The sequence below is a fragment of the Mirounga angustirostris genome, unplaced genomic scaffold, assembly GCF_029215605.1.
Source record: "Mirounga angustirostris isolate CCGP_5_RB_7025 unplaced genomic scaffold, mMirAng1.0.hap1 SCAF_1, whole genome shotgun sequence".
Classification (NCBI taxonomy): domain Eukaryota; kingdom Metazoa; phylum Chordata; class Mammalia; order Carnivora; family Phocidae; genus Mirounga; species Mirounga angustirostris.
Window position 1 is genome coordinate 130,413,160 of NW_026991709.1, and position 72,089 is coordinate 130,485,248.

General features: G+C 38.4%; 1 protein-coding gene across 1 annotated transcript; it reads right to left on the reverse strand.

Moving 5' to 3' along the window:
• Positions 1-23,823: 23,823 nt before the first annotated feature.
• Positions 23,824-39,827, reverse strand: DAZL (deleted in azoospermia like). The gene is made up of 11 exons (XM_045902153.2): positions 39,615-39,827; positions 33,049-33,195; positions 32,679-32,770; positions 32,065-32,116; positions 31,573-31,636; positions 31,343-31,482; positions 29,861-29,932; positions 28,858-28,908; positions 27,657-27,770; positions 26,452-26,550; positions 23,824-23,877 (listed from the first exon to the last, which is right to left on the reverse strand). The coding sequence occupies exons 1-11, from the start codon at positions 39,825-39,827 to the stop codon at positions 23,824-23,826; spliced, it is 1,098 nt and encodes a 365-aa protein (XP_045758109.2).
• Between the last annotated feature and the right edge of the window lie 32,262 nt (positions 39,828-72,089).

A 72,089-nucleotide genomic window follows, 5' to 3' on the forward strand; every position in this document is an offset into this window, starting at 1 on the left:
TAAATAACTCAAAATTCAATGACAAAAAAAGAAACAATCCCATAAAACAATGGGCAAAAGATTTAAACAGAACTTTCACAAAGAAAATATATAAATGGCAAATGAAAAGATGTTCAAAATCAGTCATTAGGAAATGCAAATTAAAATCACTACACATGTATTTAAAAAGCTAAATTAAAAAGACTAACCATACCAAGTGTTGACAAGGATGTAGCAGAATTGAAACTCTCCTACCTGCTGGTGAGAATGCAAAATGGAAAAGAGTTTGGCAGTTACTTGAAGAGTCAAATATACAGCTACCATATGATTCAGCCATTGCACTCCTACGTATTTACCCGCGAAAAATGAAAACATATGTCCATACAAAGACTTATACAGAACTGTTCGTAACAACATCTATTTGTTTGTAAAAGCCCCAAACCGGAAACAAGTCAAAAGTCCACCAACAGGTAAGTAGATAAAGAAATTTCATACAATGAAATACTACTCAACAATAAAAAGGAACATAGAAAAATATGGATGAATGCCGAAGTAATTATGTAGAATGAAAGAAGCCAGGAAAAAAAGAGTACATACTGTATTATTCCATGAATATACGCCTCTAGAAAATGTGAACTAATCTATATAACAAAGAACAGATCAACAGTTGCCTGAGGAGAGAATGGAGAGGGAGGGATAGGAGGTACATTACACAGGCGCACAAGGAAATTTTTGGGATAATGGATATGTTCACTATGTTGATTATGGTGATGGTTTCACAGGTAAATGCATATATCAAAATTTATCAAACTATACACTAAATATGTGTTTATTTTATGTCAATTATACCTCAAAATACTGTTAAAAAAAGAAAGAAGTTCAGATTAATTCGATCATTGAGAGTCTGATAGAAGGAAAGTTCAGTTAACATTTTGCTTGTAGTTGGAAAATAAATAGAGCCAAATGGGCAAAAATTTGCTTGTTCAACCCAATTAAATGTCAGCGAAAAACTGGAACCAATTCAAATATTTACCATTTGTGCAATGGTTTTGGACAGTATGAATCTACAAGCTAGAATACTATGCAGGTATTTCATTTATTTTTTTAAAGATTTTATTTACTTTTTATTTGGGGGGGGGGAAGAGGAGCAGAGGGAGAAGGACAAGCAGACTTGAGACCCTACGTGAGATTCCATCTCAAAACCCTGAGATCATGACCTGAGCTGAAATCAAGAGTCAGATGCTTAACCGACTTAGCCACCCAGGCGCCCCATCTATGAAGCTAGTTTAAAAATCATTGTGAAAATGTTTATTGTTTAATGCTAAGTAAGTAGAGAAGACTGAAAAATTGTGCCTAACCCTTTGATTATGTGTGCATTTTAGTCAAGAACTGGAAAAATACATGGGAAAACACAAAAAGTTTAGGTGATGGGGTGACAGGATGCTGGGTGACGACTTCCTTGTTATGTTAAAGCTTATGTAAACAATAAGTAATAATAGTAAAAAACAGGAATGAAATATTTTTAAAGCTATTAATTTTACATCAGTGGCCTAAGGTCACTCCTAATTATTTTTCTACAATGATTTAAAACCAAACAGACGATTTAAGGAGCAAAACCCAGCACTCTTTGAATTCAGATAATCAGACAATTGACTGTATCAGCAAATGAACCCTGAGGTATTGATTGTAAAGGAGGGCTTTCCTGGGAATGATGTAACCCAATGCTAACGACAACCGTCATTAAAACCCAAAGGCTAGATTGAAATATTACCGGAGTAAAGGTTGACACCACCGCTGATTCTTTATTAAACCTCTTCCACTGAAAAGCCCAATTTGTGTAGAGTGCTAAGGTAGGACTTGAGACCAGGCATCACAAATCTGTAAATTTACCATTTAAGCTTTTTAAAACTTTTGTACAAGGATTCCTGGTACCCTGAGTGCCATGGCAATGCCAATCAGGAAAGAGATAAAACTCCCCTCAGCTCGAACCTTTGTTCATGTCATTCCTGGGGCCCCCTAGGTGTCTATTGAAGATCATAAAAACTACAGTTCACAAAGGCAATTTGCATTCTTTCCACAAGCCCTACTGAACACCTATTTGTGCAGGCTTTGCATGCTGGGCCTGTAACAACGAATAAAACACAGTTCCTGCCCTAGAAGAATTTACAAAGAAATAGGGCCGCTACAGGGGATGTGAAACTGCAAAGTGCATATAAATGTTAGCTTAATGTTACCTTTTTCACATCAAACGCTTTTTATTTCTTCTGTTCTTACCTGCTTATTGTAGGAAATTCAAACAATCCAGAAAAGAAGAAAGAAGAAAATGTAAAACTCTCTGAAATCCTACCATCAAGTAGTAAGCATCACTGACTTTGGCGAACATCCTCCCACTTCCGCATTTGTGTATTACACGCATGGGAATCATATTCTCAGTGCTATTTTTCGGTCTGCCTTTTCTGAGCAGCAATGTGTAGTGGTAGATCTCCTGACATGTTCGTATACATCTTTTTTTAAATATGATGTTAGCTATAATCATTCTCACTACAGGAAGTCAAAATGCCTTGGCCTGTCATAAAAGTCTGCAGAAGCCAACTCAAGCCACCTCTCTTCATTCACCTCCACCTTACCTTGTCGGTAATATCTGTCTTTTGTCCCAGGGCGGAAGGAACGCTGACCTCAGAACTGAAAGGCCTTGGCTCTGGTGCTGACCCTGTGTTGACCCTGGGCCATCCCTGAAACCTCCGTAAGTTCTAACTTTTCTCTTCTGTAAAACAAGAGATTTATTTATTCTGCCTGCTTTTTTCATTCAGTAAAAAGGCCTCAGTGCCTTTGTTCTAGCTATTCCTTCTGCCAAAACTGTGCTAGGAACAGAGGACACAACAAAGCATCCCTTGACCTTTGGGATTCTGCAGGCCAGTGAGAAAGAGAGATAGGGGAAAAAAGGAAATTACAAAACGCTCTGTCAAGTGCTCTTGGTACTCCACAGCCTGTTCTCAGCCCAGCATCCAGAGTGGCCCTTTAAATGTGTCAGTCACATCAGGTCACTGCTGTACTCAAAAATAATTCAGTGGCTCTGACCTGCAGGGGCTTAGTGATCTGGCTACCTGTTACCATTTTGTCCTCATTTCCTCCTGTTCTCTCCCTCCCTCATTCTACCCCGCCACACTCACCTTCTTACTATTCCTCAAAACCACCAGGTATGCTTTTCCCTCAAGGTCTTTGTTTGTATTGGCTGGCCCCTGTATCTAGAATGCTGCTACCCAAGTTATCAACATGGCTTCCTCTTTGAGCCCTTTCAAGTCTTTGCTCAATTGCAGCTTTCTGTGTTAAGTTCTGTTCTGACCATCCTCTTTAGAAGGGAAAACCCATCTCTGCTGCAGCATTCTGGATCCTCCTATCAATCTGCTCTATTACCACTCTCTAAGGTACTAGACACTTCACTCTCTACGTCTCTGCTAGAACGTAAGCTCTAGAAGGGCAGAAATTTTTGTCTGCTTTGCTGTTATCTCTGTAGCATCCAGAACGATGTCTGGCTCAGTAGATGTGAAATAAATGTTTGTTGAATCAATTGAACAAAGCTGACCAGAGATGGGAATGGAGAGGAGGGCCGCTCTCCGGGGGAGAGCCTCCATCGTGCTATGGCAATGGCGTCTTCTGAAACCCTGCAATGTGCAGGCTGCACAACTCTATGTGATAACTCTAAAACAACCATGAAATTACTCTGTCAAAGAAATTATTAAATGAAAATATTTTTCTAATAATAAAAATATGCAAAAATATAGAGAAAAAAATCACCCCAAATCCTTCAACTTAGAGATAATACCTCCATTAAGTTTTGCTGAACTTCCTTCTAGACACTTCTCCACCTACGCATATATACACATATAAACCTTCATTTTACATAAGTACCATCACTTATGCCAAAGTGGTTTTTTTTTTACCCAGTAGTATATTATGATAAATTCTCTATGTCAATAAATGCAAATCTATATCATTTCTTTAAACCATGGGTCTATAAATTAAGGTCTGTAAACCAATTCCATTTTTTAATAAATAAAGTTTTACTGGAACACAGCCATGCCCACTCCTTCACATATTGTCTACGACTGCTTTCATGCTACAATGGCAGAGTTGATTATTTGTGACAGAAACCATATGGCCCACAAAGCCTTCAATATTTACTATCTGTTCTTTCACAGAAGAGTTTGCCAACCCTTGCTTTGTGACTATTAAACAATGTAAAAATGCCCTAATTGAATTACTCTCCTACTGTTACACATTTAGCTTGTTGCCAATTTTTGTTGATGAAAGAGGTCATATATACATCTTGGGACACGTGTCCAATATAAGGACAAATTCCTAGATCAGTTTCTTGAGCCACAACAATTTTTCCATATATTTGATGACAGGTTAATGTCCAAAATACATAAGGAATCCAAACAAATCAATAGCAATAATAATAACTACCACCCAGAGACCCTAAATAGACATTTCTCAGGAAGAAGACATACAAAAACAGGTATATGAAAAGGTGCTAAACATCACTAATAATCAGGGAAATGCATATCAAAACCACAAAGATATATCTCTTCATACCTATTAGAATGGCTAACATCAAGAAGACAAGAGATAACAACTGTTGGTGAGGGTGTGGAGAAAAAGGAACCCTTATACACTGTTGGTGGGAGTGTAAATTGCTGCAGTCATTATGGACAATCATATGGAGTTTCCTCAAAAGATTAAAAAGGAGGGGCGCCTGGGTGGCTCAGTTGGTTAAGCACCTGCCTTCAGCTCAGGTCAGGATCCCGGGGGCCTGGGATCAAGCCCCACGTCGGGCTCCCTGCTCAGCGGGGAGTCTGCTTCTCCCTCGCCCTCTGCCTGCCGCCCCCCTGCTTATGCTCTCGTTCTCTGACAAATAAATAAAATCTTAAAAAAAAAATTAAAAAGTAACTACCATTTGGTCCAGCAATCCCACTTCTGGGTATATAACCAAAGAAAATGAAATCAGTATTTTTTTTTTAAGATTTTATTTATGGGGCGTCTGGGTGGCTCAGTCGTTAAGCGTCTGACTTCGGCTCAGATCATGATCCCAGCATCCTGGGATCAAGCCCCACGTCAGGCTCCCTGCTCAGCAGGAAGCCTGCTTCTCCCTCTCCCACTCCCCCTGCTTGTGTTCCTGCTCTCGCCATCTCTGTCTCTGTCAAATAAATAAATAAAATCATTTAAAAAAAAGATTTTATTTATTTGTCAGAGAGAGCGAGAGCACGAGCACAAGCAGGGAGAAGCGGAGGCAGAGGGAGAAGCAGGCTCCCCGCTGAGCAAGAAGCCTGATACAGGACTCGATCCCAGGATCCAAAAATCATGACCTGAGCCTAAGGCAGATGCTTAACTGACTGAGCCACCCAGGCATCCCATGAAATTAGTATCTTAAAAAGAACATCCGCACTCCCATGTTCATTGCAGCATTATTCACAATAGCCAAGATATGGAAATAATCAAAGTGTCCATCAATGGGCGAACAGATGAATTATATTAAAATTACATGACAGATGAAATTGTATACATATATATGTAAATAAATATATATATGTAACAGAAATATTATTCAACCTTGAAGGAAATCTTACCATTTGTGACAACATGGATAATAAACATGGAGAACGTTATGCTAGGTGAAATAAGCCAGACACAGAAAGACAAATACTGTATGATCTCACTTATATGTGGAATCTAAAAAACTCAGACTCAGAATCAGAAAGACTGGTGGTTGCTAGGGGTTAGGAGGCAAGAGAAATGAGATGTTGGTCAAAGGTACAAACTTTCAGGGGCGCCTGGGTGGCTCAGTCGTTAAGCGTCTGCCTTCGGCTCAGGTCATGGTCCTGGGGTCCTGGGATCGAGCCCCACATCGGGCTCCCTGCTCGGCGGGAAGCCTACTTCTCCCTCTCCCACTCCCCTTGCTTGTGTTCCCTCTCTCACTGTGTCTCTCTCTGTCAAATGAATAAATAAAATCTTAAAAAAAAAAAAACACCCCAACCCCCCCCCCCCAAAAAGGTACAAACTTTCAGTCATAAGATGAATAAGTTCTGGAGTTCTAATGTCTAATATGATGACTATCAATAACATTGGACTGTATATTTGAAATTTTCTAAGACAGTAGATCTTAAGTGTTCTGACCGCACACACAAAAAGTATGTGAGGTGATAACTGGATTGTTATAATTGTTTTACAGTGTATATGTATATGAATTAAATCATCAGTTGTACACCTTAAAAATCACATTGTACAACCTAAAGAGATAATTTTTATTTGTCAGTCATACCTTCAGTAAAGCTGAGCAAAACTGATTAATCCGATTTGTGTTAAAAAATGAAAATAGAAAAATAATTGCAGTAAAAAAAAATTCAAGGAAACAGGCGCCTGGGTGGCTCAGTTGGTTAAGCGACTGCCTTCAGCTCAGGTCATGATCCCAGGGTCCTGGGATCGAGTCCTGCATCGGGCTCCCTGCTCTGAGGGGAGCCTGCTTCTCCCTCTCCCACTCCCCCTGCTTGTGTTCCCTCTCTCGCTGTGTCTCTCTCTGTCAAATAAATAAATAAAATCTTTAAAAAAAAAATTCAAGGAAATAAAAATAAACATAGCAAATACTGACAATGGTTTTACTGTATTATAGAGAATATCAATCAAGGGATTAATTGGCTTGAGATTGCTCTAGAAAATATTTTCTTGATGAAAATTCATCCATTTTGTAGATGAAATTTCTCTAGACCTAGAGCTAGACTAGTAACTTTCTATTACTTGTCAGACTTTTCATTAGCCACTTTTCTACCAGATTTCTGTGGTCTCTGGAGTCACTAAGGCCCCAAGGCACAATTGCCCTGTGCAGAATTTGTTTTGTAACTAAGTGGCAGTCAATTTTAACCACCCTCACACTGACCTCTACCTTAGGTTTTATACCTCTTTCTAGGAGTTCCAAAGAGGTGGGCATTGTTGTATCATTTCAAAGACTTTTTATAGTATAAATTTAACAGCAAATGAGAAAATATTTTACTATTTAATGACACAATTTTACATGTGAGTTTTGTTTGGCTTATAGGCCAAATAATTTTCACCCATCTACTATATTTCTTTACGAGGTTTCTGGTGAGGATTTATGTTTTGCCTATTTGTCTTATTTTTATTAGAATATCCTGTTTATCGAAGACTTTTCTATATCAAAAAAAAACAACAAGGGAGAAACAAAATACAAAGGTCAAAACCCAACCATGGCCTCTATGATGTGCAGGGACCAGTGGGCAAATACCAGGGGTAAAATATGTCCGTTTTATCTTTATTTTTACAACTCCCTACCTACCTCATTTAAAGACATTCTTCCCAAAGTTGAATTATGTACTAAAGGAAATATGGGACATAGGAAGCAGGGAAGGGAAAGTACAAAACCAAAAAAGCAACATCGCAAACACCATGAATGATCCCATTACCTTTTCATCCCCCTCATCAGGACGGAAGTTAGTCCAGGGCTGCAAAATTCCAAGAGCAGTAAAAAACAAAACAAACAAACAAACAAAAAACTGTCTGAAGTAACTGTGGTCATGCATGTGAAATTCGGTTTTCTTAAAAGAGAAAAAAAACAACAACTTGACACTGAGCTTCTTGAGGGCAGGGGTACTGTAGTATCTCTACATTCCCAACGCTTAGGAAAGAGTCAGTGCAGCTCTTTTGGAGTAAATGAATGGGTGAGTGAAAACAAATAAATCATGAATGCATAAGGACAAATATCTGTCATTACTTAAGTATTTGGAACTCATTTGTCTAGAGAGCTCAGTAGTTTTCAACTATGGCTGCACATTAGAATCATGTAGAAAGTTTTTTTTTTTTTCCCCTCAAGTTTTAATTGGTGTACTATTTACAGAAACGTACCTATAATCTTGGGGAGCTTTTAAAAACTGCTACCCCTTAGGGCGCCTGGGTGGCTCAGTTGGTTGGGCGACTGCCTTTGGCTCAAGTCATGATCCTGGAGTCCCTGGATCGAGTCCCGCATCGGGCTCCCTGCACGGCGAGGAGCCTGCTTCTCCCTCTAACCCTCCCCCCTCTCATGTACTCTCTCTCTCTCTCTCATTCTCGCTCTCTCAAATAAATAAATAAATCTTAAAAAAAAAAATTTAACAAAAACTGCTACCCCTTAGAATGGTTAAAATTAAAAAGACTGACAACACCCAGCATGTTGTGGCAAAAATGTAGAGCAACTGAACACTCCTATGTTGCTAATGAAAATGCAAAATTACACAACTACTTTGGGAACCAGTTTGGAAGTTTCTTGTAAAGTGAAGCAGACACTTAGCATATGACCCAGAAATTCCACTCCTAGGTATTTACCCAAGAGAAGTGAAAACATATATCCACACAAAAGCTTTTACATGAATGTTCACAGAAGCACTACTCATAACAGTTCATAACTGGAAACAGCCCAGATGGCCATCAATAGGTGAAGGGAGAAACAAAATGTGGTACCTCCATTGAATGGAATACTAATCGGCAGTAAAAAAAAAGAATAAACTACTAAAACATGTAACAATATGAAGAGTCTTATAAACATTATGCTGAGTGAAAAAAATCCAGGCTGCTTGATTCCATTTATGGAAATTTATGAAATTCTAGTGCTTATAGTGTCACAACAAGAACATACAGGGATAAATCCTCATGACTTTGAATTTAGCAATGGATTCTTAGATATAACAGAAGCACAAAAAGCAATAACAAATTATTGACAAATTAGATTTCAAACTTTTGTGTATCAAAGGACATTACCAAGAAAGTAGAAATCCAACCTACAGAATGGGAAAAAAATATTTGTAAATCATCTCTGATAAGAGTCTAGTATCCGGAAAAATATATATATGTGCATTTGTGTGTGAATACATATCTGTATATCTATTTATCTATCTACCTATCTATATATATTAAGAGAGAGAGGGATGGAGAAAGAGAGATTTCTAACAACTCAAAAGTAAAAAGACAAACAACCAAATTAAAAAATGGGCAAAGGGAACATTTGGGTGGCTCAGTCAGTCGGGCATCTGCCTTCGGCTCAGGTCGTGATCCCAGGGTCCTGGGATGGAGTCCCACGTTGGACTCCCTGCTCAGTGGGGAGTCTGCTTCTACCTCTGCCTCCCACTCCCTCTGCTTGTGCTCTCTCCCTTTCTCTGACAAATATAAATAAAGTCTTTAAAAAAACAAACAAAAAAATGGGCAAAGGACCAAATGGACATTTCTACACATAAGAAATAAAAATGTCCAACAAGCACATGAAAAGATGCTCAATATCATTATACATCTGATAAACAATTGTTATCCAAAATATATGAAGAACTCTTAAAACTCAGTAAGAAAAAAAAATTTAAAAATGGGCCAAAAACCTAACAGACACCTCTCCAAAGAAGATATACAGATGGCAAATAAGCATATAAAAAAGATGGTCCACCATATCCCATGTCATCAGGGAAATGCAAACTAAAACAATAAGATACCTCTACACACTTACTAGAATGGCCAAATCTGGAACACTGACAATACCAAATACTGACAAGGATGTGGGGCAATAGGAACTTTCATTCATTGCTGCTGGTAATGCAAAATGGTATAGCCACTTTGAAAGATAGTTTGGCATATTTTTACAAAATGAAACATACTATATGATCCAGCAACTGCACTCTGTGGTACTTATGCAAACGAATCAAAAACTTCTGTCCAAACAAAAACCTGCACGTGGATGTTTCTAGCAGCTTTGTTCATAATTACCAAAAGTTGGAAGCAACCAAACGTCCTTCAGTAGATGAATGGACAAACTGTGGTACATTCAATACTGTTCGGCGCTAAAAAGAAGTGAGCCATCCAGCCATAAAAAGACATAGAGGAAACTTAAATGTGTATTGCTAGTGAAAGAAGTCAATCTGAAAAGGCTACATACTGTATTTTTCCAACCATAAGAAATTCTGGAAAAGGTGAAACTAGGGAAACACCAAAAAGATCAGTGGTTGCCAGGGGTTGAAGGTAAGGGTGGGGTTTGGGACATGTATAGTTGGAGCACAGAGGATTTATAGAACAGTGAAAATACTGTGTACTACAATGATGGAATCCCATCATTATACATTTGTCCAAACCCACCGAATGTATAACACCAAAAGTGAACCCTAAAGAAAACTATGGACTTTAGGTAATTACAATGTGTTAATGTAAGTGCATCAATTGTAACAAACTGCTCTGTTAGGGGATGTTGATAATGGAGGAGGCTGTGTGTGTACGGGGGCAGAGGGTGATTGGAAACCTCTGTATCTTCCTCTCAGCTCTCTTGCGAACCTAAAACTGCTCTAAAAAAAGTCCTTAAATAAATAGTCATTTTAAAAAGGTAAGGCCTTAAACACACACACACACACAAACACATGGAAAGAAACAACAATTTATTTAGTGGTTTAAATCAAAATTCAATTTAGTGGTTACCTCTTGTTGAAGAGAAAGAGGTTGTGGTCAGAGAAGACATGGTCTAAATTAATGGAATGTTCTTTTTCTTAAACTAATTTGGGTATTTATTTTTTTTTTTAAGATTTTATTTATTTATTTGACAGAGAAAGACACAGCGAGAGGGAACACAAACGGGGAGTGGGAGAGGGAGAAGCAGACTCCCTGCCGAGGAGGGAGCCCAATGCGGGACTCGATCCAGGGACTCCAGGATCATGACCTGAGCCGAAGGCAGCCGCCTAACCAACTGAGCCACCCAGGCGCCCTGGGTATTTATTTTTATTATTCTTTTTTAAAGGTATACTTAAAAAATTTTTTTAACAAAAGTATATTTATTTTTATACTTTTGTATGAATTACATGTAATTTTTAGAAAGATTTTATTTATTTGAGAGAGAGTGAGAAAGAACATGAGTGTGGGGGGAAAGAAGCAGATGGAGAGGGAGAGGCAACTCTCCATTGAGCAGGGAGCCCGCTGTGGGGCTTGATCCCAGGACCCCGGGATCATGACTTGAGCCAAAGGCAGATGCTTAACCAACTGAGCCACCCAGGTGTCCCGAATTAGGTATAATTTTTTTAAACACACACACATATAATATGAATCTTAATATGCCCAAGATTGTCTCTGAAACTTGATTTTTTTAAAAAAATATCATTAACAAGGGGCCCCTGGGTGGCTCAGTCATTAAGTGCCTTCATCTCAGGTCATGATCCCAGGGTCCTGGGATCAAGCCATGCATCAGGCTCCCTGCTCAGCAGGAAGCCTGCTTCTCCCTCTCCCACTCCCCCTGCTTGTGGTCCTTCTTTCGATTTGTCTCTCTCTGTCAAATAAATAAATATTTATTTATGTATCATTTAAAATATATATTATATATTTATATATATATCATTAACAATATTCATTTGTGGCAGGAGGAAGATGGCGGAGGAGTAAGGGACCCTAGTTTCGTCTGGTCCCAGGAATTCAGCTAGATAGCTAACAAATCATTCTGAACACCTGCGAACTCAACCTGAGATGTAAGAAAAGAATAGCAGCAACTCTTTGAACAGAAAAGCGACCACTTTCTGCAAGGTAGGAGGTGCAGAGAAGTGAATCTGAAGCGATATATGAGAAGATAGACCGTGGAGGGAGGGAGCCTCTGTCAGCTGCTACTGGCAAGTGATAGAGCAGCAGAGCACAAAATCAGAACTTTTAGAAGTCTGCTCCGCTGAGGGATGTCCGGGCCTGAAAGGCACTCCAGTGGCTAAGCAGGGGGTGGAACCCTCGTGGGGACAGTGTGGTCTCTGGATCCCTGGGGTCACAGAAAGACTGGGGGTGCCTGAGTGCAGCAGAGCTCCCAAGTATCAGAGCAGGGAAACTGGCTGCAATCAGTGAGCCCCAGAGAGGCCTCTCAGCTCAGGGTTGCTATAAACCACAAACCACCGCAGGATTGGGCGACGGCTCTCTGAGCAGGGGCCCAGCAAGCAGCAGAACCATGGGGAGACCCCCATTGCTCCCCCGGGAGTAGCGGCACTGGAGCGCACCATAGGCATCTGCAGGGTTTGGAGACTCAAAGCGGGGTCATGTGCCTGAGATGGAAATGCTCAGTAATAGGCCGGGTGAGCACGGAGTGTGCCAGAGACCAAGGAGATAGGAGTGACTGACTGCTTTTCCCTGAGGGTACACTGAGGAGTGGGGGGTGCGAGCTCTTGGCTCCGGGGCTGGAGATGGGGAGGCTGCCATTTTCGTTCTCATCCTCTAAAGCTCCACAGAAAGCCTTGAGGGAACAAAAGCCACAGAGAGCAAACCGGAGCAGATTACTTAGCCTGGCCCCTGGCAAGGGTGGTGCAGTTCCACTTGGGGCAAAGACATTTGAGAATCAATGCAACAGGCCCCTCCCCCAGAAGATCAACAAGAACATCCAGCCAAGACCAAGTTTACCGATCAATGAGAACTGCAAAACTCTAGTGCTAGGGGAAAATAGTATATAGAAATTGTGGTTTTTTTCTCATGATTCGTTAGTCTTTCAATTCTAATTTTTTTCTTTTATTTTTCCACTATTTCTTATTTTATTAACTTTTTTAAAGTCTTTTTTAATTTTCATTTTTACAGCTATCCTTTCATTGTATTAAATTTCATTTTTGTATATATAGAAGTTTTTCTATCCTTTCATTGTATTAAATTTCATTTTTGTATATATAGAAGTTTTTCTTTCCTTACAATTTTGGGACCTAATTTCTTCTAACGAACAGACCAAAGTATACCCAGGATATAGTGTATTACTCAGTTCTGTTCATCTGTCTGATTATATTCTCTCTCTCTTTTTTTCCCTTTGGTTTTGGTTTCTTCTTTGTTTAGTGTATATTTCTCTGGGGTCGTTGTTGCTATTTTAGTATTTTGTTCTCTCGTTCATCTATTCTTCTTTGGACAGAATGACAAGATGAAAAACCTCACATCAAAAAAGAGGTTTTTTTTTTGACTGCCAGGGACCTAATCAGTATGGACATAAGTAAGATGTCAGAACTAGAGTTCAGAATAATGATTATAAAGATATTTGACGGGCTTGAAAAAAGCACAGAAAACACTAGAGAATCCCTCTCTGGAGAAATAAAAGAACCAAAATCTGATTTAATCAGGTCAAAATCAAAAAGGCTATTAATGAGTTGCAATAAAAAATGGAGGCTCTAACTGCTAGGAAAATGAGGCAGAAGAGACAATTAGTGTTATAGAAGACAAAATGATGGAGAATAAAGAAGCTGAGAAAAAGAGAGATAAACATCTACTGGATAACAAGGGGAGAATTCAAGAGATAAGTGATACCACAAAGCAAAACAATATTAGAAGAATTGGGGTCCCAGAAGAGGAGAGAGAGAGGCAGAACGTATATTTGAGCAAATTATAGCTAAGAACTTCCCTAATCTGGGGAAGGGAATGGGCATTCGAGTCCAGGAGGCATAGAGAACCCCCTCAAAATAAATAAAAATAGGTCAACACCTCAATATATAATAGTGAAGCTTGCAAATTTCAGAGACAAAGAGAAAATCCTGAAAGCAGCTTGGGACAAGAGGTCCTTAATCTTCAAGGGTAGAAATATTAGACTGGCAACAGACCTATCCACAGAGAGCTGGCAGGCCAGAACGAACTGGCACGATATATTCAGGGTGCTAAATGAGAGAAAAATATGGAGCCAAGAATACTTTATCCATCAAGGCTGTCATTTAGACTAGAAGGAGAGAGAAAGAGTTTCCAGAACAAACAGAACTAAAAGAATTTGTGATCACCAAACCAGCCCTGCAAGAAATATTAAAGGGGATCCTTTAAGCAAAAAGAGAGCCCAAAAGTAACATAGACCAGAAAGGAACAGAGACAATATACAAAAACAGTGACTTTATAGATAATACAATTGTACTAAATTTATATCTTTCAATAGTTACTCTGAATGTAAATGGACTAAATGCCCCAATCAAAAGACACAGATTATCAGATTGGATAAGAAAGCAAGACCTATTGATATGCTGTCTACAAGAGACTCTTTTTAGACCCAAAGTTACCTCCAGATTGAAAGTGAGGAGGAGGGTGTGGAGAACAATTTATCATGCTAAGGGACATCAAAAGAAAGCTGAGGTAGCAACCCTTCTATCAGACAAATTAGATTTTAAAGCAAAGACTGTAATAAGAGATGAGGAAGGACACTATATCATAATTAAAGGGTCTATCCAACAAGCAGATCTAACAATTATAAATATTTATGCCCCTAACATGGGAACAATCAACTATATATACCAATTAATAACAAAATTAAAGAAACACATTGAAAATAATACAATAATAGTAGGAGACTTTAACACCCTACTCACAGCAATGGACAGATCATCTAGGCAGAAGATCAACCAAGAAACAAGGGCTTCGAATGACACACTGGACCAGATGGACTTCACATATTCAGAACATTCCATCCTAAAGCAACCGAATACACATTCTTCTCGAGTGCACATGGAACATTCTCCAGAATAGATCACATCCTGGGTCTCAAATCAGGTTTCAGCCAGTACCAGAGGATTAGGATCATTCCCTGCATATTTTCAGATCACAATGCTTTGAAACTTGAATTCAGTCACAAGAGGAAATTTGGAAAGAACTCAAATACATGGAGGTTGCTACTAAAGAATGAATGGGTCAACCAGGAAATTAAAGAATTTAAAAAATTCATGGAACAAACGAAAATGAAAACACAACTGTTCAAAACCTTTGGGATGCAGCAGAGGTGGTCCTAAGAGGGAAGTATAAAGCAATACAAGCCTTTCTCAAGAAACAAGAAAGGTCTCAAATACCCAACCTAACCTTACACTTAAGGAAAGCTGGAGAAAGAATAGCAAATAAAGCCTAAACCCAGGAGGAGAAGAGAATTAACAAAGATTAGAGCAGAAATCAATGAAATAGAAACCAAATGAACAGTAGAACAGATCAACAAAACTAGGAGCTGGTTTTCTTTGAAAGAATTAATAAGATCGATAAACCCCTGGCCAGACTTATCAAAAAGAAAAGAGAAACGACCCAAATAAATAAAATCATGAATGAAAAAGGAGAGATCACAACCAATACTGAAGAAATACAAACAATTTTAAGAACTTACTATGAGCAACTATATGCCAACAAATTAGGCAATCTGGAAGAAATGGATGCATTTCGAGAAATGTATAAACTACCAAAACTGAACAAGGAAGAAACAGAAACATGAACAGACCCATAACACTAAGGAAACTGAAACAGTAATCAAAAATCTCCCAACAAACAAGAGCCCAGGGCCAGATGGCTTCCCAGGGGAATTCTACCAAACATTTAAAGAAGAATTAATACCTATTCTTCTGAAACTGTTCCAAAGAACAGAAATGGAAGGAAAACTTCCAAACTCATTCAAATGAATTCCTAGAGACGTATAAACTACCAAAACTGAAACAAAAAGAAATAGAAAACCTGAACAGACCCATAACCAGCAAGGAAATTGAAGCAGTAATCAAAAATCTCCCAACAAACAAGAGTCCAGGGCCAGTCCCAGGGGAATTCTACCAAACATTTAAAGAACTGATACCTATTCTTCTGAAGCGGTTTCAAAAAATCAAAATGGAAGGAAAATATCCAAACTCTTTTTATGAGGCCAGCATTACCTTGATCCCCCTCAAAAACAAAGACCCCACCAAAAAGGAGAATTACAGACCAATATCCCTGATGAACATGGATGCAAAAATTCTCACCAAAATACTAGCCAATAGGATCCAAAAGTACATTAAAAGGATTATTCACCATGACCAAGTGGGATTTATTCCTGGGCTGCAAGGGTGGTTCAACATCCGCAAATCAATCAATGTGATACAATACATTAATAAAAGAAAGGACAAGAACCAAACAATCCTTTCAATAGATGCAGAAAAAGCATTTGACAAAGTACAGCATCCTTTCTTGATTAAAACTCTTCAAAATGTAGTAGGGAACCTACCTCAGTATCATAAAAGCCACATACAAACGCCCATAGTGAATACCATTCTTAATGAGGAAAAACGGAGAGCTTTTTCCCTAAGGTCAGGAACACAACAGAGATGTCCACTCTCACCACTGTTGTTCAACATAGTACTAGAATTCCTAGCCTCAGCAATCAGAAAACAAAAATAAATAAAAGCATCTAAATTGGCAAAGAAGAAGTCAAACTCTCACTCCTTGCAGATGACATGATACTTTATGTGGAAAACCCAAAAGACTCCACCCCAAAACTGCTAGAACTCATACAGGAATTCAGTAACATGGCAGGATATAAAATCAGTGTACAGAAATCACTTGCATTTCTGCTAACAAGACAGAAGAAAGAGAAATTAAGAAGTCGATCCTATTTACACTTGCACTAAAACCCATAAAGTACCTAGGAATAAGCTTAACCAAAGGGACAAAGGATCTGTACTATAGAACACTCATGAAAGAAATTGAGGAAGACACAAAGAAATGGAAAAACGTTCCATGCTCATGGATTGGAAGAGCAAATATTGTGAAAATATCTATGCTACCTAGAGCAATCTACACATTTAATGCAATCCCTGTCAAAATACCATCAACTTTTTCCACAGAGCTGGAACAAATAATCCTAGAATTTGTATGGAACCAGAAAAGCCCTTAAAAAGCCAGAGGAATGTTGAAAAAGAAAAGCAAAGCTGGTGGCATCACAATTCCGGACTTCAAGCTCTATTACAAAGCTGTCATCATCAAGACAGTATGGGACTGACACAAAAACAGACACATAGATCAATGGAACAGAATAGAGAGCCCAGAAATGGACCCTCAACTCTATGGTCAACTAATCTTTGACAAAGCAGGAAAGAATGTCCAATGGAAAAAAGACCATCTCTTCAACAATAGTGTTGGGAAAATTGGACAGCCACAGGCAGAAGAATGAAACGGGACCATTTCCTTACACCACACACAAAAATAGACTCAAAATGGATGAAAGACCTAAATGTGAGACAGGAATCCATCAAAATCCTTGAGAACACAGGCAACAACCTCTTCGACCTCAGCTGGAGCAACTTCTTCCTAAACACATCACCAACAGTAAGGGAAGCAAAGGCAAAAATGAACTATTGGGACTTCATCAAGATAAAAAGCTTTTGTACAACAAAGGAAGCAGTCAACAAAACCAAAAGACAACAGAATGGGAGAAGATATTTGCAAATGACATATCAGATAAAGGGCTAGTATCCAAAATCGATAAAGAACTTATCAAACTCAACACCCCAAAGAACAAATAATCCAATCAAGAAATGGGCAGAAGACATGAACAGACATTTCTCCAAAGAAGTCATCTAAGTGGCCAACAGACACATGAAGAAATGCTCAACATCACTCAGCATCAGGGAAACACAAATCAAAATCACAAAGAGATACCACCTCACACCAGTCAGAATGGCTAAAATTAACAAGTCAGGAACAACAGATGTTGGCGAGGATGCAGAGAAAGGAGAACCCTCCTATGCTGTTGGTGGGAATTGCAAGCTGTGCAGTCACTCTGAAAAACAGTATGAAGATTCCTCAGAAAGTTGAAAAGAGCTACCCTACGACCCAGCAATTGCACTACTGGGCATTTACCCCAGAGATACAAATGTAGTGATCTGAAGGGGTACGGGCACCCCAATGTTTATAGCAGCAGTGTCCACAACAGCCAAACTATGGAAAGAGCCCAGACGTCCATCGACAGATGAATGGATAAAGACGTGGTATATATATATACATACATATATAATGGAATATTACTTGGCCATCAAAAAAATGAAATCTTACTGTTTGCAATGACATGGATGGAACTAGTGGGTATTATGCCAAGCAAAATAAGTCAATCAGAGAAAGACAATTATATTTCACTCATATGTGGAATTTAAGAAACAAAACAGAGGAGCATAGGGGAAGGGAGCAAGACGAAATCAGAGGGGAGACAAACCATAAGAGACTCTTAATCATCGGAAACAAACAGGGTTGCTGGAGGGGAGAGGGGTGGGGGATGGGGTAACTGGGTGATGGGACATTAAGGAGGGCATGTGATGTAATGAGCACTGGGTGTTATAGAAGACTGATGAATCACTGAATTCAACCTCTGAAACTAATAATACACTATATGTTAATTGAATTTGAATAAATTTTTTAAGTGGTAAAAAAATAATTGAGAAAAAATAAAGTATGCATGCTTCTAGCATCTAAAAAACAAAACAGAAAATAATACTCATTTGTTATTAATATTCTTGTTAAGGATTGAGAGATGTTAATTCCAAGGTAGGAAAGGAAGCAATGACAGGCCATGCTTCTCTAAAACCCATGGGTAGTATACTGAAATTTTCCAAGTGGGCCAAAGGTAGAGTTCCTCCCTCCAGGAGGCAAGTATGGTATCTCTGCCTTTTTAATGTGCACTCTGCCCCTTCCCAGCTGAGCCTAGGTCCATATCCTTGGCTTATCTGCACTTGGAGTCAGAATCCAGCTTTTCTTCTGCAGTCACTCCCTCTTCCATCTTACCATTCATTTTTGGCCGCATGCCTTGGCTTTCAGACCTCATTCAATCCACTTTTCAGCTTATTCGTGAGTCTCCCTTGCATGTGGACAACTGGCACATCTGAGTACAGGCTTGGCAGGAAAAGATGAATTATGCCAACAAAATCATTTATGAAGGAGTCAAAATGGACCTAACAGAGTTGATCTCCAAATCTAAGTATCCCAAAGTTAGAGGTAGCCTGAGATGATATACTGAGAGATCTTCATCCGGGGCAGTATTCCTCAAAGTGAGTATTGCAGAGATCAGAATCCCCTGCAGGACATGGTAAAAATACAGATTTCTGGGGCCGCCTGGGTGGCTCAGTCGTTAAGCGTCTGCCTTTGGCTCAGATCATGATCCCAGGGTCCTGGGATCGAGCCCCGCATCGGGGTCCCTGCTCAACAGGAGGCCTGCTTCTCCCTCTCCCACTCTCCCTGCTTGTGTTCCCTCTCTCGGTGTGTTTCTGTCAAATAAATAAATAAAACCTTCAAAAAAAAAAAAATACAGATTTCTGAGCCCAGGCCTACAGAGTAAGAGCATCTGAGATTAAGATCCAGGAATCTGAATCTCTGAAACGCACCCCAGATGATGGTTCTGATGTTCTTGACTTTCTTGATTGGTATAATTGAGGAAGATTGCCCCATCAAATACAGGGTTGTTCTAATTATAGGTCTAACCTTGGAAAGTGAGTGTACAGGTTTTTATTTTGTCAAAGACTGACATACCACCAACCAGAATGATGAACAGCAACCAAACTATGTTAAGAAAAAATGCAGTAGTTCTCATTTAGCGGGTGTATTATTTAAATAGTGTCTCCAGATTTTACTCACACTGTGAAGCAACTAAACACAACATAGGGGATCAGCTGAGGCAAAAACAAAGACAAAATGGCCTCTGCATTTTAAATTATTTCTCTCCATTCCCATTAGTCTGGCCATTTATTCTAGGCGGGGTGGGGATGGTGGTAGATTGGTAATATTAAACATTTTTTACAAGTGTGCAAGGGCAGAGGGGACGAGCCCAACTGTAAACAGTTGGTGTGGCTATACAAGTGAAGATCAGTTGACTTGTCAATCCTCCCTTTCTTCTACAGTAAAGTTTCACCCAAGATTGAGCCAGAACAGAGTGTGTTTCTATTCATTTTATTTTGGGGAAAGACAATAAATATGATTAGAACCTTAATGTACTTTTGCTAGACTTGTTTTCTGTAAAAAAGAACTGATTAAGGATTATAAAACTTCTTTCTGAAATGCATGAAATATATCTATTGCTTCAAATTTGTGAAGAGCTTTCACGACCCCAATATCCCAGTTGCGCAAACATTTGTTCTATTGTTAAAGACCTACTGAACTGGTATCTGGGAATTTTATGTAGGAAGGGGCATATTCCTGGCACGCAGCCTTAATGGAGGTGGACATAAGATACAAAGCCTCCATGTGCCTTGGGAAAATGAACTAGAGACTAAGTGAAAAGTTTGTTTGAGACCAGTTAAAAACAAACTATAGCTACCATAGAGCTTAATTGTACAGTGCTAGTTTCAACTTCTGCATCAAGAGACAATTTTTTGCATTTCTGTGGGATTGGCTTGGACAGATGTTTTTAACTCTAAATGCAATGCAGAATTACCTATCATTTCTTTGCTACGCAGATTGAATATTTTGCAAGCATTCAAAAATGCATGTTTATAGTTTGAACTTCTTATGTTTATTGTTTTCTACTACCAAACGTACAGTCTACAGATGGAAAACTCAGTCTTTGATGATGGGTGGTGAGGAATTGCTCAAAAAGATTCAGTTACACACAGAGAGACGTATTACACATAATGTCGGGAAGAGCTAGATTACACAGTTATCAAAATATGTACAGGAGCAATGCTCATCTAGAAGAAGTGTTTCAGGGATTCCAAATGATCATACTCAACAGCTGGGCCTATTTGCAAGACTTGGTCAATGGAAAACACTGCTGCTTTTCTCCCCCTTATGGTCCCCCACCTCTCTATTGCCATCTTTTCAAAAGCAGAGTGGCACACTGCCTTATCGCTGCTGCTCCTTATTACCCTCAAACGACAGTAATGAAAGCAGGCAAGACGATTAAGCAATGTGGCAGCCCATTTTTATGAGTTTACCTTTAAAGACAACCAAGAGAATTTTAGGAAAGTGGATAGACGGCTTTACAACTACAAGGAACTGCTGTGGAGTATTTATTTTTGAAAGGCAACAATTTCCTTGTAGTTTAAGTATGCTAATCAATACTAGTTATTTTAAACAATACAAAGGTTATATTTTCTTAGGAGGGAAAAAGCACACAAGAATATACTTCTTACAGGGCTGACCAACCTTTTTGGCATCACTTGATTTTATCATAACTTGGAACATTTTACAAAAAAAAAGAAGTACTGTATGAAATCTCTTTTTCAATCCCAAAGACTTGGTTTTGTGTTGACAATTCTGAGGTAATCCTCAACTTGCAAATATGCTTAAAATATCAAGCAGGTTTAAAACAACTGTTTAAGATATAGTCTAATTTTAGGGTCTCAAAATATTATACACTGTTATTTAGCTTGGTCAGGGCTAATCAAATATTCTGGATAATAAATGGTCTGTATATACTTTTGTGTGTACACATACACACACATGTACATTTCAAGATTACTAATCTTCAGCAATTTATTATACTTTAAATATCAAAACTTAATCTTTGGTGAATCAGAAGGCATTCTGTTTTTTCTTAGAAAAACTTAGTATTCATTTTTCTAATGAGTCAGTCATGAAAGATAGCATAGGATTGTCCAAAGGGGAGAATTTCCTCTCCTCTGCCCTCAGTTTATAGAATTGGGAGTACTGGAGCTTGAACTGGAAGAGGTGGTGAATAATGATCTTTTGGATATATCCTCATATAAGGTACATACAATATGAAAAATTTAAGCTCTATCACTGACAACTGCAATACTCCCAAATAAGGGTCACAGAGGTGAGGTCCAAAATATGAAGCAGACAAAATATTTATATAGAGTCCAAAATCAGTGGGACCTTGGCCATGAAACTACAGTTACATATGACTCACCAGCATTCCTACTAGGCACTGCTCTGTTAATGCATGGCACTGGAACCCATTAACCATTTCCAACTCAACCTAAGAGGGATTATTTTCTGATGAAAACTTATCTCTTTAATTTCATAAGAGAAAGCAATAAAATGCAATGTACCAAGATTTGATTTCATAAACTAATTCCATCAGATTAATAAATTGAATATTTACACTTTCGAATATTAAAGATCTAAACCTTGTCACATCACTACCCACCCAACTCCCCACCATCTCTTTAGATAATATGACATGAATAAGCAGGTTGAAAATGCTTTTGGGAAAAAAAAGTTCCTTTATTTCTGTTTATTCATTTATACAAAGACAGTTTCAACAATAGGTAATAGAAACATACTTTTAAGTTTAAAATTAATTTTCCATTTTGAAAGGTTCAGGACTTTGTCTCTTATTTCTACCTAACTCTTTCAAATACTTCAGTCCAACAAAAAAGCAGAAAAATGAAGTTTATTCTCTTACTTTTCTTAAGGTCACATTGGGATAATTAGAATTGGCTCTTTCAAATTTAGGTATCATTTAGAGTAACCTGGAAATTTAATCACAGAATGATACATGTAAGAATGTTTTGGCACACCCGCAAAAAAAGTACAGAGAGTTTTTTAAAGGACAAATTTCAGGGCACTTTCAAATTCTGAGGCATAAGAAAGCCCTCTCAGGGATCTTTAAGTTAAAAGACTCTTCCCTTCAGATTCAGATTAAAAATTATTAGGGATTATAAGACAACAGTGGCGACTGATGATATGACCCATGGTAGCTGCCTTTCATTAGGGCTAAATGGAGTCTCCATGTTTTTAGTGAAGGGACCAATGAAAGAAAGGCCAGGAAGCCACTTTAAACTCATTTTCATGGCAGGTCAAATGATGCTGATATAGTGTTTCCCTTAGAAAGGTTTTATCCCTATTGCCACCTTTTCAAGGCTTAACCCTCAAACTGTTCATGTTGCTACTAATCTTCTTTACATCACCTGTTCGAGGAGCAAACCTCCTGGAAGAATGGTGCTACAGGACTGGAAAATCAAGACTGTAGGGACAGCAAAAGGGCTCTAGTGCTCTAGTTGTCTGTCACAATTTACAACATCTAACAAGGAGACTAGCTAATCTAGAAATGATTGTTAACTCTGTCCTAGTAGAGATATACTTGCAACATTAGTGGTTTTAAAACACAACTACTTTGACTCTTCTAAACATATTTTACTTTAAAAAAAGGAAATATAATAGGCTAACAAGCAAAAATAAAATCTATTTGCTCTTTAACAAATAACTAACATTTTAATGGTTTTATAAAAACAATTCCTTTCAGATACTCTGATTAACCTTTAAGTGACATAAAAAAAGTTTCAGGATTCTTTAATACCAGTATTTTGCACAATTTAAGATACAGCCATTGAGTTTAGCATTTCAAGGAAAAAAAATTAAAAGAAAAAAGGAGAATGGTAACTCACTGAAAAGCTTATGTACTTAGTTTAGTTTGTTTTGAATTTTTAAAAAAAATTAGGCCCAGAATTTTAGTTATCCTAATTACCATCCCAATCAAATAGGATATCTATGTGTGGATTCTAGATAAAAGACAAGTACTTTGAACTAATAAACGTAAGACCCACTGATTGGACTGTTTGTTTAGAATCTCTTACTGGGTTTAGACAAGGAAGACTTCAATAAAGCTAACCAAATATTGAGTTCCACTGATTAAAAATACAGTTTTAAAAACTCTGCTTTTGTGGTAAATTTCGAGACAAATCATAAATGTAAAGAACAATACTTTAAATATTGTACTGTTCACAGATACTTGTTGGAGAAGTGAAATGCTTGAATTCAAACTATCAAAATTCTGACCTTTCAAAATAGGTTTTCTAATTTCCTGAAAATCAGCAATTGCTTTTAAACTCTTAAAATGTCAATTTCAATAAAAAAAAAAAAATCCTTACAGATAAATCTTAAAGTTATTCCTTTCAGTCTCAATTCTTTTTTACTTTCAACTATATATTGAACACAGAACTAGTTTCTAAATAAACATCTAATGAAGAACAGTTTCAATGTAAAATAAAACTAGGCAATCTAATACAACTTATGTAAGAAAGTCTGAGTGTGAATTATCAAAATTCAGAATTAAATTTCTATAATAGTGAAAACTTTCAGTCTCTTCTTAATATTCAAAACCAGCAACTTCCCATGAGACTAGAAAGTTAGCAGAAAGGATCAAACAGATTTAAGCACTGCTCGACTTCTTCTAAAGTGATGTACTCTTTTATCCTAGAAAAGACAGAAACAGTCCTTTTTTACTTCATTGAAAATTTTGTATTGTCACTATGACCTAAGATAGTTGCAAAATACTTAAAGCATTTATTCTGGGTTTAAAAAAACTATAAATAACAAGAGAACAGTGATCCTTTCTGGGATACATTCCTGAACTTTAAGATAACAAATGTACCAATGACAAGTTTTATTCGACAATTTAAAAAGAAATCTCAGTAAACCCAGAAACAGAGGACTTGGAGTCAGTGTCATTTCATGAAGATTCTTAATTAATGATTTGGCAGTGATGCCCCCAAAGACAGCTGGTGGAAAACATATGTAATATTTAAAAGTATGGTTTTTACTAACAGAGTGCATCTGGTAGAAATCACAGCTTGAGTACAGCATTCCACTTCAAACTGAAATACTACACTTTTAGGTTAAAAGATAAAAATTTTGGCCTATTTAAAGACATGTACTTATTCTGTGATGAAGATATATCATTCTTTAGGAAATGGAGAGGTAAATAAAAAATACATGTAAAATTTCCTTTCACTTTATGTTGCCTGCAGATGTGCAGAAATTAGGAAGTAAGGCCTTACAAAAAGGAATGGAGCTGAGTGAACTAGTAATAACACGATGGTATTTTCTTTTCTCTAAGAGCTTAACTGTGCCCTTTTCCTAGAGATTAAATTCAGTTGTCATATAAAGAAGAGTGGCTTCTGGAAATTTTGCAATCTGTCAACAGGATAATATCCTATTTAAAGCCCAGAAAAGTGGTCACAAACTCAAGTCAGGTAGGACGGGACAACAACAATACCATTTGGCTGATCAAAATAGATCTAGATACCAGACAACTTCACACTACCAACTTTTGACTCCTAGCCCAGAAGAACAGAAAACTGAAGGTTCAAAGTAAGGTTTTTGCCTAATACCAGGTGAAAACTCAAGTTTAGAGATTATTTTATGCTTTGCAAACAAATCATTTAAGTACTACCTATTTAACCTTCAGAACTTTGGGCAAGGTAGGCTGCCATACAATCCTAGTTCTTTCCTTTTAAATTATACTATGTATAATGAAATAGTAAGAGATCAAATGTCAAAATTTTAAATGAATGCGTTTTACTTCCTGTTGAGAAGATGGTAAGAACTTAATGCTGTTATGGCTCTACTCTTCTGCATTAAATAGAAGTCCTTAGTATACCCTTTAAAAAGGCTGTAAGTTTCATCCTATGTCCGTTCATAGATAGAAAAAAGCTATTCTCCTTTCCCTGTTTTAAGACACAAAACAATGGTTAAAAACTTCCCTTTGAATATAAAATGCTGTAGTCATTTTGGAAAAATTCTAGCAATTTCTCAAAGGGTTAAACATAGTACTATTACTCAGCAATTCCATTCCTAGGTATATAAATAGAAGCATAGGTTCATAGAATAACTTGTCCATGAATGTTCACAGCATTACTCATCAGAGTTATAAAGTGGAAACAACCCAAACTGTCTATCAAGTAATCAATAAACAAAGGGTGGTATATCCATAAATAAAAAGAAATGAAGTACTGATACACACTGTAACATTGATGAACCTTAAAAACATTATGCTAAGTGAAAGAAGCCAGTCACAAAAGGTCACATATTATTCTATTTATATGAAGTGTCCAGAATAGGAAAATCTTTATTAAAAAAAAAGTAGGTTAGTAGTTCCCTAGGGGTAGAGGAATTGGGGGGAAATAAAGAGTGACCGTTAATGGCTTAAGGGGTGATTAAAACATTCTAAAATTGATTGTGGTCGTGATTGCACAATTCTGTGAATACACTAAAAAATGGAATTTTTGTTTTAAATGGGCTTACTGTATGGTATGTGGATTACATCTCAACGAACCTGTTATAAAAAAAAACAACTTTCCTTTGTACAATATTCCCCCCCATTAGAGTGACTTAAAAGTCTACTGGCACTTTTCCCCACACAACTGCTCCCTTTGTGTCTCTGTGTTACATTTGGTAATTCTCTTAATATTTCACACTTTATCATTATTATTGTTATTTGTTACAGTGATCTGTGGTCAGTGATTCTGATTTGCTGAAAGCTCAGATGACAGTTTTTAGCAATAACGTATATTTTAATTAAGGTACGTATACTGTTTCTTTAGATATAATGCTATTGCACACTTCACAGACTACAGTACAGTGTAAACATAACTTTTATATGTACTGGGAAACAAAAAAATTCATTTAACTTACTTTATTGCATATTCACCCTATTGCAGTGGTATGAAACTGAACCTGAGGTATCTCCAAGGTATGTTCTGCTTTGTGTACCTAAATTTCCTCTTTTTCCATTTGGTCAAGCCATTCTCTTTCAACTCTCTTCTTTCACAGCCTTTTCAATTATAAGCTTCTGCTAAAGGTTTCTTCCCTAAGGACAAACTACACTATATCAAGGTTTGAGCAGCATAAAATAGCCAGGTAAAACTCACAGAGGTTCTGAGTTACAAATGCCAAGAGTTCAATTAAATGCTCTATGTAATCTCAAACGTACATACCACAGATAGCTGACAAATATGCTTTTTATCCTGTATACTATTCCTTTCATACCTTGAAGTACTCATCTTGAGTAACAAGAGAGTTTCTCAGTCTGTTCTCTGGATTAAATAGACAAGATACCACAGTCTGTATGCTTCTGTCCACAGATTTCTGAAAGATAAAAGATTTTCAGTATTCTATTAACTTTAACAAGCTTTTTAAAGAAAGTTGAATACATGTACTTTTTTCTAAAGAATTCTTATGTAATCCATAAAATACTATGTATGTAATTCACAATATATTACATTTTCATGTAATTCATTACACATCACTTAATATGTAACTTTTTGTCAAATTTAAAAAATATTTTAGAATCTTAGTGATAGAGTACTGGTTATAAAGCTCAAGTTAGTAAAACTTGAGGTATTTGCTTAAGGCTCTTTAATTTTCCTGTTAGATAAGAAACAGTGAACTTAAACATTCCAAGAAATACTATCCAAGATAAAACCTGATAATTATAACTATTCTAATCACTTAAATCAAGGAATTTTTTTTACTCTAAGTTGAGTAGTTCTCAACATTTTGTTCCACTGAGAAACACAAGGACAATGTTCACACAATCCAATGGGAAACCTTCAGTGTTATTATATACATTCCCATTACATCAACTACTGCCACATTCCCACCCATTCAAGAAAAACATAGGAGCACTGAAGAGAGCACTGTTAGTAAAGAAATTTTTTCTAATGATTAAAAAAGAAGCAACTCCACTTATTTCAGTATTTCAGTTATCACTAGTGACTCCACCACTCTTGAGAGCTGCTACTATCTATATTATGTAGAGAACACCATAAATAACTGTATACTACTCTTTAGCTAAGTACATGTTTAAACAGGTTAAAAAAAAAAAAAAAGGTCGGTATAATTCATACTAATCTCTCTTTTGAAGAGAGGATTCTTAAAAAACCTACCTGTCTACTGTATTCCACCAATATGTTAATAGTTATTAAAGTATGGCTTTAAACACAATGAAAATATTAAGAGGGAAAACAACTACTGAATCAGAAACTATATGTAAGCACTGAAAGCTTGGGAGTACCTGAAATTTCATCAACTTTTATAAAAACTGCCAAATTATTAGTCAGTTACTTAAGCTCTGTAATTTTTGGCTTCCATATTTAAATTTGAAAAAAGATGCTTGCATCTCAAAGGGCCATTATTAAAACTTCAAAAAGTTGTGAAAATATAAATATCAATGAACAAAATTAGATGTTTGCCTTTTGTGGGCCATTTCCTGAGGATGGAGTAGCTTCATGAACTGAACATTCACTTTGCAAAACTTCAGCTCCTGGATCAACTTCATTACAGTGGTAGTTAACAGCAGTGTAAGCCTACATTATGAAAAAGTATAATTAAAGAGATGTACATGAGATACATTTCTAAACAATCTATTCTTCAAAACAGGTGAGCTTATATTGAGCATTTAAAATGTGGATTGTGTTGAAGTTCAATTTACATTATTTCAGAAACTTTCAACTGAACAGCTAAAATGCACTAAGGCAGTCTTTTATTTGAAAAGTCTTCTAAACTTCAACAAAATCAGATTAGAAGGGCTCTAAGAAAAGAAACTCCCAACATGTAGTAATAGAATGAGAATTTCCCAGTGCCTGAGAATTTTAACTCATATCATTCAAAGGTCCAATCCTGATAAAAGGTAAAGGCTCAAGAGTTTCAGAGCTAACAGCCTCTTTTGTTTTATTTCTTATATAACAGTATTAACAGCGAAACATTTGCTTCTCTTCAACAGATTTTTTTATGGGTAGAAAACTAGAGACAGTTTCAGTACTAATTCCAAATTCATTGAATTGGAATTAGCATAGGTATTAATACTAGCTTTCTTGGACTATATGTAATTTAGCACCTGTTATATGCAGAGCAGCCACTGGCTTAAGCATGTAAGAACAATCTGAGAAATGAAAAGCCCAGATTCTCACATGGAAGAATATACTTGGGTTGACAAGAAACTAATAAAACATAACGCATAATGTGAAAGGGAATTTAAAAATATGTCTAGGCATACATGAGATGGCAAAAGGCCAAGAAACATTTAATAGTTAAAATAAGAAAATATTTTAAAATAAGGAAAAGGAAGGGGTGCCTGGGTGTTTCAGTCCGTTAAATGTCCAACTCTTGATTTTGGCTCAAGTCATGATCTCGGGGTTGTGAGATTGAGGCCAGCATCTGGCTCTGCACTGGGCATGGAGCCTGCTTAAGTTTCTCTTTCCCTCTCCCTCTGCCCCTCCCCTCCATTCTCTCTCCCTCTCCATAAATAAATGAAGAAATAAATGAATGAATACATAAATATAATAAATACATATACATATATATATACACACATATATATATGCATATATATATTTAAAAAAAGGAAGTATATGTTTGGCTAAAAGGAAGTATATGTTTGGCTATTCACCTTACCTGGGGTATAACATAACTCCTTTGTTCTCCAGCAGGCCACTGTGGTGGCATCTTAAAAATAAAAAAATAGAGAGAGAGAGGCAGTAACAGTTAACCATTTCTATATATTTTCACAAACATGAAAGACAGACAATGTTGAGGTATTTATCAAGCTGGATTCTTGAACCTGTAGTAAAAGAAACATAATGGAAGAAAGAAGTACTTTATGTTTCTAATACCTGAGGCTTTGTTACTTTCATATATAAACCCTAACTTTTTCTCAATTTTCTGTGTTGGCTTTCAGAAAAAAAAATAGTTCTTTGAATTTATCACCATAGATAATGGTCATGGGTTACAGATATGGTCATATCTATGGTAGAAATTCAGAGAACTACTATCTTGTAGTAGTCAGCTAAAATAAACACTACCAAATATAATTGGAATTCAATGCTCTAAGAATTGAGTAATCATTTTATTTTGACCTATCCCACTAGAAAAACTCGTAGAAGTCAGTTGGGACATTTCAGCTATTTGACAGCAAGGATGGAAAAATATATGTTGAAATACAGAGGAGGAGCAAATCTTGTAAGACAGTACAAGAGAAAACTTTGTGTTAAGGATATTCCTGTCAAGGGCACTTGGGTGGCTCAGTTGGTTAAGCGACTGCCTTCGGCTCAGGTCATGATCCTGGAGTCCCAGGATCGAGTCCCGCATTGGGCTCCCTGCTCAGCAGGGAGTCTGTTTCTCCCTCTGACCTTCCTCCTTCTCATGCTCTCTGTCTCTCATTCTCTCTCTCTCAAATAAATAAATAAAATCTTAAAAAAAAAAGAGGATATTCCTGTCAAAATATTGTTCCTTTTTTTCTAAATTAAATTAAAGGTCCTAATTCTAGACTAATTCTAACTTTTTTTCCTTATTTTAAGCACACTCAACTAGTTTAAATGACAAACTATTAAAGAAATTTATATGAATAAAGGCCTCAATAATATTCCAAAGTAAATCATGTTGTTCCCTCTTAAATTACCTGATAATTATATACAGGCAGTTGATATCCAGTGATGACCTGAACAGGTGAACTTGGATAAGAAGGATATGCCTGAGAATAAAGTTTATAGAAAAAATGCATTAACAAGAAAAATTCTTGAAAATTAAGAAGTATTATTCCCAATACAACCAAAATATGAAAACAAAGAAATCTTATTTTTCTATACACAAATGCAGAATTCTATTGGAGTGATTGGCTTCATGAAGAAAAATTCTTTGTCAAATGTTAGTCTTTTGGGTGGGGAGGAGGAAAAGATAAATGAGGGAAGTGACTGACTTTGTCCATCTATGTTTATCTTACATGTATATTTATCCCCACTAAGAAGTTTCTTCCTTACTCTGGTGATAAAGCTCTATTAGAACAGATTTCCATGTTAAAGTTATATTAATATATCTGTTATTTCTTGGTTAAAACATTTTCAAGCAATTTTGTATTCCTTTGGGGTAATGTGTAGTCAGTGTGTAGTCCTCCTACATACTTTATGGCTCTTTCTGTATTTCATTTCTACAAGTTAAAGACCGTATTTAACCTAAAACTGAAAAAAAAAAAAAAAACCAACAGAATGTCTTATGTCTTTCAATAAATATTTATTGATTGAAATCCTCTATGTAATATATACATGAATAGACCCAAGTAAGTAATACCTCACAGTAAGTGTTAGGAACAAGTAGGGATTTTCTAACCATGTTTAAAGCAAGAAAAAAAATATATACCCTAGATTTCAGATAGATGGGAAATGTAAACAAATGAGAGACACTACAACAGAACTACTTCACTACTATTTCTCTTTTCCTACAAATAAAATGTCTTTTAAACTGAAAAAAGTAAAATAAAGAAAAAAATCACTGTTATTCAGCATCAATAGGAGATAAGTATTCCAAATCCCATTTCAAGTATTCAAGAAACCAGGACCAAATAAATTACATGTCAGAAACTCATAGAATTTACAAATATAGTTGTCTTCAGAAACCTATCCATTCTAGAACCAGAATATACCCAGAAGTCAGGAATCTGTATGAGAAGGCATCTGAAAATCACTGCAGATAAAGGATAACTAGAACTGCCAAACTTAGAAAATAAACCAGGCAAACACATAAGAAAAGCTGCCTTCAAATATTTTAGGAGTTCCCACGTGGCAGAGAAAATGGATGAGTATGTTCTATGTGGCTACAGAGGTCAATTCTAAGATAAAGGTTTACAAACCATATAGAAACAGATTTTACCTTGGTATAAGAAACAAAACTAAGAACAAACAATTTCTAACAAAAGTAACAGATTTCCTTCCCATCACTCAAAATATTCAAACAGAGAGTATTATCACTTATTATGGAAATTCCCCAATTTCTTATTTCACAGAGAGTAAAAACTGAGACTGGCTTATTTTCAAGGTACCCCCATCAATAAAATCTCCAATACCATTTAGAAAAAGAAAAAAGAAAGAACAGTGTACGTAATTCTTACCTGAACATACTGAGTTATAGGATTCATCATGGTTGGAGGCTGCATATAAGTTTCAGTGTTTGGATTACTCCACACACTCTGAAACTGTGGTGGAGGAGGAGGATTAAAAACCAAAGGACGAGGCTGCACATGATAAGCACCTTTTTAAAGAATAAAATGAAAACAAAGCCCACTTTTAGTTTTCTGAAAAGTTATACATGTCAAAAAGAACAACTCTTCTCTTTACTCACATAAATTTTGTTTCCTGATTGCAGGTCCCAGTTTCAGCTTTTTACCATGGAAATTTATCTGTGACTGAAAATAAAACAGTAACAAAACTAAAATTACTTTCAAAGTCTTTACTTTTGAGAATTTGGTAAACACCCCAGGTCTTCTAAAATTTCTACCATCAGAGAAGATCAATAGTTAACAACATACCCAATCAAAATTTATCAGCATGAAGCTATCTTAACCTCACCACTCAATTGTTGAACAGAGCCTTGGAATTTGATCGAAAACCTTTATATTCTGTCTGAAACCTTTCCTGTCTCTAGTTCATGAAGCCAGATGTCCAATTACAAATAAACAGGTCTGACAAGTTACGTAAGCTTACTCTAGATTTGGATTTCAAACAGGAAGTTTATTTCTATATTTTATACAAGGCTATATATATTCAGGACTCAAACAACACTAAACATCACATCCTTAAGCTAACTAAAAGATTTTGCCATAAGATTACTTACTTCTACTATCTTCTGCACATCCACATCATTATAAAATGAAACAAATCCATAGCTAGAAAGACAGATAAATAATGTATAAAAATCACCAGCATAACAGTACAAAACTTCTAATATTCCATGAAATAACTGACAGAAGTGATAAAGAATGAAGAATATACTGAGATAAATATTTGTTAGATGTACATGATCGATCCTCTATAAATATTACTGCTTTTTATTTTCTTCCCCTGATCTATGTCAGAATGTGTGAAGATTAATGTAGTGTGGGACATCATTTGTTAACAGAAAATTCGTATCTATGAAACTGAATTTATTATCTAACATGAGATGATTAAAATTTAAGATACTGTATAATACATGAAGAAAACAACTCTTTGATAAAACTTACTAATCCACTTAAATAAAATAAATGAAGATGGGAAATATTTACATACACTGTGAAAATGACTAAACAGAAGAGTTGACAACAAACTGTTATCCTTTATATGAAAGAAAGGAACAAAACAACAACTTTATACAAGTGTAAGAACACAAATTTTGAATTCTTGTATGTTGCTCTATATAGATACTACAGCTGAGTTATTTTATCTTCATACTGAACGTGTTTTACTCACCCTTTGGACACACCAGTTCGATCCGTGATTATCTTCACTTCTTTTACTGAACCATATCTAGCAAAGAAACTTCTAATTTCGGTTTCATCCATCTATGGAGAAGAATTTGACTTTAAGAGTAAAAATTCAGCATTCAAAATTTTCAATTATACTATAAAGATCTGAAGATGTGGAAATATCTCCCCTAAGTATCCCCAAACCACCTGTAGTAGATCTTTGTCAAAGATACTTTCAGTCTCTATAGGTTAAACATAAAACCAATTCCAAACCTGCACGAAATTCCAAAAAACCTTATGTTTACAATAAGGCCCAAACCCCATTATTCACTAAAAAATTTTTTTTTTTAATAAATGAAATAGGAATACAATACCCTAACATCAATTCCACCAACAAAAACGGTGTTTGGCATGATTTTGCCTTCTGGTAAAACATAGCCTTGGCTGGTTGTAGCTGAGGAGGACTGAGTGCTGGCCTCTCTGGAGATGGTTGAGTTTGGAGTCTCAGGATTTGCAGCAGACTGTAATTTGTAAAGTAAATATCATCACTAGGCATTCAGGCAAAAACCATACATGATATGAAATAATCTTTGTATTTAAAATACAAAATCTTTTTTTTTTTTTTAAAGATTTTATTTATTTGACAGAGAGACACAGCGAGAGAGGGAACACAAGCAGAGGGAGTGGGAGAGGGAGAAGCAGGCTTCCCGCTGAGCAGGGAGCCCGATGCGGGGCTCGATCCCGGATCATGACCTGAGCCGAAGGCAGCCACCTAACCAACTGAGCCACCCAGGCGCCCCCAAAATCTTTTCATAAAAATTACTTTCATAGTAAATTGGCAAACAATACAGCTCAGTTCAGGCTTAGGATTAAAAATAATCAGACTGGAGCACCTGCATTGCCTAATCCGTTAAGGTCATGATCTCAGGGACATGAGATGGAACCCCATATGTCAGCTCCTTGCTGGGTGTGGAGCCTGCTTAAGATTCTCTCTCCCTCTCCCCCTTCCTAACCCCACTCTCTCTCTCAAAAATAATAAAATAAAAATTAAAAAAATAAAAATAAGAATAGATCAGCCTGAGATTTTAACAAAAGACTATAGTACCTTCTTAAAACCAGTGTTGCTCATCACCTCTTACATAAAGTAGAATACTGACTTTATACTGAGTTTGTGAACTGGAAAGTTCAAATTTGTAAAATTAGTTATTAAAGTCATCCTGTTGTATGCCAGTAAGCAAATTTTCACCTTACTGAGTACCTTATTAAAAAGCATGGGAAATCTTTGAAAAATATAAATGAACTTTTAAAAAATCTGCATCAAAAACACACATCAAAGATTTAAACCAATTTGTTTTCCCTCCTCTTTCTACTTACCAAAATTAACATGGATTTTATAATTAAATACTCCATGTGTTAGTATGCATTTACTTTGGAAATGGTCATGAAAACATTATTTGCTCACATATCATAGCTCCTGCTAAAAAAGGCTTATAATCTTTTCCTCTAGTGCTAGGGTGTTCAAAGCATCTTTTGAAATAACATTTTCTTCTTCAATAACACCAAATCAGTCCCACTGATAATTCTAATTTTCACAGTAGGCTGATAGAAATAAATGACAGTATATTTTCAAATAAAGAGACCCACACATGAAACTCATTATTTTTCTGGATTCTGATTCAGAACTCTAACTTTAGTCTTTCCATACTAATATTAATATAAATTTTTCTGAAGCAAAATTTTCTGGTAATATATATGTTGGAAAAGTAGTATAGCAGAATGAAACAAAAATTGATTTAGTCAGGAGATCTAGGTTCATGTCCCTTACCAGGTTATAAGCCACACTTAGCAGCTGTTTATATCTGGGAAAATTGCCTTGAGAATGAAGTGAGATAACATCTGCGAATTCATTTTGTAAAATATAATGTGGTATGCCAAAATAAGTTAGTGTCCTGTTACTTGAATTTGTTTTCAATAGGTTAAAAAGCTTCTTTCCTGGTTTTACTATTTATTTATTTTGTAGATGCTTTATTAATTAGCAACTAATTTCAACTGGAACTTCAAAGAACTATGAAGTTATTTGGAGTTCATTTATGAAGTGCCTATTGATTGTAAGAGGGAAATACAAAAGGCTGCAAGAGAGATAAACCTATTATACTTCCTCTCATGGAGAAAAACAAGGTCAAAAAAACCAACCGATACATATTTTTTAAAAGGCAAGCACAGTAATTTTTATGGAAATTAGTAACAATACTAAAGTAGGTAGAATTTCTATTTTGTTAGATGCTAGAAGTTACTGGTAAATATAAGATTCTACAAATTGTTATACTAATTAGAGAGGAAATCAAAACTGTCCAATCACCAAATGTTTTGGTTTTTCTCTATTAATTTGTGCACATACAATTGACCCTTGAAAACATGGATTTGAATTGTACAGGTCCACTTATTCACAGATATTTTTAAAAAAATACAGTACAGTACGGTAAATGCATTTTTCTCTTCCTTATAATTTTCTTAATATTTTTTCTCTAATTTTATTGTAAAAATATGGTATATAATCCACATAACATGCAAATTGTGTTTATCAATGGTTTATGTTATCAGTAAGGCTTCCGGTCAATAGCAGGCTACTAGTACTTAAGTTTTGGGGGAGTCAAAAGTTATATGCCGACTTTTGAGTTTGTGTGGAGGGAGGGTGGGTCAGTGTTCCCAATCCCTGCATTGTTCAAGAGTCAACTGTATTTACTTTTATGTGTTTCTATTTGGGTACTTCCTAATTCTCTTCTGTAACTATAGTATAGTAGTATTTCAATAAAATGAAATAGTACGAAAACCTCTTTCTAAAGTTTTTGATTTTAGTTTTCTAATTTTAGTTTTTTCCACGTGGGACTATATTACATAAGCCACATATCTTGAACTATTGAAACGTGACTAGATTTCGCTTCACTATAAACAACTTACCAATCCTTTTCAGTTAGCTCTTCCAAAAGTTCAAAACAAATAAAACAAAACAGTGGTTCTGAAATTCTTAAAGACTTTCTTTTCTCCTTCTCAATTTCCCCTTCATCTGTGGATGAACTCTGGGTAGCTTTCTATTTGACAAACTATTTAATATTATCTGTGCGTGAATGACAATGGATGAATGTATTTTAATTTGGAGGTGTATAACATCAGGCCAGAAAACTGTGCCAGATTATAAGGGATTATAATAATGTATTATCTCTCAACCAGGGGAGATTTTGTGGTCCAAGGACATTTTTGGTTGTCACAACTAAGGGGTACTCCTTATATCTGGTGGTAGAGGCCAAGGATACAGGAAACATCCTATAAACATCCTACAAGCTGCAAAAGCAGCTTCCCACAACAAATTACCTGTCCCAAAATGTGAATAGTCATGGTTGAGAAACCCTGTGAGAGTGTGTCCAGAAATGAAAAGCAAAGTTGTAATTCTCATATCTGATTTACAGAAGTAAAATGGATACTTGAGACACGAAGTAATAATTTGGGGGGGTAGGGGAGAAGGCCATTACATATTATAGGACGTTTGGTTTGGGATTGCTTTATTCAAATTCAGTTTGGTTAACTGAGAAATTAAATGTAATAGTCATCAAATCATATTACTCAAATTCAGTTTGGTTAACTGAGAAATTAAATGTAATATTCATCAAATCATTTTACTTGTGTCTCAACATCTTAAGGCCCTATCCTGTCTTAGTCCTCAGCCAGCAGGTGGCACTCAAAGCTAACAGAGTAAGCAAAGTACTCCATTTTTAACAAGACTGATCAGGGATTTTTAAGCTTTTACTATGTGTATATTTACATATAATTATAATTTATATATACAACATCCACAACCAATAAGCAACCTTTAATACTTTTAAACTATTGCCAAAAATACTCCACAGATAAATGCTTAGGTTAAAGGAAAATTTTGGTGTTAAAGTATTCATCTTAACTATCAATAGTATACAGAAAATAAATTTAAGGTAAATTTAACATAGTAAGTAATTATTTCTCTTAATTATACCTTCAAGTGAGTTGGTGGGTTTTGAGATGAGTAATGCTAGGATATTAGGTGGGGGGGGGAACTTGGGGAGGCCGTCATATACATAATTCTCATCACTGCTATTTTTTTTTTTTAAGATTTTATTTATTTATTTGAGAGCGAGAGAATGAGAGAGAGCACATGAGAGGGGGGAGGGTCAGAGGGAGAAGTAGACTCCCCGCTGAGCAGGGAGCCTGATGCGGGACTTGATCCAGGGACTCCAGGATCATGACCTGAGCCGAAGGCAGTCGCTTAACCAACTGAGCCACCCAGGCGCCCTCATCACTGCTATTTACAGTAATATATTCCCTGTTATGCTTGGATAACGAAATGACAAAAATAACTAAAAGCTGAAAAAAGCCTGTATCATTACTAAAGCTCCTGGGCTGTCAGCTAACATTATTTCATTCAACTATTATATCTACATGCAAGGCAAACTAAGATCTATGTATAAATGACTACAAAAAAGGTTTAATTTGTAGTTATCAGAATTCTATCCACAGAAGAAGAAGCTAATAAAGAGAAAACCTAAAAGGAAATAGGAAACGAAAATCAGAATAAAACCTCATAAGTAAATCCAAGAGTGGACCCTTGGGGGGGGAAATCCAAACAATAAATGAAGCTAAGCAAGAAAAAGGGCAAGAAAGCAAAAATATACATTTGTCTTGAAAAAGGTGATATAACCACAGATTATAAGAGAATGCTATGTAAAAACTCTCTGGAAGTAAATTTGGAAATCTTGATGAAATGGCCAACTTTCTAGAAAAATGGCAATTTTAAAAAACAATCTTAAGAAAGAATACTTGATTCTTAGCTCAGTTTCACTGGGAGTTTTTTCAAACTGTAAACAGATTATTTGTGCATGTGTAGGTGTGTGTATGGGGAGAGCACCAAGACAGAAACAATGGTAGATAAAAGAGTGTAGGAGAAAGAAAATTCAGCGGTGCCTGGCTAACTTAGTCGGTGGAGTTCCTGACTCTTGATCTTGGGGTTGTGAGTTTGAGCTCCACGTTGGGTGTAGAGATCACTTTAAATAAACAAAAAACTTAAAAAAAAATTCAGTCACTTTAATTGAAAAAAATTCCAGAGAAAAGAGGGGAGAAGAGTATTATTCATTTTACAAAATGAACACCTAAGTAACAAAACCTTATCAAAATGGTCCACCTCTGTCCCTAACACAGAGATGCAAAATTCTAGCAGTATATAAAAAACATACAATTAAGAACAGTTTATATTGAAAATTCAAGGATGGTTCATTCTTAGGAAATCTATTACAGTAACTCACCAATGAAAGAGCATTTTATAAAATATAGCATTCATTTTTTAATTTTTAGAAACCTACGTAAGAGGGAAGAATCTTCTCGATGTAATTTTAAGCTAACATTGGATTTAAAATGAAACAGCCATTTCCACTGAAATCAGGAAATAAAGGCAACTCTTTATCACCACTGTAAATGACAAAGAATTAATAATTCTTATAAATCCTTAGAAGAAAGATAAACATCCAAATATAAAGATGCATTCAGAATTTATAAAAAGAAATTTTGAAAGCTAATGACTTGAACTTCATTAATGGTCAAAAAAAAAAAAGCACATCAAGACGTATTTTCCAGCTATCAGATTGGCAACTTTAAAAAGTATAACAACTCTCACTGGCAAGAGTGTGGAGAAGAGATCACTCTCCATATATTGGGAATACATACTAGTACCTGTTCCATTAAGAGTAACTTGGAAAGATAAAATTTTAAAATTGTTATAAAATGGGCATAATCCTTTCACCCAGTTGTTTCCACTCTTGGCTATTAATTTCAAGGAACTAATGGAATAGGCATGCCAAAACATTTGTACAAATATACTTACTACAGTATTGTTTCATACAGAAAAAGTATTCATTATAAGGGAATTTGATAAAAATAAGTAATGATATAATCTTATAGTCTTAACATTACACATTTGAAATCATTTAAAATTTATCTTTGAGGGCGCCTGGGTGGCTCAGTTGGTTAAGCGACTGCCTTCGGCTCAGGTCATGATCCTGGAGTCCCGGGATCGAGTCCCGCATCGGGCTCCCTGCGCGGCAGGGAGTCTGCTTCTCCCTCTGACCCTCCTCCCCTCTCATGCTCTCTGTCTCTCATTCTGTCTCAAATAAATAAATAAAATCTTCAAAAAAAAAATAAAATTTATCTTTGAAATAAGGTCCAATACATTAGGTGAAGAATATAGGATATAAAATAAAATAGTATTATGTGGCATGGTACAAATGAATTTACCTATCTACATGCAATACATGCATAAAAACAATCTGGAAGGGCGTAACTTGACCAGTAGTTAGAGGTGCTGGGACGGACTTGTTTTCTTACAGTTGTTACTTTCAAAAGAGTTAATAAGCTGTAAGTTATAATCAGGGGGGAAAAAAAAGGTATTAGCATCCCCCCTTTCCTATAAAAATATAGAGCAAAAAATACTAGAATTTTTTTATAGTAACTCAGTGATAATTAAGTAATTACTAACATGGATAACGACATAACACAAATAATTATTACAGAATAATACGTATACATTTTCATTTTAGTATTTATATATAGGAATATAAACTACATAAATTCCCTCCCTTTAGCTCTAAAATTGGAAAATAATGATCATACTATAAATCCACACAGTATATAATACATCTGTGAGGTAAAGTTTGGTCAAAAGTGTTCAGAGTTGCATCTCGTGGTGAAATCAACGCTACATTTACCCAAATCACATAAACGTACGCCCCAAAGAGCAAGCAGTACTGTATGTACGTTATGTTGAAATTCCTGGTTTGTCTGGAGGGAAAAAAGTGTCCCCCTCGAGCACGAAACTTGTCAACTGCTCAGGTCTGCGGTCCCGCAGGAGCACAGGCGGGCCGACCTCGTGCGGAAATGATGGCGTCGGGCGAGTTTTCCGCCTATAGCCGCCGCACGAGGGGCCGCCACCGAGGCTCTCCAGTCCCCGCCCGCCGCCCCCAACACCCCCCCCGTCCACCCCCACCCTACCCGTGGGCCGGGAAGGAGCTTCTAGCCAAGGAAACTCCTCAGAGAGACAGCGCCAGCGGGCGTTCGGGAGGTGGCAGCCCGACGCCATCTCGCGGAGGACGCGCCGCCTCCTCTCCACACGGTAAGCGCGGGAAGGGAGGCCTGCGGGGTGGGGGTGGGGCGGGCGCGCGGTGTCCCTCCCCCCGCCCCGGTCCCCGAGTCCCGGCGGCCCACTCCGCGGGCGGCCCCCACAGCCCAGGCGGCGCCGGCGGGAGGCGGGCGGGGCGGCATGAAGGCCGCGGCCCTGCACGTGGTCGGCGGGCGGCACAGCGAGCCCTCAGGGCCGCACCCACCGCGACACCCGCGCGCATCCCGCCCCTCCTCCACCCCTCTGGGCCGCCCCGCTCTCCTCTCTCAGGCCTTGTCTGTGGTGCACCCAGGAATAGGGAAGCGGGGTGACCCCCGCTTTCTGCCCCCCCTCCTGCGCCGCGCTAGAAGAGCCGACTTTCCGCCACCCGGGAGGACCCAACCCGGCGTGTGCCCTTCAGGCCTTCTCCTCAACTCACCATGATGGCGGCAGCTAGCAGTTCCCGCTGATGGGGCTCGAGGAGGAGCGGAGGCTGCGCTTCTGGCACCGCTCTTGGGGCTGCTGTTGGCTCTGCTCGTGGCGCTGCCTGGCTTCGACTGGGCAAAGGGATAAAAGTCAGAGGACTGAGGAAAATCAAAGGCGAGCGGCGAGGCCGAGGAGCTCTAAGAGCGGAGTGGCGAGGCTGAGGGGCGCTGGCGAACTGAGGCGTGGCCTGCGGGGCTCCCGGAGGTGGCTCCTGCGCCGGGTACCGGGGCTCGTGGTAGACGCCTCAGCCAATGGGCGGCAGCCCCCCGCCCCCTGCGGGGGGGTTTGGGGGGGACGTCGGCTCCCTGATGGGGGGTGTGCAGGGGGTGCGCGCGGGCCGGCACTCCGCAGCCAGGGAAGTACCGCCGTGAGACAGACAGACTGATAGACCTTCCCCCAGCGCCCCCGACACAGATGTCACCCCGAAAATGCCTTTGAGGCACACTTGAAATAAGTATGCATCTTTAAGTATATGTTAAAATTTTAAAAAGTTTTAATGCGTCTAGGCTCTAGTTTCAAAATGGCGCCGTGAACGCATAGGATTAGGCCGATCACGATTATTCTATCATCGCCCCCAAAATCAAAAAATGCCTACAGAAAGAGAAAATAGAACCAAGTCTATAAACAACAGGGAAGGAGACCCCAAAAGTCCACGAACTTGAGCGCTTTTCCGCCGGGTTTGAGGTAGATGGAGTTGGATTGTACGAAACACCAGATAGGGCAGACCAAGTTGGTTAGTGTTCAGGGCGTTCGCTAGTTACAAGAAACATGTTGATGGTATTTAGTGACTACAACCAGGTACCGCAGATACAGAATTCAAGAGAACAGGCAAACATTTCTTCCCTCAGGGAGTTTAAATTGCAAGGGCGAGAGTTTATTTTCTAGGCCTCACAGGAAGAAACCAGGCCTGCTTGGAGAATTCTAGAACATTCTCAAGGTCTGAGAAACAAGGCCTGGAGCAAGGGTGAGCTGTAGGGCAGTTGGTGGAGCAAATCACACACGTTTGGGAACCCCTCCGGTATTCTTTAGTCACAGGATAACCCCCTATGACTTTAATGCTCAAATTTCACTTTTGTACCGATGAAAAGCATTAAAATGTTACTTTGTAAGCCGGAATAGTGGTGGACTTCTGTAACCTGAAATCTTTCTCACTACCAACACCTAGCATTACTGAATAAAATAATAACTAACCTTATTTTTAATATTCAGCCAAACCTATAGGAAATGAAGGAAAATCTGAAGATGCCAGAAATTAAACTGAAAACCAGAGTAGTTACTTCTTAAACGGATTCTTCTCTAGCCCTAGGTGTGGGGGCTGGGGTGTAAGACGACCAATCAACTAGTTTGCCCTGGACTTTCCTGGTTTTAGCACTGAAAAAACCCCCAAGTCCCATAGAACCAGGTCCCGGGCAAACCAGGATAGTTGGTAATCCTAAGTGTGGGCAAGATGTTGTTAGTCTCTAACTTGAGGCCAAGAAGTATATGGGCAGGAGATAAGGATTTGGAGTAGCTCAAGGTGGGAGCTGGAACCCAGTGCACTCCAGAAAGCCATTGTCCCTGAAAGACATCATCCTCAGGAAAAGGATAGATTAGGGAAAATATAAAACACCAAGTAGATAACCAGATGAGGAAGTTGGTCCCATTTCTGGATGAAAATAAAAATTATTTAACTTTGATGAAATTTTGAAAACCTATTGCCTGCATTTCATAAGAGTTTGGAGTATAACTGTTAGCACTTACACGTCGTTAGAATCTCAAAACCTAGAAATTGATTCCCCAACCCCTTCTTCCTTCCCAAAAAGATCTCAGACAAGGGATCTGGAATGCCTTGCAGAAACAGACATAAAACCAACCTGGAAGGATGTTTCCATAAAAGGTTCAACAGGATACTTGTAAGAAAGGACCGTTTGAGAAACACTCACAATGAAAAATATCAAAACACTATTTACTTAGAGCAATACACTCTCTATATATTTTAAGGTGATTCTACTAGTTTAATATGTAAACTTAAAGTCTAAAACTAATGTCTTTACTCACTTTGAATAATTCAAAGCTCTTAGGATGTTTTAACTCTGCACAACCCCTCCAAATTTATAAACTATTGTTATTATTCATTACTTTAGTTCTATCCTCTTTTCCTTCTATAAATTAGACATCATGTTTTTTAGATCCACCAACATTTGTAAAAATGTTTTGCTTACCATTTCTTTGAATATCTCAGATCTTTCTGGATTCTTTTCCTTGTGCCTAAAGTAAATTCTATAGAATTTCCTTTAATGAGAGTGTGATGTGGTTAAGTGCTCAGATTTTTTCCCCACCTGAAATACTTTTCTTTTGCTCCTGATTGTTGAAGATAATTCTACTGGATATATAATTCTAGGTTTACAGTTGTCTTTTTTCTCATAGTATTGAACATATTATTCTATCATCTTCTAGTTTCTGTTGCTACCGAGGAATCTGTTAATATAATCCTGGTTAAGATCCATTTTGCTTTGGTGTTCTAAAAAGTTCACAATGATGTCACTAGGGCAGTTTGAAAATTTTCTTCTGCTTAGGAGTTTTTTTGGCTTTGTGGGTTTGTGGATGAGCTTTCAACAAGTCTAAAAAATTTCACCTGGGGGCGCCTGGGTGGCTCAGTTAAGTGTCTGCCTTTGGCTCAGGTCATGATCACAGGGTCCTGGGATCAAGCCCCACGTCAGGCTCCCTGCTTGATGGGGAATCTGCTTCTCCCTCTCCCTGCCCCCTGCTTGTGCTTTCTCTCACACGAACTCTCTCTCTCTCTCTCTCAAATAAACAAAATAAATAATAAAACCTTAAAAATTTTTTTTCACCCATTTTCTTATCAAAGATTAACTGGTTAAAGAATTTAACCTATTTTCCATTCTTCTAGTTTTCAATTCTTAGTTATTTTTGTCTAGATTATGACTTTTTCAAATGGTGGTGGTATTTCCTTGAAACCTTATAAAATCTTCACTTAATAGAAAAAAATTTTTATTTAAGATCAGTAGCCATGTCAATTTATTAAGATTGGTAGCATAATTCATATAAATTCAGAAATAAATCTCTATATTGCTTCCTTATCCTCCAAGGACTGGAAGAGAAGGGAGAGGAAAAAAGGCTGATTTTAACTCCTCCACCAGGTCTTTTGTGTTCCTAAAGCCTGGGATTTTTAATAGAAGGCTTATAAGTAGTATAAGCACTCTCAAACTTCATTCATTTACACACCATTTTCAAGATTTTTATTGGATCTGCTCTGAATCTCTGTATCATTATTTACCTAATTTTAGAAAAATGACTCATTGTCCTAAGCAGTAGTATTTATGAAATCACATTTATTGTGTTAGTTACTTTTTTTTTTTAGCAATTCACATCAAAATATTCACTGTTTGTCCACGGATCACTTCAGATTGCACTCTTCCAGAGTAACAGGTTACATACATACTTTTGGAAAGGGCTGGACTAGGAGAACTCTTTTAATCTTTGGATATGCAAAATTAGGTCCAAGGAACTAAGGGGTGGGGTGGAGTGTCAAATTGTTCTGCATAATAAACGAGAGTAATTGAATTTGAAGGGAAAACCAAGCAAGGCTGGAAAAGTGGAAATTTCACAATTTGGAAAAAAGAGATAACCTTGAAAAGTGACAAGAAGTTGAAGCCTGAAGTGAAAGATCCAATCTGAGTACATTGTAATCATCTGAAGGCTTTTAAAAGTTTATATTCCCAGGCCTTATCCCAGACCAATTAAATCAGCTAAGGGTGAGACTTGGACACCAATATTTTTTCTTAAAGTGTTTCTCAAGTTACTCCAATATGCAACTAAATTTGAAAATCTTTGCTATAGAGCGTTACTACTCAAAGTGTGGTCTTCAGACCAGCAGCTTTGCATCACCTGGGTGCTATGGAATCTCAGGCCCCACCTTAGATTTACTGAATCAGAAGCTGCATTTCAACAAGATCTCCAGATGGTTCACAAACACATGAAAGTTCAGGAAGCACTGGCATAGAGAATAGAGAACATTTGCAATAAACAACTTGCCTCGGTGGATTTGAGAATCCTTCACATTTGGGGGAAAGACTGCTGTCCCAGCCTCTCTTGCATCTAGACCTGGGCGTGTGACCTACACCACCCCAATGAAATGCACCTGCCCTAAATTTTGAATAGGGGACTAATGATGCCACAAAGCAGGGACTATAGAGAGTAAATACATTCTGGAGAAGGGTGGCAACAGCAGCAGCCACCATGGCATCAGTTAGAGCTGCATGGTCTCCTCTTGTCAGTGTGCAAGCTGGGATGTAACTCACTGCCCAGCAGGGACAGCTGAAGCTTCTTCACTGGACCAATTCCACAGCATGATTTTGTGTGTCCCTTCAGGAGACACAAACTTCCAACCTGGGTCTTCAGTCCTCTATGAGATTCCTTTCCTGATTAATTCAGCCAAAATTTCTGTGGCTATTCCTTGTCACAAAGAACCTTGACTGAAATTGGCGATGAATGAAGTCAGCCAGAGTGCTTTTATTTTTTTTTAAGATTTTCTTTATTTATTTGACAGAGAGAGACACAGCGAGAGAGGGAACACAAGCAGGGGGAGTGGCTTTAAGAAGAGAGTTAAGAGGTAAAAAATTTATGAATCTTTGCTCTGTGACTTGGTAACATAACGCCACTCTATTGTTTCTAACCTTCCTTTAGTAAGATTCTACTACATACACCAAAGCTTTGTGCCAGGGGGTTTTGTGAGGGATATCAACGAAGGGGTCTCTTTTCCCTCTCTATAGCAACATGGTATAGCCAGGGAATGCATGCTGGGCAGTACGGCAATCCACAAATGAAGTAATTCAGCAAGAACAGAAGCTTGGCACCAGAAGTGACCTGGAAAAGCATAAATCATAATCTCAGAATTCCCAGAGAGATAGGAAGAGACATTGTGCTATTCCCACTGTATGTAGGCTGAGTCTGAGCCAATTCCATTTAAATCTCAAGGTATGGTGCCTCAGCTTCTATTGGGCTTGTATTCACATGGCCCAACATAGCAACATACATCTCCAGTTCACTTGTGCATACTTGCAGAGATGTCTGTCCACTGAGCAATGTTACTTAAGCCTGGCTTCTTCCCCTTTAACCCTAGTATCTGCATAAGAGTTTATTCATTCAACAGTTAATCTCTTAGGCAGGTTGCCTGAATTTTGGGGTTGGTCTGAACCAAGCTGACCTAATCTTCACAATGGCTTCATAAGACCTGCCTAAATATATAACTGTGAAAAGTGATTGACTTATTAAGTAACAACAATGACAGTAATTATTGATACTGATAGGGTGTTTTCTATGTACCAGGTACTATTCTAACCATTTTACTTCTATTAGTTCATCTAATTTTTTTTTCCAATATTTTATTTATTTATTTGTCAGAGAGAGAGAATGCACAAGCAGGGAGAGCTGCAGGCAGAGGGAGAAGCAGGCTCCCCCCTGAGCAAGGAGCCCAATGCAGGACTCGATCCCAGGACCCCGGGATCAGGACCTGAGCAGAAGGTAGACAACTGACTGAGCCACCCAGGAGTCCCAGTTCATCTAATCTTTAGGTACTATTAGGTACTATTATTCTAATTTTATAGAGAAGGAAGCAGAGGCACAAAGAGGTCAGATAATTTGCTCTGGATCACATAGGTGATAAATATCAGAGTAATGCTTTTAAACCAGTTAGCCTTCTGAATGTGAGTTCTTTTTTTTTTCTTCTAGTGTCTTATTTATTTATTTGAGAGAGAGCACAAGTGGGGTGAGGGGGGTGGGCAGAAGAAGGAGAGGGGGAAGCAGATTCCCTGCCCAACAGGGAGCCCGATACAGGGCTTGATCCTAGGACCTGGAGATCATGACCTGAGCCAAAGGCAGATGCTTAACTGACTGAGCCACCCAGGTGCCCCCTGAATGTGAGTTATTAACTATTATGCTATATTAATTAGCAAACTACATGGTGGAAGAAAGCTAATATAGTGGGACAAAGTTATGTATTAAATTCCAGGTTTCTATGAGAGTGGCCAAATAAAGAGGGAGGCTGTGTGAGTCTTTTCCCATTAAATTTTTTTTTAGTCATTTCTGATATATGTACTTTGTTATATCTACATTAATAAGGATCAGGATCAGAACTTCAGACCTTCCGTCAAAACGAAGCAAAAACCCAAATCAACACCTAAACCAGTCGACACCAGTGAATTGCTCCAACACAGCCCTTGAGGAGGCTACCCACTTAACAAAAAAGAAATTTCCTTCTGAATTTTGCCTGTTAGAGAATCTCTTAGTCCTTTTCTCAAGTGTTGGAATCAAATCTAACATGTCTGACAACCTCATCTCCAGCCCTGGCCTACACCACTGGCTTCCTACTCACACATATATCCTCCCAGTCACTTTGAAACTGATCTTCTGAGTCAAGAGGCATCACTGAGCAGACTTTTGTAGATCAGGGAAGCAGAAGCTGTTTAACACTTGTGGAGGCGCAGGGAGAAAAAGCTGGTAGAACTTACCCATATTCCTTTACTCACCCCTAGTCACTGTCAGCTCCATTTCCATAGTTTTATTCTTTGTGTTTAAATTTTTTCCTTTCCTTACCCACTTTTGAGAATACATGTGTATGTTTCCTTTCTTAAAAAACATAAAAGCGCTGAACATAAGGTTTAAGTCACCTTTTGACTACCAACTCTGTATCCCAGATCCCTTCCCAGAGGTAACCACTGCTGGTAGTTTGGTATGAATCCTTTCAGACCTTTTTCTAGGCATTCCCTCTTGTGTACTTATATAAAATATTTGGTGTTTGTACTTGGAGAAAGTACTTGTACTAATAGAAAACATGTAGTTCTTTTAGTATACCTATAGAAAATGTATACTTATGCTATATATTTGTACTTAGAGTACATATATATTTAGAATATATAATGTTTTGTTGTATGTTTTTAACACAAAGAGTATCATACCATATGTATCTTATAACCTGATTTTTTTTCCCTTTAACAACAGACTTCTAATATGTGTATTGATATACCTAATTCTTTTTTTTTTTTAAGATTTTATTTATTTATTTGACAGAGAGATAGCGAGAGCAGGAACACAAGCAGGGGGAGTGGGAGAGGGAGAAGCAGGCTTCTGGCCGAGCAGGGAGCCCCATGTGGGACTCGATCCCAGGACCCTGGGATCATGACCTGAGCCGAAGGCAGATGCTTAACGACTGAGCCACCCAGGCGCCCTACCTAATTCTTTTTAACTCTGGCATAATTTTACATGATGTGGATATATCAAAGTTCTTTAGCCATTCCCTCGTCAATGGACATTTAGGTTATTTTCATTTTTTCATTGTTACGAATAACATGCAACAAACCTGTCTAACTGGAGCCACATGAGTCTTTTTCTGCAGTGAACACCAAGAAGTATAACTCCTGGGTTATGGGATATGCACATTTCGAATTTTAATGGATCCCATGAAACTGCCCTTTAAAGTGCTGTGCCAATATATATCAATTTACAGCTGTGACTAAGAGTCCCATTTGTCTATTCACCTGCCAATATTGATATTATCACACTTTAATTGCCACCCTGATGGGCAAGAAATGGCATCTGTTTTCATTTTACTTTGCATTTCCCTGATCGCTTGTAGAGTTGAGCCTCTTTCTACTCTTTGTTGACTGTTCAGGTTCCTCTGTGAACGGTCTGTTCTAGCCTTTAGCCATTTTTCTTCTGGGTTGTTTGTTTTTTTCTTACTGTTTTGTGGGAGTCTGTCTTCTTTCTTTTCCTCCTTGGCCTCTCGGGCAAAGAAAGGGTGCAGCGGTATTGGTGCCTCCTTGAAGTTCTAGTCCAATGTAATGAACTAGAGTTACATTCACTTCCAAGAATTTCTTTCCCCAAACTGAAGAGACATAAGCCACAAACAAAGAGAGAAAAGGAAATGTCTGGTGTAAACACCAACCATTGACTCTGGATGCCTTTGCATATCACCTCTTTCCTGAACATCCTAAACAAACCAGATAAGAGCTCTTATTTAAATCAGTCTGTCCCTTATTTTCAAAGAACATTTTTTAGGATCTCAAGGAATTGCCGAAGAGAGGAAGAGCTGTTAGGGGTGTGATTTCTACTGAGCTTTTCTATATGTTGCGTTTTCGTTAGGCAATGAGACAGTCTCAAAGAAATCTGCTGAGGGCAACAATGTGCTGAGGTCCAACAACTTTGAAAGTTCTGTTTTTGCCCCTGGTCCCTTCAGTTTAGAGTGAGAATATCTGTAGAGAAAAGAAATGAGATGTTAGGTGAATAAATACAACATTCACAGGGCTAGCATGTAGAGCTTAGTAGGTAAGGCTCTGAAAATAACTTCATTAACAAACATAAATTAATCTTTGATCGCCCTAAAAAGGAGAAGCTAAGATGTTTCCTTTTCCCCACCAAGAATTTTTCCTATGTCCTTTGTGGAATTGACTGAAAGAAAAAAAAATCTGTCCATAATTTCAGAACCACCATGGCTTCCCTTTTGGCAAATGCTTTGTTTTGTGTAGCTGCAGCTAGCATTTCATCCAGCTTGGACAAGAAAAAGGGAGTGAGAGGACAGAAGAATAGAACATAACTTGAAGAAAATCACAGAGGAAAGAAAGAAAAGACACATGAAAAGAAGAGAATACATATATACTTAAAAAAAAAGAAAAGAAAAAGAAAAATAGTTAAAGGAAACATTCTTCTGTCATTTCCCATATCTGGTCAGTCATCAAGTTCTTTGTTTTCCTTTAAATTATCACTTTCTTTTAGACCATAGCAGGTAACCTGGTTAAGAAAAAAAATCAGATCATGCTCTCTTTGTTTTGTGCTTGGATAATTCTAATAGCTATATGACTAGAATCCATGCCAACTAAATCTCCATCAACTACTGTCAATATTTTGCTTTTTGCTTTGCTCACAAACCTTCCAGTGTTCCCTAGTTCCAGCTTTATCATATTAAATTTAACCTTTTCAGCCTGGCTCTTCGAACCCTTTAATATATCACCTCACCCTACATAGCCCTAATCTGACTGTCTCATCAACATTCCCTTCATTCTGCCTTCTGTATTCCTTCCATTTAGAATGCTCTTCCAGCCTTGCTTTTCCTCTCTGAATTCTACCTATTCTTGAAGGTCTAGTCAAGTTTCTCCTTCTCTGTGAAATTTTCTGTCTACTCCACCTTTATCTTCTTCTCTCGTGACTATTTCAGTGTCCAAAGTATGTAATGTACAATTTTGGATGGCAATAACTGTGAAATTGGAGGAGTAGAGCAAGCCCTTGGATTTGCATTTGTTTTGCATTGTCTCCAGCACTTAGACACTAGACAAGCTACTCACCTTCTATGAAGCTCCACTTTCTTGTCCATGAAAGGGAGATAATACTGTTTTACCTTAGAGGATCAGTGGAAGGATAGAATAGATGAAAGGATAGGTATGTGGTACTTAACACCATGCCTGGGCCCTACAAACCTATACCAGATAATGCCAGTAATTTCCTTCCTGTCGTCATATCCCTTTCTGAAAGAACCTACTTCTATCACAGCCCCAGAAGAGATACCTAGCTTTTTGGATACAGGGAACAGAATACCTGATTAAAAGTGATTAAATTAATACTTATTTAAAATATATATATTAAAATGAACTCTAGATGTTAGCAGTTCCAGCATTAGTTCTGAGGCTCAGTGATATCGGGGCTCTGAATTAGCACCTCTGGAATTCTTTGGTTTGTTCCATAAGGCATGACTTATCCTCAGAGTCAAGAGTATGGAAGAAAGGAAGGGATTCTCTTTTATCTCTCTTTTATTTGAGAGGAAAATCTTTTCTAATAGGCTTCTTTTTATATCTCACTGGACAGAACTATGTGATGTATCTACTTCCAGCTCAAAAGGAGTCTGGATAAATACATATCTGGCAAAAGGGAAATGTAATTTTATATATATATATATGTAATAATATATATATTTAAGGTTTTATTTATTTACTTGAGAGAGAGAATACACAAGCAGGGGCAGAGGGAGAGGAAGAGGGAGAAGTAGACTCCACTGCTGAGCAGGGAGCCCGACGTGGGGTTCCATCCCAGGACCCTGGGATCATGACCTGAGCCGAAGGCAGCCGCTTAACCAACTGAGCCACCCAGGTGTCCCAGGGGAATGCATTTATAATAACTAACCTGGACTAGTCATGATTCATCCTCTGGGCTTAGGCACATTTCTGCCTGAAAGTAGAAGTGTGTTCTATTATCAAAGAAGAGGGGATAGTTATAATGTAGGTGTCAACCATGTCTGCCTTGGGCAACTCAAGATGCCACATGACCTCTTTTTTTCTGACCACAACTGATTGGGAATGAACAGTGAGCTAAACTGAATTAATCAGATTCTCTCCCCTTACAATTTGAATTAAGAGCTCAAGAATCAGTAATTCCTGATTCTAGGGCCTTGATGCCTTACTTTCTATGGTATACCTTGTATCTTTCCAATAAAGTCTTCTTCTAGTAGATTTCTGTTTCCTGAAATCAGATGAATCCTGATTAAGCCACAGACTCATTTAAAGGGTCTCAATTAATAATCACTAAAATAATAACTATTATAATATTTACCACCCTCTTTTGTTTTTTAATGGTTTCACGCATATTAGTCTCTTCTTGCATATAACCTGTAAATTCCTTAAGGCAGAAATGAACTGTGTACTTTATTTCCCGTAGTTTTTAAGCTACTATTAACTACAAAGTATGATGAGTTCCCTTAATACCTGTTGAATGCTTGTTTGGTTGGTTGCTATTCTTTTTAGTTAATATTTTTAACTGTTCCGGAAGTAGATAAGAAGAGAAATATCATGATATATTATTCCTCAGATTAGTTAAATGCAGCTCCAAATTGCTGGTTTGATAAATTTAAGATCTTTTAAAATATAGCAAATTGACAGAATACAGAGATGTACTTCAATATAAAAACAGTAGTTGTGTTATCTTTGAGAGGTAATACTTTGACTCCATTTTCATCATACTAATCTCTTTCAAATTTTCCATGCAGGACATGAATTACTTTCAGAATCTGAAAAGAAATAAGTTAATTTCAAATGAGGCAATCGGGAAAAAACATATTTGGCCATTTAGTACATATTTCTTACTTTCCTTCTTTTGTCTAACAGTATGCTACAAATAAACTTTACAGTTAGAAATACCAACTTTGGCCTTCATTGTATAGTATAAAATTTGGATTTTAATCTCCTTTTAACGTAGAATAATATTAATCTCATAGGAAAGTTTAACAGTTTAAAACTCACATGATACCAAATTATAAATTTTCCCTTAAAGAACTTAAAATAAAATCCCTATTTTTTTCTTCTTTTCCTATTTAATTTAAAACATGATTTTAAATGAACAAAAGACTGCTTGGCTATGTTTTTAGTCTAAAATCATTTGGGTTTTCTTACATCTCGGCTCATTGTTTAAAAGGAATGCTACTTTGTTAACAGATCATTCAAATGTTTAATGGGCATTTGTGCAAAGTCTGACAAGTAAAACCAAAATTCTCCCAGAATCCAGTACCACAAAAGCTTTTGTTTAAAGCCACAAATTAGACAAATCTGTTTTTTTCCTAACATTCTGAACATTTTATATCAGACAGCTCCAGTTTAAGTAAATATTCATGTCTTTAAAAGACAAAATTAATATTAGAATTCTTTTTGTTTGTGAAAAGAGCTAAATTCAACACATTCCAGATGTTGCAACTGGACCGGAGATGTATCCAAAATAACAATAAGGGAAATACATTTTTTTGTTTTGATTCCAAGCAAAACAATTGCCACTTAAGAATTCACGTTAAGGCCACAAAAAATTGTACTCTTGTACCCAGTAAATAAACACTATTGTTTTAGCAAAGTGCTTTAGGACATGATGTTATATAAGTACCACACCTTCCTATCACAGGATTGGCAGCCTATACACAGATTTCTCATCTTTAAAAATCCACTGCTGTTGATATTCGGGTTACCAGTGTCGAATATTCCCCCATGCAACTTTCAGATGTGCAAAGAAAAAGGTAGCTTCCTTAAGTTTAACTTTCTTCAACAGGCCCCCATGGGGTTACAGGCTGTGGCGGGTAGAGGAAGGTGTGAATGAGGGGGTGGCAAACTCTAATCTGGCCTGCCAATATGTAAATTTCTTCTGGTGTTAATGGACCCCTTTGGGGTGAATTCATTGGATTGGTGTGTTAGGATCAGACTAAAGCTTCTCTCCAGTTTCAATCAAAAATGGCAGTTGGTAGATGGAGATTTTGTAAGACCTCCTGTTGGAAGGGAAGGGCCTCTGACCCATGCAGGGCCCTCCTGAGTGGTACCTGCAGTGTGGCCAGCCAGGTGTTCTCTACTCTGGGGTCTCCAGAGGTCACTCTGTTTGGGTCCTCAGGCAGGGTTGACTCCCTGGTTACTTAGCCCCATGTGAGTCCCCACTGGCCTGAGATCCCGGGGCTCAAGATTCATGCAGTGGCTAGTCTGGGCAGCACCCCCCCAACACAGCTCTGTGAGCCCCACCAGAGTCCACACTACAAAGCACACAGCAAGGGGAGAGGGGGCAAGCTGGCTCAGGGAGGGCTCAGGGCTGACCCCCTACCTCCTGCCCAGCCCAGTTCTGTCACCACTATGCCACATGCCCACCAGTCCACCTGTGAGTCTGCTCCTTTCAGAACCCCTCCGTTTTTGGCTTTGCCTCCCTTCATCTGACACATCCTGGCCCTCTGGGGCTTTGACCTGGAGTTGGAATGTGAGGACATACCGCTCTCATAGCTTGTGCTCTCCCCTTTGCAAAAAAGGCTGCCTTTTCTTTTCTTTATCTTGCCAACTTCCTCCTCCTTCTTGCAGAATTTCTGCCTCCCTTTTCTGGGGGTGTGATGGAAATGGGAAAAAGCCAGATCACCCAAAAAGGGAACATAAAAATCTGAAGGAATTGTTTAAATATTTCAACTGTATATCAGGGTTAGGTTTGTCTGGAGTACTGCCTCAAAACAATAGTGGCATAAATAAGATTGAAAATGATTTGTTCTCATATAAAGTCTGGAGGTGGGCAATCCAGGGCAGATATGGCCCCAGGAAGTAACCCATGACTCAGGGCTGCTTGGGTCTGGTAAGTCTACCACGTGTGACATTTAGTCTCAAGGTCAACTTATGGCCCAAGGCAGAGGCTCCGATTCCATCCATCATGTCTGCATTCTCACCAGAAAAAAGGACAAAAAGAAGAGCAACAGGTAAATGTCAGCTGGCTTTAAGGAAGCTTCTAGAAGGGGCATCTGGGTGGCGCAGTCAGTTAAGCATCCAACTCTTGGTTTTGGCTCAGGTTGTGATCTCAGGGTCGTGAGAACAAGCCCCGTGTCAGGCTACCACTCAGTGCAGAGTTTGCTTGAGATTCTCCCTCTGTCCCTGACCCCCCCTCTAAAATAAATAAATAAATCTTAAAAAAGAAAAAAAAAAAGGAAGTTGCCAGAGGACACTTATCTCAGTTGGTCATATGGTCACATTTAGCTATAAGGAATGCTGTGAACAGAGGTTGCATAATGGGCAAACATGTGCCCACCCAAAATGAGGATTCCTTCACTATGGAAGGAGGGGAACATGGTTATTGGGGGACAGCTAAAAGTCTCTGACTTGAAAAGTATTCATCATTCCATCCTGAAACAAGTTGCAGGAATACATTCTTGAATTTCCAAATTTATGGTGACATAGAAAGAGCATTTGACTAAAAGTGAAAACAAGCAAGCAAAAAAACCCTTACTTTCTAGTTCTAGCTTTTCTACTAGCTTATTGTGTGGCTTTGAGGAAGTCAATGCTTCTCTGATTTTGGTTTCCTTTTCTATAAAGTAAGGTGCACTAGATGCTTCAGAAGATTCCTTGAAGCTCTGATTATACCTGTGTCTACAAATCCAACCTTAATTTTAAAGACCTATGTTTTATAATTCCTACTTTCACTTTATAGAAATATCAGAACTTATCATGGCAGGCAACAATGGGTTGAAGAATCAAGATTCTTCAATTGTATGCACATCATAAAAGTGTTAATGTAGTTACCCAATATCCCCCATACTTTTTATCCTAAACACTTGACTATAACTGTCTTTGATCTGATTTTTAAATTTAAATCTTACTGATCTGTTGGCAGATATAGAACATTTTTTTTTTTTTTTGACAGAGAGAGACACAGTGAGAGAGGGAACACAAGCAAGGGGAGTGGGAGAGGGAGAAGCAGGCTTCCCGCAGAGCAGGGAGCCCAATGCGGGGCTCGATCCCAGGACTCTGGGATCATGACCTGAGCCAAAGGCAGACACTTAATGACTGAGCCACCCAGGCGCCCCGGCAGATATAGAACATATTAACCTAAGTGGTCATAACAAGATGGATATATGTATTGATAATTACAGAACGTATTATCTATTAGTATTGGTTCAAAAATATATTATGAATAGTATTCATATGAGTGAATATATTACATGTAACAGAGTTATAATATATATAATATATAATATAAATTTTATGTGTATATTCTATGGCATATGAATATATATTCCTTATGATATGAATGTATTATTGATGTTAAGTTTATAATAAATACATTACTAAAGAAAAGATGGAGGTATTAATTACATATTCTTAGTCTTTGAGACTGAGGTCATGTAGCTTAACTAGACTCCCCTAGAAAAAGACTGCATATCATCAGGGAGAAAATAATTGGCTAGTTAAACTATATTTTTTATCCTGAATGTCATTTTTAAATGTTCTTATGAATTAGACCTAAAAACAAAGCTTGGGCATAGCTTGAAAATTTTAAAAGACTGAATGTGTCCTGTGGCATGGGCAGTTACTCTCACTGCCTAAGTGCCCCCTTCATCTTAAGTGTATATGGGGTTGCTTATTGATTCCATATCTGTTTTATTTTCAAGTTCTCTATGGGGAGTATTTCCTATCTTAGGTGGTTTTTCTGAGAATATAAATTCCAAAATCTGTTTTTCTTCTTCTTCTTTTTTTTTTTTTTAAAGATTTTATTTATTTTTTAGAGAGCGAGCGAGAGAGAAACAGCATGAGAGGGGAGAGGGTCAGAGGGAGAAGCAGGCTCCCCGCTGAGCCAGGAGCCCGATGTGGGACTCGATCCCAGGACCCTGGGATCATGACCTGAGCCGAAGGCAGACGCTTAACCATCTGAGCCACCCAGGCGCCCTTTCTTCTTCTTAGTGTATATTTTTGGTGAGGCTGGAGAAGTGATAGAGAAGATAACAGGAATGAAACCTCAGTTTGTGTTTGCAACATCTCTGGAAATCATGCTTAGCTACCAATGTTCAGAACCTTCTGGAACTTCTCAACTCAAAATTAAATGGCCACTTTTGTCTCGTCTCTATTTCTGGGACTTCTTTTATCCCTTGAGCAATAGATAGAGGATCTAAGGACAGGAGCCCCTAAGCTATAACCTTCTTTGAAGACCAGCAGATGACCGAGAGATAGACATCTTGAAAAGCTCTCTCTTTGCTGTCTTCAACACAACCATCAATGTGTCTGTTGGAAGCCACCAGAATTTGGAAGGGGAATGATGGTACTATAAGAATCATATGGGGACATATTGCCGCTAACTCTGTTACATCGAATGGATGGAACTTTAAAATTTAAATATGTGTGAATATCTTTGTTTGAGACTGAGATACAAATTCCTTTTTTCTTTTTCCATGATTTCCTGCATCTTACTTAATTCAAAGAATATTGGTCATATGTGCCTTGACAGTAATTATATTTGTCTTTGCCTTTTCCTTTTAACCTTTGTTTACTATTGGCTTTCAGCACACAGACTATTTGAATATATAGGTTTTTATTTGTCCACCCCCTTTTGAAAGTGTGCTACTGTTTTTACAACTAATTGTTATACTACTTGTAACTGGAAGACTCTACTAAGTAAGACACGGAAAATTATTTTGAAACACACTTTTTTTATTCAGGGAAGAATCACTTAAAATGGTCTTCCTTATTATCTAACTAGAGACACCCACTTCTCTGAGGAAAGAGTACAACAGAAATTTTCTATGCCTTGTTAATATCAGGCCCTTCACATGGGCTATATTCGTGCATGTTAGGAAGTCAAATAGTGAGGAGTAAAATTGAGAATATTTAAGTGTTGTCAGGTTCAATTAGTATTTTATTTTTTAATTTTTTAAAATCTTTTTATTATGTTAGTCACCATACAGTACTTCATAAGTTTTTGATGTAGTGTTCCATGATTCATTATTTGTGTATAACACCCAGTGCTCATTGCAATACGTGCCTTCCTTAACACCCATCTATTAGTATTTTAGAAATTTATCTCTGTATGAAGAAAACTAGGCTTGAACCAAGAACAGAATTAAAAATACAAGGATGATGAAAAATCAGACAGGTCAGATTAATACCAACTGGTGTCTCTGAGATATAACAGAAAACAAACATGTAGTTATTTCAGTAATTTTGATCACCCAAGAATAATATGACTTATATTATACCCACTGGGTGAAAACCAACTGGTATTAGGGTATTCACCAAGGAAGGATTGCAGAGGCATCAAACAAGGAAGCTTGGAACACCAACCACTCCCAAGAGTATAATCATGTAGTGAATATAAATGCTTAATTTGGGCTCAGAAGTCGGTGGCATTGTGGGAATCACACAGACCACACTGAAATAGTGGGCAAAACTTCACAAAAGATGGATTGTGGCAGATGTTGTAGACTGGCTGACCCAAACTCAACCGCCAATATTTTTTTCCCTTATCTTTCTCAACTACAGAGGCTGTAAAAGCTGAAAATTTTCTTTTCCAGTCTCTGTTATAGCTAGGGGACCAAATGACACACTTCAGGTTAATGAGATACAGGCAGAAGTCCATAAGGGGGAGCCCCTAGTATGTCACTTCCTGAATAAAAAGGCCAAGCCTCCTGAAGAGAAAGCCCCTTGCCCATTGTCCCTTGCTCTTTTCTTTTGGACATGGTCATGTAGCTTGGAGGGGCAGCAACCTTCGGAGAACGATGAACTGACAAACATGGACCTGAAAGTCATTACATTAAATATGGAGGAGTAGAAAAAGAGAAAGAGCCTGGATCTTCTGATAACATCACTGGGCTTCGGTACCAGCTTTGCTTAGCTTAGAACATCATGCTACATGAAAAAGAACATACTCCTTAAATACCTACTTATTTAAGTGATTTTGGGGGTTTTCTGTTATTTGCAGGTGAATATAATCTAAACTGATACAGTGATCAAAGAAAGGAAGGGTTTTAGATTTAGAATAAATATATAAACACAAGCATGTATGTTTGAGAGAACTTCTTGAATGCTGTCAACTTATTACTTCTGTTGACATGAGTTAATTGATCATATGGTTTTATATCTAAGATATGGCACTTATCTTATAACTAGTCAACATCATATGGAGGAAATTATGAACGGGGGGGGGGGGGGGAATGATGGCTCAGACTTTGGAGTTTTCCATGACCTGGCCTGGGATCGGAGCTAGCTATGTAGCCCATTGCTGAGATGGCTTTCCGGCCCTTGACATTGCCTTGAGTGGGGAGTAGAATAGCCAGTCAACAGAATGCTGTACCCACTGCTGAAGAGGAGGGAAGCCAATTTGCATAAGGACAAAGGGCCTTCTCAGAGGCAAGGGTCTGAGAACCTAATCCCTGCTTTCTGAGATGCAAAGTTAGGGCAAGATGGGATAGAATGAGATGGCTCTGACCAGGAGATGGGTTCCCAATATGAAACGACCCAAATGATCTCAAAGAAGAATTCACTGAGGGGAAGAGAAAGTATGGCTTGGTGACAGGTCCCACACAAAGTTCTGGCACTGTAGTTGACTTACTGTTCACTCAAATTCAAGGCTCCTCACTATCATGCCCCTCCCCATGAGAGGATTATACATCCCCACCTTATGAACTTTGGCACGGCTGAGTGATTTTCTTTGGTCAATGAAATGTAGGAGGAAGTAATGTGTGTCACATATAGGCAAGGGCAGTGTGTGGTTTACACTGCTCTCTTTGCTCCAACTGGCAATATTCCCGATGATGGCTGCTCTGTCCTTGGGGATCCTGGGGTGAAGATGACACAGAACAGAGCCACAGCAGACCTACATGGGCACATAGCTATGTAAGAAATAAACCCTTGTTATTATAAGCCAATTCAAGTTTGGAGTCTTTTGTTTCTTGAACATAACCTAGCTATTCTGACTCCTCAACTGGGACTAACTGAGGGCATTTAATGATTCTGAGCTCAAAATAAGACACATTGTGGTTACATGCTTTGGGGTACCTCATTTCCAAAACTGGGTCCCACAGAGGGTTAAGGTTGTGCCAGGCATCATTAGGATTTGGTGGGAGGAAATTGATACTAGTGAATTTCTTTCTTTTTGAATATCTAAGAAAAATATCAAACCTGTAGTCTCATGGGATAATTTATCATCAAGAAATGATGTGGCATTCCTGAGAACACTGTTCTTGAGGGATAATATTGAGAATAATCAATTGATACTCTTCTTACCTTCTTCTTTCCACTCCAAAGTTGGGTTTTAAAATCAAATTCCTTTACTTGGGTCTTTTGTCTCTTCCCCTAACCTAGGCAGCCAGACATGAATTACCATCTCTTCTGGGTGGACAGAGACACTGAAGACAAGAAAATAAAGGTGGCATGTTTGAGTCTTGAATTCAAAATATGCTGGTGAAAAGTAGACAATTGTAGATGTAGTGAAGGGCAGACTAGATAAATGGAATGGGGAGAAATATATTGGGAAGGATTGGGAGGAACCATTTGAAAGGGGTGCAGCTTACAAGCAAGACCATAAGCCCCCACCAGAATCAGCACATGTTTCCGGTTCCAGGAGGTCCTCCAGGAGCCAAGCACAGGCTCATCTGTGCCTACTCTTGTGGTCCAGAGAGGACTAACTGATAGACAGTTGCCAGCACAGTGCTTGCCAATCATCTAGCAGACTGATGGCCATCTGTGCTCTGAGATTTTGTTCAGGCCCTCCCTCTGACTCACCACAAGTAGATAACAGCTCAGATGCTCAGGAACCCCCTGGATTGCAGAGTGGGGTATGGACACCTAGTAGAAGGTAGGGTGATGATGGCGGCTTGAAGCAAAAGTTCCTGCCTCGACCAGGATGGGACCCAAAAAGACCAGTTGGAAATCTCCCAGCATACCCTTACTCTCCAGAAATACTTTGTGCTGATGCACAGATGAGAATATTTAATCTGCACTTCGCTGCAAGGGCAGAATTTACCCAAGTCTGTGTTATGTATTTTGTCTTAAAAATTATTTTTTTATCTCAAAATCTTAATTTGACCCAAGAGAACTGAAAACATATTTTCACATAAAAGCTGGTACATGAATGTTCATAGCAGTATTATTCATAATAGCCAAAGGTGGAAACAACACAAATGTGAATCACCTTATGAATGGTGAACAAATTGTGGCATATTCTCCATACAATGGAATATGATTGAACCATAAAAAGGAATGAAGTACTGATTCATGCTACATATAGCATGGATGAACCTTGAACACATGCTAAGTGAACAAACTAGACATAAAAGACCACATCTTGTTTAAATTCAATTTATAAGAAATGTCCAGAAAAGGCAAACCCATAGAGACAAAGTAGATTAGTGAGTGCCAAGAGCTGGGAGATTGACGGAAGTGGGGAGTGGCTTGTAATGGGGACAGGGTTTCTTTCTGGGGTGATGAAAATATCCTGAAATTAGTGGTGATGACTGCATGACTTGTGAATATACTAAAAACCACTTTAAGAGACTGTGATATATCTTGATAAAAATTAATTTGTAATATTTAGTTTTGATTGCATGTAAAAATATTTGTACTATACAAATGTGTTTTCTGTGGATCTGAAATTGAAAAAAGACAGTTTTAACAAAAAGCAGTCTTGATAGCTTGCAAACTGTGTCAGTCTTAAACAAGCGAAAAGTAATATGCTTCAAAGTGAAAATGAAAAATTGCAGACTTTGTTTTCTACAAAAAGAAGGAAGTGAGCTCTTCAGGATGAAATAATTGAATTTTGGAGAGGCCTGCTTCAATAGTCCCCAAATATAGCAAAGCACACTGATTATATTGTTCTTCATTTTCTGGAAAATGTGAATTTTTTCAGATTATAATGTATTAAAGAGAAAATTTAGGAATAGACTATATGCTGCCTTTGATCAGCAACATCATTTCTGATATTAAGCAGGCTGACAACTTTTTTTTTTTTTTTAAAGATTTTATTTATTTATTTGAGAGAGAGAGAATGAGAGACAGAGAGCATGAGAGGGAAGAGGGCAGAGGGAGAAGCAGACCCCCCGCCGAGCAGGGAGCCCGATGTGGGACTCGATCCCGGGACTCCAGGATCATGACCTGAGCCGAAGGCAGTCGCTTAACCAACTGAGCCACCCAGGCGCCCCAGACAACTTTTTTTTTTTAAGATTTTTTTATTGTTATGTTAATCCCCATACATTACATCATTAGTTTTAGATGAAGTGTTCCATGATTCATTGTTCGTGCATAACACCCAGTGCTCCATGCAGAATGTGCCCTCCTCAATACCCACCACCAGGCTAACCCATCCTCCCACCCCCCTCCCCTCTAGAACCCTCAGTTTGTTTTTCAGAGTCCATCGTCTCTCATGGTTTGTCTACCCCTCCGATTTCCCCCGCTTCATTCTTCCCCTCCCACTACCTTCTTCTTCTTTTTTTTTTTTTCTTAACATATATTGCATTATTTGTTTCAGAGGTACAGATCTGAGATTCAACAGTCTTGCACAATTCACAGCGCTTACCAGACAGGCTGACAACTTTTAAAAAGTCATGTAAGGGGCACCTGGGTGGCTCAGTTGGTTAAGTGACTGCCTTCGGCTCAGGTCATGATCCTGGAGTCCCGGGATCGAGTCCCGCATCAGGCTCCCTGCTTGGCAGGGAGTCTGCTTCGTCCTCTGACCCTATCCCCTCTCATGTGTTCTCTCTCTCTCATTCTCTCTCTCTCAAATAAATAAATAAAATCTTTAAAAAAAAAAAAGTCATGTAAGAAAATTTAGATGAAACAAAAATGACTTTGAAAACTAAAAGAAATGATCTTGATTTGTTTATTCTTAACATAAAAATGACTTATTTTTGGTTTTATTCTAAGAATAATAAGACATGCAAATCAGATTTTGATCGTTGGCTCAATTAATTGATCTGTGTGATCTGTTTCTTCTGTCTTTACTAATACAATCTAAGGATGCATTAAATCTCATGAGCTCTAATTACTATCTGGTCAGTAAATATGACTTTCAAAAGTGTTCTGCAGTTAAGCAAGTTTGGGCCATGCTGCAGTGGCATCCTTCTCTGCCCACCTTCACACCAGAAAGCTATATTTAGAAATAGATTATGCTACAGGAATGAACAACTCCCAAAATCTCCATTGCTTACTTTTTAAAAAGTCTATTTTTAGCTCACATTCCATATCTTGGGTGAGTCACCAAGAGCCTCAGCTGGCAGTCAGCATGGCAGGGGTTCAGTCTCCATATCCGCAATTTCCTTGGAGGGCACTGCAGTGTCTTGCATGGGCAATTAAATGCACTGCGTAGAAGAACACATGTCTCTTCCACTCACGTTTCATTGGCCAAAGCAAACTACATGACCACACCCAATTTCCAAGGGGGCAGAGACCTACAATCCTACCTTGTACCTGGAAGGAAGAGAACCCAACTACTGATGCAGCCCTAATGTCTACCCTTTAGTCCATGCACTGTCCTATAGAAGTATAATACAAGCCCCAAATGTAATTTCCAATTTACTAGTAGCAACGTTAAAAAAAAAAAAGCAAAACAGAAGCAGGTAAAATTAATTTTAATCATGTATTTTATTTTAACCAATGTATCTAAATATTATTTCAATGTGTAATCATAAGAAATTATTGAGGAGTTTTATTCTTTTTTTTTGAGCTAAGTCTTTCAGTTTAGGTGTGCATTTTACACTTGCAGCGTATCTTGACTTATACTAGCCATATTTCAAGTGCTCAGTAGCCGCACGTGGCCAGTGGCACTGATACTGACAAGCACAGCTCTAGTGTTTATGGCTTGGGAACATACACTACCTACATACAGCCCTAAACACTACCATAAGTTTGAAACTGCCTTGAAGAGCTTTGTTTTAATACAAAAATTAATATGTATATTTTAATATAAAAATAATGTTTTATAGATTATTATTGCATGAAAATTGCTCAGGGAAAGTAAACTGTGTTAACCCTATGGCTCTGCTTCTTGCCAGCCTATTATCTTGAACCCCAGAAGGATTGGACCAGCACCTGGAGATTTCTGCTCCAGTTCCAGGGGATACTGATTACTGAGCCTCAGTTTCCTCATCTGTAAGATGGCATGCTTAGATGAGATAATCTTGAAGGAGCCTTTTAAAAAATCTCAAATTCCGGGTGCCTGGGTGGCTCAGTTGTTGAGCGTCTGCCTTCGGCTCAGGTCATGGTCCCAGGGTCCTGGGATGGAGCCCTGCATCAGGCTCCCTGCTTGGCGGGAAGCCTGCTTCTCCCTCTCCCACTCCCCCTGCTTGTGTTCCCTCTCTCGCTGTCTCTCTCTGTCAAATAAATAAATAAAATCTTTAAAATAAATAAAAAATCTCAAATTCCAAGATTCTTGTTAGGATGACATGGGCTATCATGACAAGAGCTGGACTTTTTTTTTCCCAATAAAAATGGACCTTTTGTAAGGCAGGCTATAAAGTAACATGTTTGGGGCCACTTTTTCCAAGAAGAATGGCTAGCCACCTAAACTCCATCATTACTGAACAGCCATTGGCAAAAGGGGGCCCTGCAGTCCCCCAAGTTGAGTGACACAAGGAACTTGTGAGAACTTAGAAAGACCTGCCTTAGGTTTAGGTTTAGGTTTAGTTGGCAGTGGGTGCCTGTAAAGGAGGTCTGATGAATTCTCTCTTCTGGCACTGCCACTGGAATCCCACTGGGCATTTCACCTCAAGGCAGTGAAAAAGTCTGCAAGAGTAACAATCCACAGGGTGTTTCCGAGGCCAGAGTAATTATTTGAACAGTGAAGGGGAAGGAGAATGAAAACTTCCTTCTTTCACTCCATGGGCAGTGAACGAGTCTGGCTGAGGATGGAGCTAATGCCTGAGGATAGGACCTCGCTCCTACACCTCCAAGGGGCTGTTCACTGTGGTGGTCTTGCTTACACTTTGGAGGGATTTCAGCACTGGGAGAAACCAGCTTGAAAGGGCCTCAGGCACAGGCTCTGCCCAGTCCTGAGTTGCCCTGCCACCTGTGGTGCTCTTTAGACAAGGACACGTCAGCTCCTTGCCTTTTCTCCTATAGATTAATAGAGTAGCAGCAATGGAAACAGAAGGGTCTTCCTGTGGGCTGCTCTGAATTCACTCACAGGCAAATTTCAGTTCCTCTAGTTATTCTAAATCTCTTCTCAGAAAAGACACCAGGATTAATTAGCAGAGTTCATTTACTGTCACTTGTGCACTTGGGAATAAAGAATTTAGAGCCAGGTCACTAGGTGAGTATAATTCATTATGATATTTCAGGGCAAAAGGGATTACTTGGCAACATTAGTAATGGTATTTTATCATATATAAATTGAAGATGTACAGTATTTTCTAGTCCCCTTCTTCAAATCCACATAAAAAGTGTACATTTTTTTTTTTTAAGATTTTATTTATTTATTTGACAGAGAGAGACAGCGAGAGAGGGAACACGAGCAGGGGGAGTGGGAGAGGGAGAAGCAGGCCTCCCGCTGAGCATAGAGCCCGATGTGGGGCTCGATCCCAGCACCCTGGGATCATGACCTGAGCCAAAGGCAGACGCTTAACGACTGAGCCACCCAGGCGCCCCTGTACATTGAGTGTTTTTATGAGAATCTCTGATTTAAACTGTTGACCTCCCTTTAACTCAAGGAAGTGAGAAATTGGGAACTGAAAAATATTTGGACTCCAGTATCTGGGCTAACACATTGATTTTTGAAGCTTGATGCAGAAACTCTAAACTTCGACATTTTTCTTACCCTTTTGGGCATGAATTCATACCCAGGTTGAACTTCCCCTTAAGAAATGGCCCTCATGTTTTTTTTTAAAAAAATATGATTAAAAAGGACAAAAGAGTGTGCAGTTCAGCTTTCCTTCCAACTGAAACATCTTATCAGTAAATTCCTGCATTCCTGGATCAATTTCTGGCGAGCAAGACAGAATGAAATATGTAATGTGAGTTCAGGTGAGGTGAAGTGAGGCTGTTTACTTGAAAAAAACACCTGTGTTTTTGTTCTATTACAGCTGGGTGTTTCGTTCTGGCTCTGTGTGCCACACAGACTATCGAGTGGGCTGGTGCTGGGTTAAGCATTTAATGCATGTTGACTCGTTCTCATTCTTCCTCTAGCATTCTTAGATAACCTTACATGGGAGATATGTCAGGACCTCCTTAAATAAAAGACAAGCTGAAGTCATTGAGGGTTACTTCAGGTCTTCTGCTGGCCCATCTTCAGACCTGGGCCCAAAGGCCTGGCCTCTGTTGGTTAGAGACCATCGTGGGTCTCCTGAGCCCCACCTGCCTTTCCTGTCTGTCCCATCCCTGGTGTAAGCCATGCCCCATCTCGCCCACCTGTGGCTGCCTGGAACATATTGTGCACTTTCTCACACCCACACTGTCACTCTTGATGTTCTCTGTGATTGAAAGTATCTTGTACTCTCTCTTCTTTTTACTGGTTTCTTAGCTCCCAACCTGAATTTCTCTCCCCTTGTGATTCCTTCTGAAATCCCTGTCCCCACCCTACCACCCTTCAAAACCACCTCCCTTGTGCTTTCAGAGTACATTGATTGTTTCTCTCTCTCTAGCACAGCACTTACCACATGGTTCTGACAGGGTTCAGGACAGCTCCCCCCAAAATACAGTATCTTGTGTATTGAATATCTTAAACTGAAGGAATATGAGAAATGGCAAGTACAAGAAGAACTCTTTGACCTTTTCCTGAAACAGATCATAAGACCCTCATGTGAGAGGTGCCTGCTCTATACCTCGAAGAAAGGAGCATCCTTATCTCTAAGACAGAGGGATGCCCAGAAGAAACTGAACAAACATGTCTTACTAAGTTCCCCCCAGTTTACTACACTTAGCTCACAATCTTGTCCTATCACATTTTCCCACAACCTTCCACTCCTCACCCAACCTAGCTTAAAAGCCCTCAGGTTTAACCACTTCTTCATTTCCTCATTTCCTTAAGAAGGCTCCTGTATAATGTAAAACTTAAATAAAATTGTATGCTTTTCTGTGTGTATGTTAATCTGTCTTTTTTGTTACAGAGAAGGAAAAAAATACTTTTCTTCCCCTGCAGTTTCACAGTGTCATGTGGTCTTAAGTGTTTCTTAGGCTTTCTGGACCTCAGTTTTATCATCTGTAACATGTGAGCAAAACCAGTGCCTCCATCATAGGGTTCTTGTAAAGATAGGACATTTACAGAGCCCTAGCACAGTGCCTGGCACATAATAAGAACTCAATTAATGGCACCTACTATCATTATTATTATAATTATCATCATAGTTATTAATGGCATGGAACAATGTGGAATAGTGGCAAAATACCACTTGATCTAAGGTTTAATGGGGGGGGGGGAACCAAAGCTACAGTATCTCCTTTGCTCTACTCCATTCCTTTTTTTTTTCTTTAAAGTAGGCTCCACACTCAGCGTGGAGCTCAACACGGGGCTTGAACCCATGGCCCTGAGATCAAGGCCTGAGCTGAGACCAAGAGTTGAACACCTAACCAACTGAGTCACCCAGGTGTGTCCCTCTACTCCATTCCTTTTTAAAAACTTGTTAATATGAAAAATTTCTAACATACACAAAAGTAGAAGGCATAGTATAACAAACCCCATTATCCAGCTTCAGCAATTATCAAAATTTATTTCATCAATACCTCCCCCCTCTTACTGGTTATTATTTTTCTGCAGCTTTAATGAAATAAAATTTATATGCATATAAATTCACACTCTGTACAATTTAATGACTTTTAGCAAATGTATAAAGCTGTGCATCCGTGACCACAATCCAGTTTTAGAATCTATTCCTTTTTTATTTAAAGAGAGCAAAAGCCACTCTTTCCTTTATATCATGAACACATTTTACTCCCCTTTTAATAAGGATTATAATGATAAGAGATAATCCTTATCTATCTATTATCTATTTTTCTATTTCTGATACCTCTTAGGAGAGAAAGTTGTGTTTTCTCCACATTGCAAGGTCTATTTGGGAAACAAGGTCTTTGGACTCACCTGTCTACTTTTTTAAATCTTTTCCTCCCACTACAATGAAAACCATCTGGTATTTTGAAAAGGGAAGATAAATCAACAAACTAAAAAATGTCTTTAGAGGATGAAGATGTTTGTTTAATAAATGTATAGAAAAAAATGGACGAGTCACTTTCAAAAGATGATCATGACTTAGTGTAGTAAAATGAAAGTCCTTTCTGACCCCAATTCATCATGTTATTTTGGTCAGCTTAACATTGTATTTGCCACAGAAACTGTAATCATTTGCAAGAACCATGATACTGGCTCTAATTTCTTTTCTTTTTTTTTTTTTTTTTAAGTTCAACAAAGCAACAACTATCTCTAAGCTATATAGAGAGGGTTGAGAAGGCAAAACTATGGCCTACCCATTTGCCCAGTGGACATGTACTGATTTCCTCTGATAGTTGAGGTTATCCTAGTGAGGTGGCCTGGTATGGTAGAAAGAATAGTGTGGGCTTAAATCAAATTTCCAGATCGCTGGTGACTCTTACAGTCATTAGTGGATCCTCTCTCGCTTTCTTTCTTATTCTGATGCTCAAATTTCTAACTTGTGCCAGAAGCAAATAAATCCCATCCCACCGAGTGAACACTGAATGGAAGGAGATGGTGTAGCACTTACACCAGTGGGCAAGAGCTAGAGAGGAAAGTTCTTATGTTTGTGTGGAGCTGTATTATTGACTGAGCCTTCATCACAGCCTTTGGGGGTCTTGTTGAAGTTGAACAGAATATTTTGTAAGAGCAGAGTGGGAATAATGCTGGATTTACTTGGTTTTCTGTGTCTTCTGGAAGCTGTGGCTTCCAATTCTTCATCAACAAAATAAGCATACCATCTGTTTTGTATACCTAGTACAGTTATTCTAACCATCAAATTAAAATGTTTAAAAGTATATAATAAACTGTACTCTACAAAATGTTAGTATTATATAAGTAATCATGGAACAAGACCATGCTTTTATGCGTTCTCTGCAGTTTATTAAAAGCTCTCATAATATTTCACTGAATCTCTAATAACCCTATGGCTTAGGTATCATTATCTTCATTTTACAACTGTGATTCTGAAGCTCAGTGAAGTTGAATGACTCCCTATATCAATCAGCTTGGGCTGTCATAACAAATATTAGAGACTAGATGGCTTAAACAATAGAAATTTATTTTCTCACAGCTCTGGAGACTGTTAAGTCCAAGGTCAGGGTGCCAGCATGGTTGGGACTTCCTCTTCTAAGCTTGCGGGCAGCCTGCTTCTTGCCATGTTCTCATGTGGCAGAGAGAGAGAGAGAGAGAGAGAAAGAAGATGCCAATTATAGTCAGTTAAAAGGAAGGAAGGGAAGGGGGGGGGAGGAAACTAGAGCAAACTCTTTGGTGTCTCTTCTTATTAGGCCAGTAATCCTATCATAAGGATCCCACCTTCATGACCTCATCTAAATCTAATCACCTCCAAAAGGCCCCATATCCAAATGCCATCACACTGGGGGTTAGGGCTTCAACATATGAATTTGGTGGGGGGACATAGTCCAATCCATAGCGCTCTTCCTTCTCCGTTTCAAGGTCATATAGCTCATAATTGGCAGAGCCAGAAATTAAATCCCTAGTTTTCCAACTCCCAAATCTGGAACTTTTTCTTCCCCTAAAACCAGAGGCATTTCACATTATTTTGAAACTAATTCAGTCAGGACTTTCATTTCATGTTTTATTGGGTACTTCTTATGACAGATGCCTCTTAAATGTAAACTGTGGTGTTCTATTCATTTACCTGACTCTTGTGGAAATTGGACTTGAGAACATTTCTTCCCAGGTGGTAATTTCTTCCCAGGTACTAGATAACAGATCCTGGGTAGATACCACTGGAAAACTAGGGAGCTGCCAAAAGACCTTCATGTTTTAAGGTGGATAGGCCTCATCCCATCACTTGAAGTCCTGAATAGAATAAAAAGGTTGAGTAAGAGAGAATGTTTCCACCTGACTGCCTTTGAACTGGGACAGTGGTCTAATCCTGTCTGAAGACTTGGACTGAAACATCAGTTTTTCTTAGGTCTTGAGTCTGCTGGCTTTCAGTCTGGAACTCACACCATCAGCTCTCCTGGGTCTCCAGCTTGCTGACTGCAGATCTTAGTACTTGTCATCTTCCATAATTGCATGAGCCAATTCCTTATAAGAAATCAGTCTATCTATCCATCCATCCATCCATCCATCCATCCATCCATCTTACTGGTTGTTTCTTTGGAGAACGCTAACTAATATACAATTCTTCCATGTATATCCTGTGGTGGCTTTATAAAGTGTCAACTTGACAATGCTGAATTATATTTTCCAGAATTTTCTTCCCTGTGTGTTGAAGGTGGGCCACAAGACACATTTTGCCCAAAATTTGGGAACAGTAGCCATACTGCTTTTATGTGCAGGGGGTGGGGGGTGGGGTGGAGTTGGGGGATTGTGCTTGTAGTCATTGTAGAGGCACCAGGTACTGTTGCAGCTCATGCCTTTTTGCTATCTGTGGGTCCACTTCATTGGTGTGGCATAGCAGCTGGGCCTGCAGGTTTTTCACCTGCCCCTGGATCCTTCATTGGCTTTCCTGACACATGAGCCAAGCACATGGCTAGCTCTGTGATAAAAGGCACCAGCCACCACTGCAGACACCCTGGATTCCTGAAGTTAGAGGCAATAAGGGACATTGGTTCTAGTCCATCTTCATGGGCTCTGGATTACACTTGCAGGTTTCAGTTTATTCTTCACTTTACATGAGAGTTTCTAAACCTTAGTACTTTTTACATTTGGGTCAGATAATTCTTTATTGTGGGGAATTGTCCTGTGCATTGTAGGATGTTTAGCAGCATCCTTGGCCTCTACCCACTCGATGCCAGTACCCCATCTTACAGTTGTAGCAACACAAAATGTCTCCAGACATTATCAAATGTCCCCAGGGCAGAGGTGAAGTCAGGTGGGAAGGGGGTGGGGCAAAGTCAGCCGTGATTGAGAACTGCTGCTTTATATCTATCCTCCCTTCCCCACTACCTGTGGATGACTTCAGGCTCTTACATCAGACACAGTGTCTTACTGAGACTATATAACCAAATCCCATTATTACAAAAGGTGAAATCCCAAGTAAATTCCTTATTGTATATCTCTCCAGATGGTATATCTCCTAGTGTATAACTCTCCTGCTTCTCCAATCAAATCCTGAGTGACATCCCCCTTAGAATTGGTTGTGTCTTCCTGAATCTCTGGGACCACTTCACTCCTTTTCCTCATCCCTTTATACCAACAACTTCCTACACCCCTCTGCCCCCCCAGTGAGATAATGCTGCCTTGGAAGAGGGACAATTGGATCTATATGAAGTGTGCTTGGTGCAGAATCTAGAGTAAACTCTGACCTTCCCACTGCTGGGGCTTCCAAGGAGCTGGAGCTAAGGCAGAGCTGTGGAAAGTCTCAGTGGGATTCAGAACTGCTAGGGATTTTATTGCTTTGTTGAGAATCTAAGCCTAGAGGTAATAGTTACAGGCTCTGTTCTTAAAATCTTCCAACATATTTTTTCAGAGTGATTTGTAAGAAGTGTGTTGTACATTTGAACCAGTGAAAATAATCTGCCATTCATCTAGTCTCTAGTTCCAGGAACTAATAGAACGAAGTGTTCTATAGAAATAGGAATTGTCGGGCACCTGGGTGGCTCAGATGGTTAAGCGTCTGCCTTCGGCTCAGGTCATGATCCCAGGGTCCTGGGATCGAGTCCCACATCGGGCTCCCTGCTCCTTGGGAGCCTGCTTCTCCCTCTCCCTCTCTCTCTCTCTCTGTCTCTCATGAATAAATAAAAAAAAAAAAAATCTTAAAAAAAAAAAAGAAATAGGAATTGTCAGCATCTAAGATCAAAGTCTTTATTTTCTGGGTATGAAATTCCCCTTGAAAAACTGGTAAGAGTAAGATTGAGCTATGATAAAATCAAATATATTCATTTTTAAATAAGTGTTATAAACCTGGCACTTTGTCTGGTGTTGGAGTCTGGTGGTCAACCAGACAGACAAGATCTCTGCCCCCATGGAGTTTACAGTGGAGTAGGAGAAACACGTTGCACAAATAATCACACGGTCCAAGTTGTATGAAGGAACAGTATGGGAGTCCTAGGAGAGGCCAAATATGGATAGCAGGGGTGATGAGGGATGGCTTTCCTGTGGGGGTTATTACTCTAGTGAGAAGTAAATGGAAGAGAGTTCCAAGCAGGGACAGAAAACAACTTGGTCCATTCATGAAGCTGCAAGAATGCCAGAGTAGCTGGAGTATGGTGAACAAGGAGGAGAGAGGAGGGGGATGTGCTGCAGGGGAGGGAAGGGATCAGACTGCTTCAGGGTTTGGAGGCCAAGTAAGGAACTTGCTTTTTACTCCTAGGGCAGAGTCACTGAAAGTCTTAAAGTCAAGAAGTGGCACAATCTGATTTATAATTTTAAAAGATCCCTCTGGCTGCCACGTGGAGAATGGATTAGAAGGAAGCAAATATGGGGGGTGGGAGGGCAGACAGGGGGCTGTGGGACAGTCCAGGGGAGTCCAGAAAAGAGAGGATGAAGGCCTTGACAAGAATCGAAGCAGTGGAGGTGGTGCAAAGTGAGTCATTAAGAAGTGGGTGGGATACAACTTTGCATTGACTTCAAGGTGAGAGATGCATGAGAGAGAGCTATGGAGGAAGATGCCTGGTTTTTGCAATCCAGTGGGTGGTGGTGACAGGAAGGTGTGCTATTCATGTCATTGCTGCTTTCACATGATGTTTACACCATGAGAATCAGAAGAATCAGCACTCATTCATACAAATGAATCACTTTACAAAATGGCACTCTACAATATGAATATATTATCAAGAATAACACTAAGGCCATTTATTCTTTTTCTTTGTTGTTCTTTGGTCAGTTCTGCAAATGAGCATTTAAAAAATCTACAGTTGCAGTTTTCAGCACTCATCCAAAGATGGACTTTAGTAAAACTCAGTTTTGAAATTTGGACACCTGAAATGTGGGCTTCAGGTAAGCTTCAGGGTCCAGGCAATATGGCAAAGCAGCATTGCCATGTTTGGGGCTCCTTTTTGTGGCGGGCCTCTCCCACAGACTTGCTCCCACTGGGTATCCACTTCCCTTGTCCAGCCCATTATCCCAGAGATGGAAAGAAGAATAGTATGCAGAAGAAAACTGCAACTGAAAAGCTCAGAGCTCTTAATGGGCCTTTTGGCTGCATAAGTGAAAGCAAAGGCATTGTCAGGTGCTACAACACCTAAACAGGATAAAATTATACACATAATCATTTTGTACTGTTTTTGCAAAGTGATTCAATAGCATATAGTTTATACCACAAAGTTTCCGCACAGGTACTGTGGTTGGACCCATTTGCCAAATGTTTGTGCTACATGTACTGGTGAGAAAAAGATGAAGTATCATTAGAGAATAATGAAAAAGAGGGCATAG

What these genes read in the sequence shown, in the direction of transcription:
- DAZL (XM_045902153.2), bottom strand. Translation starts at nt 39,827, where the DNA reads ATGGCGTCGGGCTGCCACCTCCCGAACGCCCGCTGGCGCTGTCTCTCT. An exon ending in TTGGTGGAATTGATGTTAGG is followed by an intron (nt 32,771 to 33,048) that starts GTATTGTATTCC and finishes TCTTCTCCATAG; the next exon opens with ATGGATGAAACCGAAATTAG. An exon ending in TGCCTGTATATAATTATCAG is followed by an intron (nt 28,909 to 29,860) that starts GTAATTTAAGAG and finishes TTTATTTTTAAG; the next exon opens with ATGCCACCACAGTGGCCTGC.